The 66,763-nt window shown below is 31.1% G+C and overlaps 5 protein-coding genes across 7 annotated transcripts; 3 read left to right on the forward strand and 2 right to left on the reverse strand.

Moving 5' to 3' along the window:
* The first annotated feature begins 7,712 nt into the window (after positions 1 to 7,712).
* Positions 7,713 to 13,607, forward strand: LOC114407266 (digalactosyldiacylglycerol synthase 1, chloroplastic). The gene is made up of 7 exons (XM_028370304.1): positions 7,713 to 8,402; positions 9,121 to 9,153; positions 9,863 to 9,950; positions 10,812 to 11,296; positions 11,389 to 11,655; positions 12,022 to 12,371; positions 12,718 to 13,607. The coding sequence occupies exons 1-7, from the start codon at positions 7,809 to 7,811 to the stop codon at positions 13,250 to 13,252; spliced, it is 2,352 nt and encodes a 783-aa protein (XP_028226105.1). The 5' UTR covers positions 7,713 to 7,808; the 3' UTR covers positions 13,253 to 13,607.
* Positions 13,608 to 19,177: 5,570 nt separating this feature from the next.
* LOC114407267 (aluminum-activated malate transporter 8-like) lies at positions 19,178 to 21,744 on the reverse strand. The gene is made up of 6 exons (XM_028370305.1): positions 21,370 to 21,744; positions 21,111 to 21,251; positions 20,609 to 20,881; positions 20,405 to 20,514; positions 20,164 to 20,307; positions 19,178 to 19,915 (listed from the first exon to the last, which is right to left on the reverse strand). The coding sequence occupies exons 1-6, from the start codon at positions 21,656 to 21,658 to the stop codon at positions 19,412 to 19,414; spliced, it is 1,461 nt and encodes a 486-aa protein (XP_028226106.1). The 5' UTR covers positions 21,659 to 21,744; the 3' UTR covers positions 19,178 to 19,411.
* Positions 21,745 to 48,550: 26,806 nt separating this feature from the next.
* On the forward strand, positions 48,551 to 53,139 carry LOC114407268 (BEL1-like homeodomain protein 1). 3 transcript variants are annotated; one of them, XM_028370308.1, is made up of 8 exons: positions 48,551 to 48,892; positions 49,123 to 49,238; positions 49,425 to 49,485; positions 49,751 to 49,845; positions 50,006 to 50,846; positions 51,324 to 51,697; positions 51,850 to 51,910; positions 51,987 to 53,139. In XM_028370308.1, the coding sequence occupies exons 5-8, from the start codon at positions 50,058 to 50,060 to the stop codon at positions 52,800 to 52,802; spliced, it is 2,040 nt and encodes a 679-aa protein (XP_028226109.1). In that variant the 5' UTR covers positions 48,551 to 48,892; positions 49,123 to 49,238; positions 49,425 to 49,485; positions 49,751 to 49,845; positions 50,006 to 50,057; the 3' UTR covers positions 52,803 to 53,139. The 3 variants fall into 3 exon arrangements, with proteins under 3 accessions (XP_028226109.1, XP_028226108.1, XP_028226107.1); XM_028370307.1 differs by having other exon boundaries at positions 48,556 to 48,892; positions 49,377 to 49,485; positions 50,020 to 50,846; XM_028370306.1 differs by having other exon boundaries at positions 48,556 to 48,892; positions 50,020 to 50,846.
* A 4,332-nt stretch (positions 53,140 to 57,471) lies between these two features.
* LOC114407269 (BTB/POZ domain-containing protein At3g05675-like) lies at positions 57,472 to 59,939 on the reverse strand. Its single transcript, XM_028370309.1, has 3 exons — positions 59,773 to 59,939; positions 59,514 to 59,561; positions 57,472 to 59,039 (listed from the first exon to the last, which is right to left on the reverse strand). The coding sequence occupies exons 2-3, from the start codon at positions 59,523 to 59,525 to the stop codon at positions 57,729 to 57,731; spliced, it is 1,323 nt and encodes a 440-aa protein (XP_028226110.1). The 5' UTR covers positions 59,526 to 59,561; positions 59,773 to 59,939; the 3' UTR covers positions 57,472 to 57,728.
* Positions 59,940 to 63,872: 3,933 nt separating this feature from the next.
* LOC114405554 (E3 ubiquitin-protein ligase PUB23-like) lies at positions 63,873 to 65,306 on the forward strand. The gene has a single exon (XM_028368029.1). It carries the CDS (start codon positions 63,873 to 63,875, stop codon positions 64,761 to 64,763), a length of 891 nt encoding a protein of 296 aa, XP_028223830.1. The 3' UTR covers positions 64,764 to 65,306.
* Positions 65,307 to 66,763: the final 1,457 nt, after the last annotated feature.

Genomic DNA, 66,763 nt, shown 5'->3' on the forward strand with positions numbered 1-66,763 from the left:
ATCAACCTCTTCAGAGGCCATAATAAGTAGTTGGGTTGGTGTATCAATGTTATGTTATGGCATCAATGCATTGGACATGTTTAACCAATCATTAGTGTTTCAACAAACATAGCTGCAAGGGTGGGGTCTGGCTACCCATCAACTTTAATTTGTTCATAATTTTGGGTAGTTTTGTTGCGATTGTGGGGCAAGGCAAGGCACACAGCTCGATCGATCAATAATGATTCCAAGAAATGAAATGGAGAGAGTGAGCCCTGCAGTGCAGTGCCGGTGCAAAGTTTGGGGTCCATGGATCGTGCAAGTGCTTTTGTTTCCACTGCATCAATGAGATCACTTTTTCTGGGACCAAAGGATCTTTAATCTTTCCTTTCATTATGCCATTTATTCTGACTAATTATTCAATATATTCTTTTTAATCTTGCCATTTCATTCCATACACCTTCGTCATTTAACCTTCTTCGAATATTACATTTACAAATTATAATCTTTCCACTCATTAAATAAAAGAGTAATGATATTTGAATATTTTATCAATATTTTTATTTTCTATTTCTTTCTTTCTTCGTATCATATTATATTTATAATTTTTTCTATCTCACTAGATATTAAATAGCATTTGAGATGCTCAAATATATTTTTACTAAATGAAAATACAATGTTTCATTTCATGCATCACTTCGAGAAACCTTTAATGTGACGTAGATAACCTGACTCAACACCAACATTAATAGCATTTAGTTAAATCAATGACAAATGGAAATAATATTTTGAATTCTATTTTTTAAAATGAAAATACTTATTGATTTAGCGTTGGCTGAAAATATTTTTCACTAAATTAATTAGTTCCTAAAAAATTAATTTGTCATAAAATTATATAAAAAAAATCTTGTGTGTCATTACTATTAATCTTTCCTACGGAAAAGTGGTGATATTTTATGTCTTTGAGAATTAAGAGATTACTCATATTAATGATATTTTTTATAGAAAATGCTATATTATAATCTTTCAATCTTTAAACAAATTATTTAATTACCAAAATTTTCAAAATATAAATATTGTAACAGTTGTATTTTTGAGAAAGGTGTTACTCAATTTTTTTTAATTTATATAAAATCTTATAAAAGAAAATGTTAATGAAATACCTATAATGTTCATGTTTATGGCACATTTTTTGGTTTTTTTTTATCTTTTTGCTCTCAATTTTTTTGCACTTTATTGTCTATTGCCACAACCATGTGTCGCATTGCAATTGCAGTTTGGTATATTATCATTACATGCATGTGTCACTTTTTGACAAATTTCAACTCATCGTTTAATTCCATTTAATAAAAACTTTCCTCTCTCTCCTGGGTTTTCTCCACCACGTTACTCTCGGTTAAAAATTTAGAGTCAGTTGAATGATGTGAGTGTAAAAGATACTTGACAAACTCTCAGTTGTGAAGTTCTAGGATATAATGTTTAAGCATGATATTATTATAAATATTCAGTTTTCTGTTTCTAGGATATAGTGTTTCTTTTATTTTTATCATACAATTAAAAATACCAATACTGAATAAAAAACCAATAAGAAAGGTGAGGGGCTGGCGGCAGGCGCTCTGATGTGTGGATTATTGAATGGTATCCACTTACTTTTTTTTTTTTGTTAAATCCGCTTATTGATAATCTTATGAATATTCTGTTGGTCAATAACAGTTTATTAGGCCCAATGACCAAAACGGACAATTCGTTTTGTAACTTATTAAATGGGAATAAATTTTAAATTATTATCTAAACAGGAATAAGTAGTACGTTTTTTATGACTTGTAATTATAAAGTCATAAAAAATTGATGACTTTATTTTTATTTTACTGAAGAAGTAAAAATTGAACAATGCTAGTTTTTTTATATGAAGTGTAAAATGTTTTATGACTTTAAAGGCATTCTATTTTTTATTTAATTGTTTGTTTTTAATTCGTTTTTGTTTCAATGTTTTAATATTTTTGTTAGTTATATTAATAAATAATATTGACTTGAAATTTATCAAATAATATTAAATCTTTTTACAATATTTTTATATTATTTTATTTAATATTTTTACATTTTTATATTGTTTCGTTTAATATTTTCTATAATCTTGTTACTAATTTTAAGGATTATTTTTTTATAAATTAGAAAAAAATAATGTACACAAAATATTTAAATTTAAATAAAAAAATATTACACATATTTATTTAAGAAAAGTATTAATAATGAGATGGATGAATCAATTCTAAATAAGCCCAAAAAATACTAATTGTGTATAATTGAAGGATATAATCATACTAACTGTATATACATACAAGTCAGCTAATATTTTTTTATATTTTTCAATTTTATATTTGTTTTTAATTTGTATTGTTCGTTATATATTAATATATTATTTTGTTTTTATTTTAACAATTACTTTTATTAATTAATTATTTTATTTTGTTAATATTAAAATAATTTTATCAAATAATTAATTAATAATACTGTACAAAATTATTAATTTACTCAATGATAAGTGTAAAAATTAATTAAAAAAGAATTCAAAATTATTTGATAAATTTTAAGTTAATATTATTTATTAATATTAATAACAAAAAATATTAAAAATATTGAAACAAAAACGCTACAAATTAAAAATTAAAACTAATTTAAAGTCGTTAAAAATTAAAAATTTAAAACAATTTTGAAATCATATAAAGTTTTACGGTTTTAAATAAATAATTAAAAAAATTGAATGACTTTAAACTCATTAATTACTTTACGACTTCTTATAAAAAAACAAAAGTTGTTCACTTTTGACAACTTCTTAAAAAAAAAAAAAATCAAAGTCTTTCATTACCAAAAATCGTGAAAAATCCTACGATTTGTTGCTGTTTGGATATTAATTCAAAATTTGCTCTCGTTTGACAAATTAGGAATTACTCACTTTTGTAACTTTCCCTAGTTTATTCATTGAAAATTTGTCATTGTGGATAATTAAATTTAAATCCGATTCACCTGTTCAAAAGATATGCTTTGAAAAAATATGTTAAATCCAAACTTTAATGTGGCATATTATATATGCGTCCAGCTGTTTTATTGAACTGATATTGACCAGTGGAATGTCCATAATGTTCAACCTTTTAGGTTATTCAATTTTATAAGTGAAAACTATGCGTCTTAATAGAAAGTTCTTTTAGCTTGGAACAGGATATTAATACAGGCCCAATTTTATCTTGTGTTGAGGAATTGAGGATGATGCTATCGTGATGTCAATGTGACATCTTCTATCAAATATAGTTTAGCAGCACATCTTATTGATATATTGATAGTCATATAGTATTAATTAAAGGTGAAATTAAAGATAAGCGGCATATATTTGATAACTGAATAAAGTTAAAAGAAAATCTGACAAAATCAAATGATAAAATATATATTTTGGATTATGAAACAGTAAAAAAAGAATAAGGGACATAACACATGTGGGGGAGTTAGCTATGTGCATGTGTCCATTAAATGATGACACAGATAGCATGATACTAATTATATATTAAGGAAGAGATAAGTCTCGTATATATGTTGCTAGCCGCTTATTGGTAGCTAGATGCATGCCAAATGAATGGTCCAATTCCAGTGGAATATATACCCTCTATTGTAGTTCCAACCAGAAGTGAAAGCTCTGCTGTGACGCTGCGACAGACAAAATAGAAGTGCTAGAAACTTTTCTCGTGGTCGTGGGTCTGAGGCTATCTACAATTTTTTCCATGGAAACGAAACATTTTTCTTTAGCCCATTGCCTTATCCTGATCTCAACACTTCAATTCCGGTCACTATCTGAGGCTATCACACACAAGCACAAGTAGACATGAAAAAAAAAACAACAACATTTAACTCGATTATACCCATGAACCATCAAAAAAGAAATGGGGTATCCCATTCCATTTAAGTCGGTGATTATCCCAGTCTGGCATCTAAGTACGAACGTGGGGGTGGCATCATATTTTGGATTATCAATTGAACCAAGGACTTTGAAATGGATTATCATTATCATTGATATTTTGTATTGAGAAACTCCATTTCTATAACTTTTTTAATATTCTTTTATAATAAAAATAAATAAGAAGAACAAAATATGAGATAGAGTAATTAATATGATAGGAAGATAAAGTAAAAAATAAGAAAGAAAATGAGGGCAAGTGTAACTAAATAAGTTCTTTCTCTATAAAGTCTTTCTCAACAAATTCACTGTTCTTGAAATCATCAAAAGACGTTTTTCTTAACGAATATATATATATATATATATATATTCACCCCACTTAATTCAATGAAAACATGATTTAGTTTTACGGAATAGTGTAGTATATAACAAAATCGTGTTTCCTTGAAAAGAACATTTTCATAAAAAAAATAAAAAAATGCACACGGGATAGTGCCAATAGCAAACTGATAATGTCAATAGTTGCTTCCATGCCAGAATGCAAGTCAGGCCCAAAGTAGTAAACCCAAATGCTAAACCCGCCATTGCAGACCTGATGTGGACCTATAGATCGAGAAAAAAAAAAATTGGATCCCAAAAAAGAACTGGGTCTTGATCGAAAGAAAACCTCATCGCCCCTTGCTATGCTCGCTCTCCAATTTCATTTTGCAGCAGTTGGAAGCTCTCTCTTCACGCCGCATGCATTTTCATGAAGCTAGATTTGTCTATTTTTCACACATTCTAAATACAGACGCAGAATGAAAACTAAAAAGTTTTCAAGATTCTTTTTTGTTATGCTAAAGTCGTACTCAAACATGATATTAATATTTTTTCTCTGCCTAATTAATTTCAGATGAATGTCAGTGAACTCAATCTGGTTCAACCTGCTGGTAAAGTTGTTTGGGATTATATGATTTTATTTGCATTTTGGTTTTGTCATAATTAGTTATTATTTATTTAAAACTAATTCGCTAAGTTTTTAACTGAAAGTGATCTGGTTTATTGTTTGTGAAAAGTGCAGGTAAGGATGCCCAGGTTATGAACATCCCAGAAAACGATTGTTGTGTAAATGCAGTTTTCCTAGTTCAAGATTATATCATATAACTTTGAATGGAGTAACTAATTTGATCGCAAAAGCAGTGGTTTGAATGCATGCTATGTCCTTTTATGTTTTACACGTACAACTGAATCTTCATCTGCAATGTTTGATTGAAAGTTCAAAGTTAATTGTACACCGCCTTGTTGGTACTTGGGATTTTCTCGGTGAATATAATGAAGCATTTTTGGTAACGGAGCGGAATATTGTCTTGTTCTGTAATGCTTTGATACTTGGACAAGTCTCGATTAATTAGGAAGAGGCTACTGAGTTGGATCTTGACAAAAAGAACCTACTGGTGGCCATTATTCTACCGTACAAATTGTAAACTTTTTTACCCCCCTTTTAATTCCCTCCATATTTTGCCTTTCATAAGCAATTTCCTTTGAATTTTGCCTTTTATACGACCATTGAAATTGTTCCTATCTTTTACTCTCTTTATGACCTCCAATTTAATATTTTATTGTGGTTTTTCTTGTTTGTTTGGTCTTTTTGTCTAACATTAAGGTTTTTTCATCCTCCAAGCTCTCAAACATAGTATTTGTACTCCTTTTTTTTTTAAAAAAAATTATGCATAAATAAATAAAAATTATATGAAAAAGAAAGAAAATTAAAAATTAAATTCGATAAAGTGATTTTTTTAAATACATTTTTTAAAAAAATTCCAAAAAGTAGTTTTTATAATACTATTTTGCACTTTACATTCTAAAAAGCTCTTTTCAGAATACGACATCTAAAACAATATGAAATCTACTTTCCAGACCCTTACTGTTGCATTTTGGGATGTAGTTTCTGGAGTATTGTTTTCAGATTTTGTATTTACTTTTTGACACTAAAAGAAAAGTAAAACATAATTTTAGAAACTACTTTATAGTAATTAAACAGTGTGTAAGGATATTTTAGGTATAAAGAGTATTATTGGTAGTAGAAAATTTAAATTAAAATAAAAGGGAGTGAATATAATATTTGCCTCTTTACTTGTGGGCTTCTGGCCCGATAGTTTGATATCCCGAATGGCCCAAAAATACAATCTGCCAAGATTGATAGGTATTATATTGGGCCTTGAGTTGAGCGACCCAAAATAATGTCCAATCACGGTTCTATTGCATGGCATTGTCTGTGAGCATTCTTTCCATTATTGTATTGTAACTGAAACAGGATTTAGGAAAAGAAAAGGAAAGACTATAACGTGACCCGCGTGTGGCGTTATTGAAGCTACACCAAACGGAAAAAAAATAAGAAACAGAATGGGGCAAAATATAGTGGGGAGCAGCAAAACCACATATATGATGTGTGATGGGTATGTACGTATGGGTTGGAGTAACTTCCAAACGAGTCAAATCAAATATATATTTTGTGAGAAAATGAAGTTTAGCGTGAAGGATCCAAGCGTTAGCAGAAAATTGTGCTGCTTGGTCCCCCAAATATCTTCATTGGATGTTATGAATAGTTGAAACGGTGATTCATTGTTTGCTCACCAGCCAGAAAGAGAGAGTTGTGGATCGTTCTTTTGTTCCATACTTCCATACCGTTGCTGTTGGTGTCAATTGCTTGTCATCACTTGTTTGTACGCATTATAATGCAGTGCTTAGATTATTGGGTTTGAACGTGTTACATTATTCCATGAGTAATTATTAATACTTGAATCCAGTTAACCAATGTTTTGGAAAACTTTTAGTACATTTTTATTTGCTTGCTAGAAGTTTCGCATGGTTCTTCTTTAATAAATATTTTTATTTGTATCTTCTTAACCAACATAAGTTAACTTTCACTTTAATTTATTATTATTATTACAACTTCTACTCACATCTTTAGCCTACTTCAATGAATCAATTTAATTTGAGTAACTATTTTATAGAGGCATGGCAATTCAGAGTGGCGGGTCATGGTTATGTTTCACGGACGTCAAGTTACGACAAAAGTCCCGAGGAAATAGGAACTACTGCTATCATTCTTTCTTGTATGTCTGGAATAATTTATTGGAGAGAGGAAGAGAAGTGGGATACAGAATGTTTAATCAAACATGTATAGAAAAAAATAACCTCTTTCATGTATTCCTTCTAACTCTAACTTCATAAAAAATTCATTAACCTTCAGGAAAAAAAGTTTACAAAATAATGTGAATCTTAAACCTATCTCTTTCGACTTTAATTCAAATATTCTTTCGGCAATCAAACCCATCCTAATTCATCATTAGTTTGTTCTTTTTTTAACAATAACATATTTTGAAATTTCTTTCGAAATCTTATCTCTTTATTCTCTCTGTTACATCTCATCTTTATTTTATTTTATCATTTTTTTATTCTTTAAATTAAACTTTAATATTTCTTATTTATCAAAATCCTAGTAATATTATAAATTTTATCTTATCTAGGAACTTCTTTTTATTTGACTTTTTCATCCTTAATTCTAGAATCTGAAGACTCCAGAGTCCAAGAAACACACTTGGATTCGTCACTCAATTGATAAGCATGGATCTTTTGTGCGGCGGGAAGAAAGAATATTCTTCCCTCCGTCCACAGTCCATAATCAGCACGAGTCCACCTGGTCCATCCAAATCTCGCCACATCATGTGACACTTCCACGTCAGCGCACGCTATCCGTCCACATCCTACGTGGCAGAACGAAGCTTGAATAGTCCGAAAATCTTAACCGTTAAAACTTGGTTGCTCCTCCTTCCCTGGCTCCCCGCTTGTGTGGCTCCTACAACACAACACCACATCATTCTGGAAAGGTTGTTCGGGTTTCGCCATGGCAACGCATCCGCAAACTCCAACCTCATCGAACGCGTTCTCGTTCATCTCGAAAGGTTGGCGCGAGGTTCGTGACTCGGCGGACGCGGATCTCCGTCTGATGCGGGACCGAGCGAACTCGTTCAAGGACCTAGCGACGTCGTTTGACCGTGAGCTCGAGAACTTCTTCAATTCCGCCACGCCGCCGTTCTCCGTGCCTGCGATGCGCTCTCCGCCGCCCAAGGAGATCGAGTTCGTCAAGAGCCTTCGCCCCAAGCTGTCGGAGATTCGGAGGGCGTACTCGTCCCCCGACTTCAGCAAGAAGGTTCTGGAGAAGTGGCGCCCTAGGACGCAGATTCGAATCAACCTTTCCGCGATTAAGAACGCGATTGTGTCGGCGGAGGAGGAGGAGGAGGGGATTGTGGATTTTGAAAAGAGGAGAAGGAGGAGGTTGAGTTTCTGGGAGGAGTGGAAGGGCGAGGGTGAGGGTGAATCTAGGGATTGGGAACCGATTCGAGTCTTGAAGACGCGGCTCAAGGAGTTTGAGAAACGTGGTTCTTCTTTTGATGCTTTCAAGAACAGTGAATTCGTCGAGAAAGTCAAGTCTAGCTTGGTTTGTGCTTATTCCTCTTCTAGTAATTTGCTTGGTTTCAACTGCATTATACTGTTTCCGTCTGTGTTTTTGCTTTTGCTTCTTCCCCCCCTTGTGTCTGGTTTTATAACAAAAATTTGGGTAGGGGTTTTCATTGTGGCTTAAGTCATTATTTCTTTGGAGGTTATAAATATTAGGTTATAATTAGAAAACACTTAGATTGTTGAGGTTATAATTAGAACTTGGGAGGAAGATTGTTCCCTGGTAAAAACCCCTTTTATGTGATACTAACTGTTAGTAGGAGTGAACTTGCTTGTTGTATTTGGTTGTTCTTGTTGCTGGATGTTTTAATGACTTAAATGATTCATTGAAAGAATTTTAGAAAAAAATTGACATGATTTTTGCAAGAGCCTCACATTTTGGGGATGAGTCCAACAGTAGTAAGGTTGAGCCATTTGTTGGTTGGGATGTGTGTGGATATTATTGTTTATTGGTTTATTTTCCGTGAATCACGTGTTAGGCTCATGCATGTGATTTACCACCATTAAATGTTCTTTGTATGAATGAATCAAAAAAATGTTCTATGTATGATGAGTGTTCCAGTTTGTGTTTTTAACTGGTGTTGTACTGTTGTAATTGGTGATTTATGTTTTTTTTTTTTTTTTGTGCATTTGAGCATAAATTTGATAAGTGCTTTTGTTCTGAGAATTTACATGTTCATTTCTTGACTTTCCTGCAGAAATCAATGTGCAAGGAACCTCTGGAGTCAAAGGTTTGTGTGTAATATGTTTAGTTTCTTTTGTTCATATAATATGCCTGGGGCCTTGGTAAAATATTTTACTCTTTTATGTAAAGAAACAAGAAGAAACATGCATGTGACTGGTCAGTGGAAGGCTCTAATCTAACTTCCAATGGACCACTATGCATATTCATACTTATGATACCTTGTTGAATACAATCAGTACACGAGTCCATGCATCCTTAGGTAGCCCCCCTCTATGCATAAAATCCCAGTGCATGTGACTGGTCAGTGGAAGGCTCTAATCTAACTTCCAACGGACCACTATGCATATTCATACTTATGATACCTTGTTGAATACAATCAGTACACGAGTCCATGCATCCTTAGGTAGCCCCCCTCTATGCATAAAATCCCAGTACTTTTTAAATTTTATTTAGCTTGATATTAAAAACTATCTCCTTCAGTTAGTTGGCATATATATTAATATATATTTTACTTGCCATGTTCATGTGAGTAACATTAATGTTTTAATTTATACATTAGAGCAATCAGTTAGGAAAAGATTGGATATATGATGCTAAAGAAATAGGGGCCAAGTCGCTTTAGCATGATATAGATGATATGGATGTGTTCAACATGTGTCATTAACTTTCCTGAGCACTGATTCTTGTCTGTCCTGAACTTGTGGCCTTGATTTGAATCATGAACTATGATTAACATTTAAATGCCTTTTTCACAGGAAGTGCCACCATTGGACGTACCTGAACTTCTGGCCTACATTGTAAAACAGTCTGGTCCATTTTTGGACCATCTTGGAGTGAAAAGAGGTACATAGTTATGCACAACTTATATGGGACTTCCATTTATATATCTTATCTGGAAGTTTATGTTTGTGTTTTGTTTTAACACGAATGCTTTTCTAGAAACATCTTCTTTTGAGGGAATGTGATTTTTTGTTTCTACAATCTAGTGTTTATAAATCGCCCTGTTGGTTCCTCCCCCTTTCCTTAAATCTTAAGCAGTCACTGCTTGGTATACACATTCTTTTCCAATGTACTAGTAAATTAGGTACATGAAACAACCCAATGCAATGTTTTACAACACCACAATTCCTCATGTCTTTTTTCTCGTCTGCTTTTTGGCATTTATCTTGCTAAGCTATCTTACTGTTATTCTTGTTTTGTGATTGGCAAGCTGCCTCATTCCTTAATTGTTCAACAATGTGATTTAATAGTCACGCATTTCGTGCAACTCTATAACAAGGGCATGCACATGGTGAGTCGATTTAGATTGTTCAAAGACACTAAAAATTGACTCATACCATCTAATCTAATGATTTCTTGTTGAAAATAGTTGTAGTCAATCTGATTGTTAAACTTTACTTAGTCTTGTTCAAAAGTTTTCCCTTTAGTCAAATATTGTTTTCTATTCTGAGCAACTTATACTAAAATGAAATTAATGTGTCATGATTTTCAAGCAAGTGAAAATTTCTAGTGCTTGATCAGATGCTTATAGTTATTTACTTTTTCTCAAATTTGGTGCAAGATCAATTTTTCATGAGCTGGCAGGATTATATCTTTGCTTTCTTTGCTGTAGTTTTCTAGGCAGTCAGCTAGTTTATACAGTTTAGGATTCACTCGATCTGTTATTCAATTTTAATAATTTTTTCGAATCTGATTGCATTGCAGACATATGTGACAAGATAGTAGAAAGCTTGTATAGCAAATGCAAAAACCATCAACTATTGCATTCCCTCTCTGGGGAAGAATCTTCTGTTCTAGGGAATGGAAACATAAATGATGAATTGGATTTACGAATAGCAAGTGTCCTTCAGAGCACAGGGCACCGGTATGAAGGTGGATTCTGGACAGACCATGCAAAGCATGATCCATTGGACAATGAAAGACATGTTGCAATAGTGACAACTGCTAGTCTTCCTTGGATGACGGGAACAGCTGTAAACCCACTATTTCGAGCTGCATATTTATCACAATCTGCAAAGCAGAAAGTTACTCTGTTGGTTCCATGGCTTTGTAAATCAGATCAAGAACTGGTTTATCCCAGCAATCTCACTTTTACTTCACCAGAAGAACAAGAAGCTTATATACGTAGCTGGCTTGAGGAAAGGATTGGTTTTAAGGCAGACTTCAAAATTTCTTTTTATCCCGGGAAGGTAACTTAATGAGAAAGTTAGCTATAATCCTTTATGTCATACTTTCATATCACTACTGTCAGTTCTTATGTTTTTGTCATTCTCATGTGTAGTTTTCGGAAGCAAGGCGGAGTATAATACCTGCTGGAGATACTTCTCAATTTATACCATCCAGGGATGCTGACATTGCTATCCTGGAAGAACCAGAACATTTGAATTGGTATCATCATGGAAAGCGTTGGACGGACAAATTCAACCATGTTGTTGGTATTGTCCACACAAATTATTTAGAATATATCAAGAGGGAGAAAAATGGGGCACTCCAGGCATTCCTGGTGAAACACATAAACAACTGGGTTACAAGAGCATACTGCCACAAGGTATGAGAATTTATCATCCTAGTAAGCTTGGATTAAGGTAGAAGCTAATTGACTAAACCTTTTTGGGCTTCCCTTCTCCTTAAAACTAGAAGCTCCTTCAATTAGCTCTTATAGAAGATTATTTTGGGTTTTTGTTTATTTTGAAAGTTACTTTTTTTAAAGCTTTTTATAAAATTGTGTTTGGCCTGACTTTTCCTTTTAAGGAGAAGAGAAATCAGAAAAACACTAGGCCAAATGCTACCCAACTCGGAAGATTACTAGAAATGGTTTTGGTGTTTTTGTTGATAAATTTGTCATGGAGTTCTTTTATCAAAAAAGAACTAAACAAAACAAAAAGGGCCTAAATTATTTATGATTTATATTCAGGTTCTTCGTCTCTCAGCTGCTACTCAGGATTTACCAAAGTCTGTAATTTGCAATGTTCATGGTGTGAATCCCAAATTCTTGAAAATTGGAGAAAAGATTGCTGCAGAGAGGGAGCTGGGGCAGAAAGCCTTTACAAAAGGGGCATATTTCCTGGGAAAGTTGGTGTGGGCAAAGGGATATAAGGAGTTGATAGATTTATTAGCAAAGCATAAGGCTGACCTTGATGGTTTCAAGTTGGATGTATTTGGAAATGGAGAGGATGCTAATGAAGTTCAGAGTGCAGCCAGAAGGTTGGATTTGAATCTCAACTTTCAGAAAGGAAGAGATCATGCAGACGATTCTCTTCATGGGTAGGAACACTTTGAAAATTGAGCTTCAAAATTTATAGTAAGATATAATTCACTGCAATGGTCCCCACATTGTTGTGAAACATACCTAAATGAAATGGGGAAAGTAATTCATTAAGTTGCATCTATTGATACATGGAAATGGAATTGAGTTATCTTCACAAAGTGAATTGAATTAATTGAGTATGTGTTTAAAAAATGCAATATCCAAAGCTATTTTTTAATACATGGATAAATGCACATTCACCTACACATGATTCTTTCTCATCCTTTACATGCCCAGACTCAATCTGGAATTTGTTTTTATTAAGTTTGGTTCTTATTTTGACACACTTTATCCTTATTGTAGGTACAAAGTCTTTATAAATCCTAGCATTAGTGATGTGCTATGCACAGCTACAGCTGAGGCGCTTGCCATGGGCAAATTTGTAGTTTGTGCTGATCATCCATCAAATGAGTTCTTCAGGTCATTTCCCAACTGTTTGACTTACAGGACATCCGAAGACTTTGTAGCAAAAGTAAAAGAAGCATTGGAAAATGAGCCTTATCCTCTAACACCTGAGCAAAGATATCAACTTTCTTGGGAGGCTGCTACTCAAAGATTTATGGAATATTCTGAGCTTGATAGGATCCTGAACAAGGAAAATAATGGTGAAAAGGCAAGTGTAGATAAGGGAAAGCTCATTGCTAAGTCAGCATCAATGCCTAATCTGACAGAACTAGTAGATGGAGGCTTAGCATTTGCTCACTATTGTCTTACTGGGAATGAATTTCTGAGATTATGTACAGGAGCAATACCTGGGACACGTGACTATGATAAGCAGCACTGTAAAGACCTTCATCTCTTGCCTCCACTGGTAGAAAATCCTATCTATGGCTGGTGAATGGGTTGACTAGTTTGGATGTTTGAAGGAAAACTTGTCACACCAGATTATGACAAGCAGTACTGTAAAAGCCATCATTTAAATGCACGTAGGTAGAAAAATTTACGGATGGCTGGTGAATAGATTTAGTGGTTGAATTTGTAGTTTGTTTTACAGTTGCTTGTGTTAGGTGCCTGCTAAGTTTTCAATCCTTAAATTTTGTAGTTCTTTTTGTTTTTGTAAGTGAGGTAGTTCAATATTACCAAAACACGTGCTAATGTAAAGTAACAGGACGTTCTCCCAAGTAACCTTGTGAGAATAAGCTGTAATGAATTTGCATCGGTTTAACATGAAATAAATTGTTCAGTAATGATAACCTTCAAGAGTACAAGCCAAAATGATTGGAGAAATGGCCGTCCATGGTGTAGAATGTTTATAACTGCTTGTACTGTCGAAAGAATAACATTGTTTATCAGGAAATTAAGAGGACTTCATGGGGTTGTCCACTCTGCACAGGGAAATATCAGGTATTCTTTAGTTTAGTTGTGGGAAGGAGGGAGAAATGAAGGAATAAAGAGAATTGCTACTGTCAACTTGAAGGAATAATCTTTTCTTTCTAAGCTTTTAGTACAATAAGAGGGGAAAAAAGCGTTGTCACTGTAAGGATAAAATTTTCAACTACATATTCCACTTGTCTAGGGCAACTAGGCATGAAACATCACACAACTTAATTTGGAATGGGGCAACAAAAGTCAGGTACTACTTATCATACTTTAGACTAATTCATGGGTAACGTGGGGATAAGTTTTTGGTTAATTCTACTAAATTTGGTAAGTGATTTATAATTCACTGTAAATTTTCGACACGGTTGGTAGTTTATTGACTTTGAAATATGAAAATTTTCTCATCATTTTAAGCTTTTCTATATAAATAAAATTTCTTAAGTGGCGAAATCAGTAAGTTTACTTAGCGTCGTAAAAAAATTCATAGACGGTGATTTATAATTCACTGCAAATGAGGTGGGTCAATTTCTTCAGGAATAATGAGACTTTTGATTTATTATATTTTATAATTTTTTTTTTGTGATGCATAAAATTTTAAAAATCATTTTAAATTTTTATGTTTTTAAAACGTATCAATTTATTTATTTTTTTTCATTTTTCGTTTGAAACATTACCATTTTTTTAATTAATTAATTATTTTAAAAATCAAATATTAATGGAACATTAACGTTTATTAACAGAATTTGAAAGAAATGATCAAAATCAAACACTCTAAAAACTTAAAAAATCAAAATAAGACTTTTAAAATTTAATGCCAAAATTTAATGGACCAAAATATCATCAAGTCATTTCTTTATAATAAATTAACCTTAAAGTTAATTAACCTTTATTTTCAGTGGTAACCTTTCAATGGAGAAGCCTAACATGAATTCATAAGCGTAATGGATAATTATAAAGTTGATTATAAACGTTCAACTAAATAATTATTTTCTGTATTTTTTTAACATTCTTTTCTCATGAGTTTTTGTTTTATTTTATTTTAGCACCAATCTTTTTCTTTTAGCTGACCCACTTTTTTTACCAGCAACATATTATATTAGTCCCAAAATGTCAAGTTGACATCTTTTATTATAAACCTCAGAAAGTCTAGACCAATGTATGCCACAAAAAAGACTTCGTTTTTGCTGATGCAGAAGTATTAGAATTTATATGCCAGCATTGTCATATTACTTACACGCTCAGCTTTACAAATAGTGTGCGGTGCACTTGCAGTCATCAGCTAATTAATAACCGTTAATTTCATTTGATAGTGCAAGTTGACATAGGCATGTGATTCCCATTGATCAAGTCTGGTAACCCGCCTACTAAGAATTAGGTTTCAAGATAACCCTCACCCTGTGTTAAGGCACTGGAATCTTCTAGTTTCTGATTGGGATTAATCTCATTTAGCCCATACTTACCTCTGCTATTCTGTACCATTGATGCGATTGTGCCCAGATGGAATCCAAAAGTTGATAGGAAATAAGAGATACCAGATGCATGCTTTGGTACACTTAAAATCTTTTACTTGTTACAAAAGTTGCATGTATGTGCTTGATAACCAGAGGCTTGTATAGTGATGATAAGTGGGTTATACAAAGTATATCTAGAGATATATATAGGGTTATTCTGCTAATTAATCCTGTAGTGTTATGCACGTTAGTTATACGTAATAATCCTTAAGTTCTTGCAATGAAATTCCAAAAGTACTTTTTGTTGATTATTGTAAGAAGCTTGATTCTTCATTATATAGACATACTGCAAACTAGAATTTTTTTTGAATAAATATGTTTTTAGTTTATATACTTTCCATTAAATAAAGTCAAGGTTTCTATTTCATATATATATATATATATATATATATATATATGAATTTAGTCCTTAAAAGTTTTTTTAAAAAAGGTTGATTTAAACATTTAATCTCCTCTCTAAACAGTTATTATGTTTGTTTAAAGTTAAAAGTTACTAAATCCCTATGTTTCTTAAAATTTGATATCAAAATCATCATTATCAAAATTGAAAGACCTTGATCTTGCTTGACTTGAAGATATACGGATTAAAATCACATTTTTTTAAAGTTTTTATGTAGCCATTTTCATTAACAATCAAGCAAGATAGATTCATGCATATAACAACCCGTTTTATGTAGGTATTCATTTACTATCAAGCAACTGTTCATGCATCTAATAACCTTTTTTTTTAAGTTAAAAAGGGTTAAATCCACTTATGAAAATAGAGAAAATTTGACTAGAGATTAAAATCACATTTTTCTAAAAAAAATTATGTAGCCATTTTCATTTACGATCAAGCAAAGTCGAGCATCTTTTATGAAGACACTTCTGATAAATTCATGCATCTAATAACCTATTTTCTTATAGTTATATTTATCCACGTTATTTTTTAAGATCCAAGTGATTCAGTAGCAGAGGTGCAGCTTTTTAGATATGGCTTGAGCTCTTGGATTATTATAATACCCACGCACTGCTTGTCCGAGTTATTGGAAGACAGAACACAGAAGTAACTCTAGCGCAGTTTTTTGTGTCTTTTTACCTTTGTTTTATTATGGACTTTCTAAGTTGTAAAATATAAGAATTCAATGCATGTTTAACTCTGTTTACCTTTTACTGATTAGGATCATTATATAAATTGCTTTTTATTCTATTTATTGGGATTGATAAATCGAAATATTATGTTTACCATGCTTCAAAATTATCTTTAACTTTGGATTAATATTAAATCCTCGTTCTGAGTTCTCACCGTTACTTTAAATACGGTATATTGTCAATTAATATCTGCCCGTACGTATTTCATTTCTTAAAGTTATTTGCAGATTACGTGGAAAATATTAACAGCGTTATGTTTAAGCGGCAAAGTTTAGTGGTGGTTTCACATATGTTCAAAGTGGGATTGAAAGTCCTGATAATGGAAAATTTAATATTCAATTTATTTTGAGAAAAAAATTATAAAATATTTTATATTGTCAATGACTAATAATGATAATTGAATTTTCTTCTAAAAAAATAACAATGAAATTTGAATTTAAGATCTCATAAATTACTTAAACTCACATTATTAGACCAATTCTAGAGGGTAATTTTGAATCATGAAGAAATTGAAACAGAATAACACACATGACATTAATGGTACGTGGAAAGTTTCGTATCACTAGTCTTGTACTATATAAAGACTCCCCCCTCCCCTTTTCTGTCTCTTTGGGTTTCCCGATGGATACTCTGTCACGAGCTTTAGTTTTCAAATGCTTGGAACTAAAGTTTCCAATGCTTGGCTGTATCTTCCTTTCTTCTCATGGAATGAAGCATGCATCTTTCCGTACCTATATAAGGAAAACATTATATTTGCTCAAGCCTCAAGGAATCCCGTGAAAAGCAAATTAACAATGCCTGCATAGATCTTAAACTAACACATCAATATTTAAGTACAAGGTAAAAAATAAAATAAAGAACTAACAAATAAAAATTAAGGACTTCATTTTTAATTAATCCTCCAAATAAAATTTACAAATTTAATCTCTCACATTCAAAAAAATGTTTTTTTTTTATCTCTCCACCAGAATTTGAGAGACTAAAAACTGAAAATTTTTATTTTAAAAAAATAAAAAAATAGACTCCCTAATTTAAGGGATTAAAAGCGTAATTAACTCACAATAAATTACATACCAGGAGTTTGATCAAATTGAAAATTTATATTTGGATTGAATTGAATATATACATGTGTAGGGGGAACTAGAAATTGATCTGTTAAATAGTTCATAAATCATAAGAAGATTTTAAAAAATAAACGATGATGGGGAAATCTCACATCTCACTTTGGATAGATTTCTTAACAAATACTTGTAGAAGAAAAAAACAATAAAGAAATAAAAATCAAACTTTTTTATAAATTAAAATTAATATATATCTAGTTTTTTTCTAAAATCTAAAGCATATAAGTTGATTTTAACTTTAGAGGAATTTTTTTCTCATATAAACGTAAATGTACTAGACCTTTCTATATGTATATTTGCAGTTTTTATTTATTAAGTGCAGTTGAAACATTGAATGAATGCTAGTTTCACATGATATATATATATATATATATATATATATATATATATATATATTGGTTTGCACATGCCATAATTTGTTTCTCAAATAATATTAATTTATCATATTGGTATGCCGTTTTTATCAGTTGTTCGACCCAAGGAAAGGAACAAAAGCATCCTAAAAACTTAATCTTTTTAGTGACAATTTAAATATAGATTTAATTTTCAGCACGAGAGCAAACATAATAGATCAAAACGAAGTCCTAATAGATGATTGAAGATGTCAATAATCTCACTTTCAATACGATTCAAGCATAATACTTCAAATTTAAATACTAGTTTAAGCCATAACTATAAGGCAATATTACTCCCGGTGGTTAGTATTGTTTTTTTAACATGAAACAAAATTTTCATTATATGAATAGACAAGGCTAAAACATAAGCCAAATGGAGGATTTCTCCATGTGCTGCTGACGAGGGTTCAAAATTTCTCATGTTTAACGTACGATAAGCTACTTCGTCGTTTATTGCTTGAACAAGTTGTGTTATCTTAAAAGGGGCTCATGACTCATGAGTCACGTCCAAGACTCCAAAAGGCTAATTACAACCCAACACCAACACGAACTGCTATACATATACAATCTCCACCAATTTAAGGCACGTACGATCAACTGCTTCCGTAAGGTCAAAGAAAGCTGTGTTCTGTGTATACATAAACGTGCTAAGTTAGTTACTAATTAATTTCAACGTAATCCGAGATATGGCAAATTATCCGAACTAACATTCTTAGACAAAGGCAGGGGTTCGCTTTATTTACCTGGTCCTGATGCTCTATCTAGTCTAAACTCCACATATATCGTTCATAGTGGACCCATTTTGCCTTTATTTTTTTTCCCTTTTATTTTGATAAAGTGTGTCTTAATTTGTCGTGAAATACTTAATTAAGGTCCTATGTTTACTGGCCATCCAGCAATTTGCTTTTAGAGTTCCACGTTCCAGGTATCAACGTAGCTAGGCACCCATAATGGCTATGTCAATTTTGTTTCAACTATTCACTAACAATTTGTGTCTTATGACGAATTTGATCAAAAAGTAGAATCCAATAGGCATAGAAAGGAGGCAAAGCACCAAGTGTGGCTGAGAGCATAGCCATAGTTTATCATTAGTAAATAAAATGACAGCTAGCATAACCTGTAGCAGTGGAACAGAAGAGAAAACGTAATTTTTATTTTTATTTTTATTTATATATAAAACTAACAGTGCAACACATCAAGTTACAATCAATGATCCCAACTAAATTGACACCCAAAGATTCTATCCATCATATGCGGTACCGCCAAATCTTACTAAGAACTGACAAGAGAAAACAAAAACGAACATCATACTTGGGGGCTAAACCAAACCCATGATCAACAGCAACGTAAAGAAGAAATTAAATTGAGGTAAGAATATTAAAAATCTTCTCACCTTAATCTAAATATTCAACCTTACAAAAGTAAAATTACATCGGAGACTATTTAACTAACTCAACTAAGGAATAAAAATGTTGAGTCATGACAAATGACTAGTCTCAAGTAATTGACATTGACAACACTATTTACAAATTAAATGTTCCGAGGGTTTTGTTGTTGGTGCCTTTTCTTTCTCTGGAGAGTCTGTAGTTATCTCTGGGATTGTAATTTCAACATGGTCGACGGTGTTATCAATATCCACAACAGGTTTTATGATACCTCGATGAAGAAGGGGTGGCTTCTCTGGTGAGACATTGGGTTCAACAACACTCTTGAAATGGGCTAAGTGAGAAAGCTCAGAAACAGACTCATATATTTTCTCCACTGATTTGGTGATTTCTTCGAGTATTGATGCAACTGTGGCAACTGGGATTATGGATAGGAGATCAGTATCTTCCAAAGAAACGATTTCAAGGGCAACTTTGAGGTCTTCAACTGCAGTTTTTGAATTTTCTATGTGGACTTTGGCAGTTGATGGGTGTGTCATTTTTTTGATTGATGAAGATATTGCCTTTAATGCCTTGTTGGACTCTGAGGTCATCTTTGTGCATGGTTCCTGAACTTTACACTTGAATTCCAAAGATACCTGCAGTAACCAACAAAATGCATGCATATTAGCTTCAATATCTCATAAAGCTGTTTTTTTTTTTCTAGTTTTAGAGTATTCTCACAAGTGTATATATATTAATTACAGCTAAAAGTTTGTTTAAAATTGTCTTCTTTTTCTCAAAAAAGTTTTTGTCAAGCTAAAATTGTTTTGATAATAGACATTGAAGTGAAGGTCTCAAATATTTCATGTTTTTAACGTAGAAAGAATAATGATCGATGTATTACTTGGATTTCCGGGTTGAGGTAGTTGTTAATGGTTTCAATCTTGTAAGCACATTCCCGAGTAAGTGCTCCAATCTTCAAGTACTGCTCCCAAGGATGGCGAAGACGAAAACGGCCATGTCCTGGTTCCCACCTTGCCAAATTTGCCTGTGCAATATTATAACGTTAATATTTGATCAATCTATCAAATGATGAAAGTGTTGAATGATATCTCAAAAGTTAGAAAGGAAAAAAAAAAACTCACCAAGGACTCCTCACTTGCTTTAGAATTAAGAACACTTTTATATCCTTCAAGAACTGACTTCTCACACTTTTTTGTATCCTCTGAGCAATGAAAATATTCGGTTTCGAATCCTGAAAATGGTAAGAATTATTTTAGATATTAACATATATGCATCACAAAAAGATGCATGTAAACTAATTAATGGTGGGTCAAATATATATATACCTTGTAGGTAATTTGCTAACTTTTCTATATTGGAAGCCACCAACTTGTGAAAGTCTTCACCTGCCCATACTGGACAAATGAAAATGGAGATGACCATGCAAGCTGCTGCTCCTAATAAAATTGTTGAAAGTCTCTGATGGGCAAGCTCGAAGAGTTCTTCCACTCTATAACCCGAGACAGCGACCAAACAAAATGTCAATATAAATACCACAATCCCATAATCATATCTTTGCTTGATCTTTGGAAAAAATCTGAAAAAAGTAGCTCCTGCTGCTGCAAACACAAAACACAAACCATTTAGCACATTGCTTAATTAGGAAGCAAATGCTAGTCTCATGCCGAAGCTTCATTTTCTTTGTCCAAATTGTATATGAGAAAATAATAAGTTATGTCCTGAGAATATAAAATAATATCATCCAATCATTATGATAAATTTATTAATTTTTATTATAATTACATAAAAAATCACAGTATAAAATTATTTTATATTATATATATATACCTAAAATGAAGACAAGGATCCCAAGGACAATAGGTTCTGCTCTTCCTCCAAAAGCTGTAGCTAAGTGTTGCCCTCCAACCCCTAAAGCACCAGCTAATAATGTAGCAAATCCTCTATTTAAACCTTTGCTGAGGGTTGCACCTGGTTAATTAAGAACAAAACATATTATATGTTAATGCATTAATCTTTAAGTACTCTTCATACTTTGGTCTTTAATTATATAATAAGGAGCAATATGTATACGATGTCTGAAACTTACCTACACTGAATTCAAACACTACCACCACTGTCAGAACAGCCCACATTCCGGCAACTCCGAAGCCATCATAAAGAGGCCTCGAGTAGTAAACCAATGACACCGATGTGAGAGCAACTGCCACTTTTAATGAGTGAATTACTCGTCTGGGGTCATCTTTTCCAATCTTTGTTATGCTCCTTGTGATGTTGATAACCTTGGACTTGAAGTTCCAAGGCAAATCCTGGAGGCAGTTCCCCAAATGAGATAAAAATCCACCCTTGTTTGCTTGGGTTGTTGACTCTATATCCATGACTAGATATGGAGTGGAAACCTTGCCAAAAATATAGTGTGATATAGCAAGTTCTAGAAGGAAGGAAGGAACAAAATAACTACTATGCAAGCTGTGAGAAGCTTGGGAAAAAATGACTTTGAAGACTGATATTTATAGGAACACAAGTACAGCTGTGTCTTTCAGCAAAAGATTTTTATATGTCAGATACATGAGTTGCTGTCCTTTTGCTGAAAGAAAAAGACTGTTTCTCATTTGAGAAAAAAAGTACTTCCGTCACGGCACCATATGTTATTGTGATTAAATACAAAATGCCCATAACTCTAAAAGTATGTACTTCAGTTTTAGGAATTCATTTCACTCACCAAAATAATGTACCAAGACATTCATAGACAGGGAATGTTAGGATTAATGCTTCCAGCTATGAATAGTTTAGTCCCGACAGCAGATTAAACAAAGTTAATTTACAAGTACTTCTGCATAGAATGATAAAATATATACTTTAGTCAGAGTCAGCCATTGAATTGCTGTATCCCCCTCCTTATATTTTATTTTATTTTGGTAAATTATATTTACTTTTTTAAATGCTTGTCTAAAAAAATTTCAGTTCTTACAAAGGAGGTCTAGTTGCTGCAAAAATTATTTAAATCTTTGATATTTATCTTCCGATTCTTACAAATAAAAAAATATAATTCACTTCTATTTTTTAGCTTTACATTTTATCACCCTTCATGTTTTATAGATATATATATTTTACCACTTCAATTCTCTTATTCCTTCTGCCTTTATACACAGATCGATAGGTGAGCTATGTTAAAGCATTGAGTTACAATATGAATGTGCCACATAAAGAGAGGAGATCAAACTATTCAAAAAATTACTCTAACAAACTTATATAAATGTTTTCTTGAATATTTATGTTGAATCAAATAAATTTTATTCATATTTACAGAATCATGATTTTCAATAATCCAAACATGAAAAACCTTCTTCTCTGCAAGGACTGCATAAAAGAATCATTTGCTAGATCAGACTTTTGGCTAAAAGACCAGTCAACTAGAAAACTTTTTTTCTTTTGAAAAGAAAATCAAGTTAGATTTTCTAATTAGTCTCATAGTTTATATATGAACTATTATTGGCGTGAATCTAATATTATAATTATACCTTTTTACGCGGGTAATAAATTATTTAACGTAAAGTGTGTTGTTAGAAAATTTACTTTTTACTAATAAATGCATGTAATCATATGATGCCACTGTAACACATCAAATTGTAATCTTGAATAATATTTTTTATCTAATATTTATTAAAAAATATTTTTAAAAGTTTATGAAAACATTTAAAAAATATTATAAAATATAAATAAATATTACTAATATATTTTTATGATATTTTATCATATATAATCCATGTCGTTAAAATATTTATTTATATTTTGGAACATTTTTTAAATGTTATCACAAGCTTTTAGAAATATTTTTAATAAGTATTAGAAAAAAATATTACTAGAGATTAGGTGTGTTAAAGTTAGTTGGACTATTTTGTATACAGAAATATTTTATATAAAGGACGTCGAAGTATTGCTTATATTCTTAATTATATATTTCTTATATTCTAAAAAATGTGTGAGATTAATTTCTTTATTATTCAATTTATAAATTATTTGAAATACATGCATGGATCGGAATGCAAGTTGAATACCCAAAATGTTAGTTATATAAACATAAAATGGTTTATAACACTTCTATTACTTACTTGACTTAATGTTTAACACTTTAACTAAAGGATATTTCAAAAAGTATCAATGAATAAACAAATAGATAAGATCACGTTCGAGTTCATTAATTAATCGGAAGTGCACAACAGAAGGTAGGTTTGACTGTTTGAGGATTGTAAGTATGAAAGAGTACTTGGTATTGTAAGCCTTGAGATATTACAGTCATCTCAATATTATATATATATATATATATATATATATATATATATATATATATATATATATATATATATGTATGTATAAACTATCACACTTCATTTTCTTATTAAATCTGCAATAGTTTTCTCTTTGGTCCCACCCGGGGGAAATACCTACAGTGGCCAGCTTTTCATTCATATCAATTAAATATTTGTAGTTTGATTAGGAAGTGGGAAGATGACAAAGCATGCATAAGTAAGACATTAAAGTGGATACTAAAAACAAATGAAAAACCCCCTTAAAAAATTGGACCAACTGTAGGTCTTAAATAAGGAATGACGAAATATATATTGTTTTCCTTAAAGGAAAGCAAAAGAAAACAAAATAGTGTTCCGGTCGAAATTTCTAGCAGTGATTAACATCTTTCTAGCAGCCACATGTTGATCAATTAACTGCTCTAAAAGCAGACTTTTAAGTTCATTCTGACATGAGGATTTCGTGCCTATATATAATTAAACGCAAATGCTCCAGCGAAATCTAGTTACAATTATACATTTGAATTTTGAATAGAAATATATCTTAGCAACCAGTTCATGAACACATGAAATGATAATGGCAAGATTAGCCTCATCTCAAAACAAAAATAAAGAAGATACTAATTAAAAATTATGCTCCACATCCATGATCCAACAATAGTTAGTGTATTCTTGCTGATAAAAGGAAACGAGACAAAAAAAAAAAAGGATAAGGCAAAAACATGTTTGCATCAGCATTTTCGAATCTCCAAATAAGGCCAAGTAAAGTGAATTTAGCATCATTCTATTTTTTGTCATAGCCTATAGAAAGAAATATAATAAGCACAAAGGAATAAAGCAATTAAAAAAATGAAATATATATATATATATATATATATATATATATAAGAGCCACAAGTTATTAAACATTTGATAATGACCCCACACACTATCTCTTTCCATTTTGTGAACTTAATAACATAAAGAAAAGAACTTTCAGTTATCTTCACTATATACTGGGAATCATTTTCCAATTTCTTGACTTGATTATCCGACTAAGCTGATGATATAATTGTTTAGCCATGTGTATTGAATCAGTTGCAGTGTCAGCAATCACTAGTGAGTAGGATCTGACTCACTCCTATTCTTTCACTATATTTTCCTTTTAAATGAGAATGCTGCTAATATATAGTTTAAAGTTATACTCCTTACCAGGTTTGGAAAATGAAAGTGACCAACAAATTTCATGTGAGTAGGATCTTGTTCATAATGAAGAAGAAATTTCCGTGTTAATCATCCAAGCGTTACAAGCTAATATTGGTCTTTTCAGCTTCAAATCATTTTAACTCAAGCTTTTGGCATCAGCATTAAAGTGTTACCTTAACTATATACGGTTAGAGGGGGAATCTTCAGAAACGGAAATAGCCAAATTAAGAAATTAGTGCAGTATTGTGGTGTCCCAAATTCGATTTAATTTCAGTCATCCTTACTTTCTTTTCAAATAAATACACTTCATCATATCCACATAGTTATAGTTATATGAACCACTGAATGGCCTGACATTAACGTAGTAAATGGAATATTTTTATTGATTTTAAAGTATAATCACATGTAGACGTGATAAACTCTCAATTAACTATATATTTTTTTTATAATGGTCACATTGAAGTTTGAATTTAAGATCTCATATATATTATTTTAAATCTTTCACCATTGGACCAATATAGTGGTTTACTCTCAATTAATAATATTTGTTTTAATCTCGAACACTCTTAAAAATATTTAAAATTAAGGTTTTATATTTTAACACAGCTTTTCTATCCTAAAACTTTACACTTTTTCTTTGGAATAAAAGAAAGAGGAAAGAAAAACACATTTTTCATGACCTATTCTCCCTCTTTTTAATTTATTTTATCACAAGTGTAAACTTTTTTTTATCAATTTAAAACAAAACTTTGTGTATATATATAATATTTATGAATAACTGATAACTTGTATCAAAACAAAATAATAAAAGAATATGTTTGTAATAGTGGACATTTATTTTATTTTAAAGCTCTACGCACATAACCTCCATTTTCATTTTTATTCGCTCAATAAAATATTAGCAATCATTTAAAATTTAAAAACGTTTTTCTCTCAAGCAATTCTTTGAAAAAGCAAATGAACGAAAAGGCACATATTGATAAACAGGTACGTCATAACGAGATACTAGATACTCAATCAATGAGATCACATGCAAGACTAATGGATACTCCTGTCCTATATGGTGTATTAGGATATATGTTAAATAATGAAAATATGCATCAATTAATTGTAGGTTATCTTATCAAATTTGCTTTATTCTATGTAGGTAGGGTTTTCCACCAAAAAAAAATGTGGATAGTGTTCTAAATATGTAAATGGAAAATGATCATTACACACTCACACCTGACGAGAGTTAAGAAGAAAAGAAAGATAAATTAAAAAAAATGAAAGGAAATATGATGTAGTATAATAAAAAAAAAAAGAGAGAAAAAACGAGATGAAAAAATAGCCATTAGCCACCACATGTTGTCCCTGAATTCTCATTTCTGTGTCATGTTTGGTTATGTACGCTGAAGTAACTGAGATTTAATTTTGGAATATTAATGTACACATATGTCCTCTGCACTTCTGCGCCTCGCTTTCTCAAAGATAGGAGGGGAAATACGTTGGACAGTTTCTCCTTCATTAAAAGTATATGATTTCAGTTTTTTATTTATCAAAGATCCTTTGGTGTATATAAAAGTCTAGTCTGATTAACAAGTCCGGTGATTTAAGTGTTTAATTTGTAAGAATTTAATATTAAATTAAAAATAAAAATATATTTTATAAAAATCAAACTCAACTTATTTATATAATATAAGTATATTTTAAAGTTTGACATAACAATCATAATCTTATTTAAAAATATATTTTTTAATAAGACATTTAAATTAAATATGATTTAAATTTATTTTCCAATAAATTTAATTATAAACTTTAACTTCACTTTTTAGGTAGAACAATAATTAACATTTAAAAAGATGAATAAATGTAAGATTTTAATAAATTATAATAAATTTAATATAATAATAATTATTTATAACTTTTTAAATAGGTTAGTTTGTTAGGTTAAAAGACTTTTTGAATGATTTAGGACCTAATCTATTTAAGTAAATAAACTTTACTAAAAAGTCTTGACCTAATGTATTTTATGAAAAGACCTAACCTTACATGGGTATGATGTAGGGTAGTCTCATAAATTCTTGTCAAACGGCTGAACTATTTTTATTCTTACCTGAAAAGGATACAAAACTAAAATTGCAAGAGGCTTATCAAGAAAAGCCTCTGACTCTAGTCATAGTGATAAAATCCAACCAAACTCAACCTAACTCTCATGTATTATACTTAATCAGCTGAGCTAGACTCATCGATCTCTAATTCTTTTAATGTGTCATATGTGAGAAGTTAAGAGGAATAATAATAAAAAAAAAAACTATACCCACTCACAAATCATAATCATAATCATTTTTGGTTCCGTGTATCAAGATGTCTTTTACTGTTCAAGCCTCTTTTTATTAGTTCTGTTCAAGAGTAAAGAAAATCCAATAAAAAATTGGGCTAAAAGTGAAGCCCACATATGAACCCGTGGTGTGACTTTTCTTGACAATTTGGATTCCCTCCCGTCACCGAGAAGACGAAGATCATTTACCAAAATAATTGTTTGTAGGAAAAACTTCTATTTACACCATTCTTTTCATTCTTTGTATTGCTCGATTATTTTTTTCTTTTTTTTACAAAAATACTCTTGATGGAAATTAGTTTCCATAGTGTAACTTTTTTATATAGAAATTAGTTTCCATAGTTTGTATAGAAACTAGTTTCTGTAATATAATTTTTTATATGTTGCGAAAACTAATTCTAAGATTTGTAAGAAGCAGTAAGACTCGAACATGTAACTTCCAAGTTATTAGTTCAATACTCTAACCAATTGAGCTAATGAGCCAATTATGTCATAAAATAAATAATGTTGTTATACATAACATTAAAATTTCTTATGTATATTTAATGCGCATGTAAATTTAAATAATAAATTTTGTGACAATTAATTTTGATATAAATCATACGGATTATTTAATCAGTATATTTTTTTAAAAATAAAAAAATTTTACGGAAGAAGTTTTTCTGTAAGATGAAAGAACTTCTTACGGAAGAAGTTCTTCTGTAAACTCTTACGGAAGAAGTTCTTCTGTAAGAGGGAAAAACTCTTACGGAAGAAATTTTTCCGTAAGATTGTGTAAGGGGCAAAATTGGCAATATGATAAAATGCTGGGTGCACCAGCAATTATGCTGGGTGCACCTAGCAACACCCTAAAGAAAATAGGAATACAGGCCCATGAACTCACATGTAATTTCATTTGGATCATCATGAGCGGACGATATTTATATCTTGCACTTTCAGTGTTACATCGGATATCTCATTGTATTCCAAAAAGTTCATTCTCGAATGTAAATTATATTTTAAAATAAACTTTTCATAATACAATGAGAGGTGCAAGATGTAATAACGAGAGTATAAAATACAATAGCCTGAACGGACAACACTCAAGAGCAGTTTAAAAATTTTGATAGACGGATTTAATTATGGGCCTAACACTTATTTTCTCCATATAGACCAAGAAAAAAAAAAGACATTCTAGCTTTTCTTTATATTCAATAAATTTAATTAGATAGACGGTGTAAAGATTTTTATATTAAATTTTAATATTATAAATGATAAGTTTATTAATTTTTATAATAACTATTTTAATAATCATATTTAACATATATTCTATTGATCAATATATTTTTTTATGTATGAAAATTAAACTCTCCTCAACTTGCTGTGATTAAGTCACTTGTGTTACGCATCCAATGACAGAAACCGGGTACTTAATTTCCTCTGAGAAATTCAATAGAGAAGCAAAAAGTTTAAGATGGCCGCTGAAATTTGATTAGAAACAAGTTGTGGCTCGTCTCTCTCTTGTAACGAGATTGATTTGGGTAAGCTTCATGGAATATGCAATGATTGTATAAAAGAGATGAAGCATGTAATGATTTTTCATCATATCTAGCTAACTATATGCATGCCTTTGAAAAGCAAAAAGAGAAAACCTCAGATTTGTATCGTCTAATAATAGAAGAAGTTTAGAACAAGTCTCAAGAAGACTTTTTTACAAAAAATATTCTGTGTGTGGACGCTGAAAGTAAAATCCCCCCCTCTCTTTGAATGTTTACAATTATACTTGTCAAATCCCGAAAACTTTGGGGGTTGTCCCAATCTTACGTAAATGACGTGTTTGTTATTGATTTCAAAAGGTCCTTCTTCACACTTCCAAATATACCTTACAAGAATGACTCTGATGGCTCCTTAATTAGCTTGAATTTGAAACTAGTAACTTGCAAAAATGGTAGTTAATGTTTCTTTACTATATACATTGACCTCCCGCAAGTATAGTGTCAATGTCTTATAAATCGCCAATTACTTGTGTCATGCCACAAACTATATATGGATAATAATTTTACAGCAATAACTGCTTTTTAAAATTCTAGCTATCAAGAAATGAAATTTTACTGTCACGAGTTTTTACCTCATCGAATATCTATGAATTGATCATTGTATCTCCGTATGGGATGGACAACAACTCGTTAGTTAATTTGTCTTTTTTTCTTTTATTAAAGAAGAAGAAGAAGAAGAAAAAGCGTTGCAAAGTTGTTCCAATCCACACTTAAGTGTGTTTGCCTTTCCAATATGTTCGAGCATCCAGTTCTTGAAAGCGAATTGAACTGGGCTTTCCTAGCTCCAAGCCTCCAACCTTCAATATGCGTAATCTCATATTGATTGAACACTAAATCAATGATTATAGATGTAGTTTAGTTTAGTTAAAAACAAATTTACTCCCTAATATTTTTGTGTATAATTAAGAACGCAATAAGGATTGGTACGTAGCAAAGGGGAAATTGGGAAATGATGTTTTGTGTTTGGATGAAAGTAGAGTGTGAAGACATGTAGGATACCACTACCCTCATATCATATCTGTGTGGGAATCTCATAATTATTGAACAACACAATGAAAACGTTTATGAGCAGGAGCAATTGAGGACCCATATTCCCACTCCATTATTGTTTCAGAATTCAGCAAGTTGACTCATGGGCCAGCCACTCTCAGGACAGTCCCAATTTTTGGGTCACTCTTCGAGTCACACACACACATGCTCCAATTTTATATTGCTTGCATACCAAACTCTTCTCTCCCTTCACTCATCAAAAGGAAAAAAAAGCAAATAAATAAATAAGGCCAGCATACAAAAGGAGAAGAAAGAAAATATATATACTTCCTCCCTCATCCGATTTGATTGAATTCTGTTCGAGCTTTCAATTGTGACATTCATTTTTCACGAACTCATTGAATTTATTTGGATGCTAATTCGTAGCATAAATATAAACATGTGGAGGAAACAAAAGGGGCTATATATAAAGAATGATAAATGAGAAGATCTTCATGTATATATAAACCGAAGGAAAACGACCCTATCCCTCAAAAATGGAAATGACTCAGCAATTTACACGATCCTGGTAATGTAAGAGCTATAAGTACATTACGTAGTGCATGGAAGGGAATAGGAAATAAAGTAATCAGATTACGCAGCTGGACTTGGAATTGTCCATACTTTCCGAGGCATTAAACTTTGAAACCTTATTATATTCTACTTGAAAGATGACACAAACTTGCGAATCAAATCAAATAATCGCAGAGCAACCTCAAATTTAATATTGTATGTTGGAATTCCACACCACAATTCGCCAACAGGGGGTCTCACATGAGCCCTGTTTGGATATACGTACATCATATTTCAGTGTGAGTTTGAAAGCCCTTTTATTTTATTTTTATTTTATGTACTTTCGTAATGCTTGGAGATCCATGATCCGATCCAATGATATAAATAAAAAGTATGTTGCTCAAGTATCTTTAATGGACCGCTCACCACACTATAATTAGTCTTCAACTATAATATAGTTGTATCCTAAAAAAATAATTATGCTAGTGCTGTCTATCTTTCCATTATGAAATACATTTTAATCTCTCACCAAGTTGTTCCTTATGATAGGATAGATAAGATAACATCTACAACGTCACAATCTAATCCATTTATAACTCGGTAATCTATGATTCTTGCCCTTTGTCTTTTGTAAAAATTAAATATTGGGATAATGTGGAAATCAACAAAAACACAGCATAAAGCATAGTTTGGATCAAGAATAGTTAGGTAAGTCATTCTTTGCTTTCTTCTTTTTCTTTAAAAAATAATTAAAGGTGATCCCTTTTGCAAATGAAAACCAACTTTCCAAGTGAGACACACATACATACATTTGTTTATGGGGTGGCATTCTCCAAAAGATGATGAAGAGTGGTGGGGAGAGTGGGGTTCCATGAAAAATGTCACTGTTATGACTGGAAAGAACATGTCCTTATCTCATCCTCCCAGGGATCAAAAGTGCCAAACAGAGACTGGCCTCTGGGGAGAGCCTAACTCTAGACCAGTTTGTCGATAGTCCACGGCTACAAACACGCCACGTATTTTTTTAGAGTAAGGTAGGATATTATGGACAGTAAAATTTTCATTCTAAATATTTAACACAATTAGATAATTAAAACTTGAACTAAAAATTATTGATTAAATTGAAAGAATCATGAGTTGATTATATTTATGAATATGCAACATTTGTTATGATAAAAGTAAAAGCTATCAAACAAATTATTTGCCAATGCATGTAATAAGATTTTTTTAAAAAATTTGTTTGTTCATTTTTATAAAATTATTTTCTAATTTTTATATGTATTTATTATTTTTTTCTGCATATTTTTATTTAATTATTCTTTCTCAAAATATTAATGGAAAATAATAAGTGAATAGAGAGAGAAAATAAAAGGATAATTTTAGAATGATAATATAAATAATTGATAAATTTATTATAATATCTATTTTTCTTAAGAGATATGAATTAGTTAAAAAAAATTATAATTAGAGATGCCTAATATTATTCAGTTGTTGTTAGCTAAGGCTGGGAGGTTTTAATGGACACATGGCTCACTGTTTGTTAGCTTCATGGAAAGACTAACGAGGAAGGAACACAAGGTCCTAATGGAATCTCTCAACCACTGTTACAGCGTGAAGCTAACATAAGTGTTCGATTAGAAGCGCTATTATGTTGTGTTTGTTGAAAGAATTAGAAATTTCAACAACTCAATTATGGCCTTAATAGTGTATTAATAATTATCCAAGTATTATTGGTTTGAAAAAACAGTTGCCTTTTCCTCTATTTTGTTACAAAAGCAAAAGTGGAATGCAGAATGTTGTATTCATTTGGTAGTATATTCCGTTTATGTGAAACACCCATTCCCTCGTAAGAAAGTTTGACATTTGAAAAAGATATACCGTTGTTTAAATTCTCCATTAATATATCTCTGTCGGTTGCTTTAATTAATGACAATTTTCTTCTGCGTGATTATTATAATTTGGAATCAAGATCTATTTGCATGACTCATTTCCAGTTGTGCATAGAAAAAAAAAATACATAACGTTGCTTAAAAAAAAATACATTGAAAGTTATACTTCATATTCAACTCCAAACAATTTGGAACATGCTTTTTTTCTTTCTCTTTCAATATTAAATGGGGATGTAGACTTTCATTGAGAGTCTATGGAAATAGAGTTGAAAGTTCCTTACATCTATTTTTTTTTTCACTTATCCCATACCATTTTTTTTTAGAAAAACTTATTTGAACAACCAAGAGGTATTGTATTAGAGATACAAACATTGGAGAAGTATTTAACTATTAATATAATTAATAATGAGTGGAATCAAATTACAACGATATAATTTTGATAATTATTATATCATTTTATAACTTTCAATTGAAAAATGTTTTTTTAAGAATGCTTTTTTAAAATTTATTGTTAGATTTACAATTACTTTTACATAGATTACATATGCAAGATTTCATATTAATTCAAAATCATTTGTTATTTTTTTATATAAATTAAAATCAGTATAATATAAACATTTTAAAATATACTAAAATATGAATAATTTGATTACTTTTTTGTTGTTGTTTAATATTGACAAAATATAACATAAATAATATTGTTAATACATAAATATAATTTAACGGTTGAGTTAATAAAAATTAGATTATATATTAAGTTAATTAAAATGATCTAATAATCATCAAAATTATGTGGATGTAATTTGATTCCTTATACGATGTAGGGAGAGATATTGAAAGAAGGGGAAAAAAATTCAATGAGGTGATTTATTTGTTTAGGAGTATAAAAACTGTCATCCTAAATAATATAAGCAGTAAAATAATTTTACTAAATTATCCCTGTTGGCCATTGAAAAATTAATGCACCTAATACTAAAAAACACTATGTTAAAAAAAACTATCTTGTTGATATTATTTATTTGGGATAAAATTGAATTAAAAAGTTAATATTTTATTAAAAACTTAAATTGTCACTTAATATATATGATTTATTATTTTTTTAAAGCGTCTTTGAAATGAAGGGAGTATTATTTTTTTCTCAAAAAATGTTAAGACCAATTGTCAATGAAGTCTTACCACATTGGATAATTATTATTTAGACATAAATAACCAGGCAATATAGTTTCTACTTCAACTTTTCATTGTATTTATTCAGAGCATTTCTTTAGGATTCTAACCACATAATTCGCAAAAATGTTTTGATCCCTCAGTCCTCAATAATAACGAATTAATGGTACATGTACACAAAATTGATATACTTTTTTGCACTTAATTATGTTTTACCAAAAAAAGTAGAACAACTCCGGCAAACAGGAGAGAAAATAAATAAAATTAAAGAAATAAGTGCAAAGAGTAAAAACACATATTTATTTAAGTATAAAAATAACATTTCTAAATTTTCTCAATGGACAAAGTAATCAATTAATCATATTGTTGTTGTTAGATCCTCGCAGTTACGGAAGTGGTAAAATGTCAATGATGAAAAATTAAGGAAAATGATTAGTTGGAATCATTTCAGCTACTTGACATTATTTTCACCAAACCACATAGAAGTAGCCCTGGGCTTTGCCATTATTGACTCATCTTCATAATAGTGACAGTTCCACTAGCATCTATTTTCTCTCTGAAATAACCAGTCAGTCAATGGGGGTTAAACAAACACTGCAGCTAGCGCCGACTATTATATATAAGGGTAACTAATTCTACTGTATCAAAAAAATAAAAAAGGGTAAGATGATGAGATGTGTGGAATGCACTTTTTAGCATAGGTCATATAGAAAGTGTTGAGCAAAGAGACAGGATTTAAAAGGTAAGAGGTGTAGCTGGTAGTTGTAGTAGCCCGTCCAAGTGTCCAACGAATTTTGTTGGGTACTAGTGTTAATTGGGAAGACACAAAAGTAAGGTATGGTATTGGTAGGGGCAACAAAACAAAAAGGAAGAATCAACAAGGACCCAAACCTACCTATCTATAAATATAATACTCTTTCCCTTTGATTTCATCACACATAGTAATATTATTGTTAGCTTAGCTGGCTAGTGGCATCGCCCGAAACACGCACAAAGAAAAAAGAATGAATAGTTGTGATAGTCATAATGAATGATAATGTCCAATTTGTCCGGATAGCTCGCCTGGTGCTCCTTCAGCGTGAATCCTAATCCTGTGCCTTCTCCAAATTTCTACCTCCTACGTACTGAAAGGAGTGCCTTCATTTGGTTTGAAATTTTAAAATTAAACCTAATGTGAGACTGTAGATTATTATAGTCTGGTCTAGCTAATATCTTATATCATTTTAAAAGTATTTATTTACTAATAATTAGGAATGGAAATATATAATGTCAGGTTAGATTTTGGTACATTTAAGTCGAGTTTAGTTCATAATTATAAAAATTATTTCTTACAGACTATTTTTAAGAGTTAATTTAACTTTTTTGAATGTCTAACGTGACTTATAACCGTACCTAAAAATTTACTTAGCCTGTTTTGTATAAAGTCCATATGCAAATCAATAAGACTTAATTATAAGCCGAAGTAGATATGAATCTAAACAGGCCTTTTTTTATAAAAAAAAATATTGATAAGTTTATATTTTTATATTATTCTTAGATATAAATTGTATTATATATAAATAAGTATATAATATTACTTCCAAGATCCGATACTATTTATAAAAAAACAAATTATGACAAAGTCTAACCTTTTTTTTCTTGAATTAAAGTATTCTGGTAGACAAAAATTATGATATAAATCCTTGACCTATAAAGATCATCAAGAGGAGAGAAGTGAGTTTTGTTTTTCCCAACAAACTTTTTTCCATATGCATGCTCACTGCTGTGTCTAGAAGATTTAGGATCTTAGACAATTTTTTTATAGAAATATAATATAAATTATTATTTTTTATATTAATATTCTAACTTTACAAACTTTGTAGGAATATTAGTATATTCGATATTATTTAGATGTAATTGATTTATCATTTTTTTCATTGATTGAACCAATTTTTGTATCTTTTTTACAAATAGTAACAAATTTATTAAGATTGAATATTTTTTTTAAAACTTTTTCTTTATTTTTTAAACCAAATTCATAAATTTTATTTGACATTTTCTATCACTACAAAATATAATATAGTAAAATAAAAGGAAATAATAAAGTATTTAAATAAATAAATTTTCAAAGTAAAAAAAAAATAAGAAAATGAAAAAAAAAAAGCTTTTGATTTTATAGGCACATTAAGATATAATGATTTTACAAAATTGGAAACAAATAGAATTAATTATATTCAATCGATTGCAATTTTATAGGTACATTAAAATAGCTTTTGATTTTCTCAATTAATTTTGGCATTGAAATAATCGCAATACTATCTTACACCAATAAGTAGTTGTCAATCATGATACTTAATTTAATTGAATTTACAATCATGTATATGATACTGAGGCTAAATTCTTTTAAAAAAAAATACTGAGACTAAATCTACGGCCAATAATAATTAATGCCAAAATATGAGGTCTAAGGTCACTGTCTAACTTGCCTAGCAGCTAACACAGTCCTGAGCATGCTTATGAAACTCAATAATTTATCAATTGTGTTAGACATTGTTAATAAAACCTAACCTTTTTACTTAAGTGATAATTTAAAAAAAAAACTTAAATTTCACCTTTTAATAAATAGGTCAAGTCAAAGTTTAACATACTTCACACCACAAATTAGGTGGCATGCTCTTCATAGGTCCATTACCATTTTTTTGGGTTAAATAGTACTTGAAATATTATTCCAGTGATGAAATAAAATAAGGACATTACATCACTTTGCAAATTTGCAATGCTCTAATTAGTAACTTACTGTAGGACCTCATCTATCCAGTATACATCACAAGATCAAAAGCTAAAGACGCCAAAGCGTGTGCTACTTTGTTACCCATCCTTTCAGTAAACAAGAGTTCGCACTCTCCTCCTATCTACTTAGAACAATACAATCATCTATGATTCCCTGAAGTTAACTTCTGCTTCTAGTTCTTTGGGCATTTGACTTTTTTTAAAGTGATCCTGTATAGGAAAAAGCTGATAACAGTCATTCTTGAAGATAGCTCCCCGCAAGCATGAGCCTATCTATATAGTAGAGCCCATCTATATAGTAGATGGCTTTGGCTACAATTGGTTGGTTCTAAATGAAAACATATAGAACGTGTTGCAGCTTCCAGGACCGCACCATCATAGATTCATAGTTCTGCAATTTGGTCCATTGCCATGACAAGTATAGAAAGAGTCAGTTTTACCACAAAGATTGTGAAAAATTGATTGATTTTATAATTAAGGATATAATTCTCAAATAATTGTGTGACCTAATGATGTATTAAACTTGCAATATGGTTCATTACCATAACAATTACAAATTTGTTATTTTACCTTAATTTTTGTTTGTTTTATGTATATTTATTTTTTTTATTTCTGGATAAGAAACTAAGTATCTTTCGACCAATTGAATTAGAAATTAATCTTTGTTCATTAAGTGTAACTCTCATCGAATCAAGAAATTTTGCATAATTTGATGTATATTTAAGAGTAGGATATCATTATCAATATTTTCATTTACAGAATTTTTTTTTTCTCACTACAAAATGCACCCTTGGTCTATTTCTTTTTTCCTTATCAATATGGTAAATCTAAATAAAACAGTTCAACAATTCTTGATAATGAAGAAGGTATTAAAGTCTCATATCAAGGCTTAACCTAACCTATTTGAAGGCTTAGTTAGGCTTTGAAAATAATCAAATTAAACTTTTAAAGACAGCTCACACATGACAAATTAACGTGTAATGCTAGTTTAAAAATTATATCATGAATTATTTCTACAATAAGGATTTGAAGAAATAACAAATCATGTTACGGTACCATCATTAGATGTTATAACTAGGCTTTTAGGTCAGGTTGAATCTTTCAAATGATCTCTTTTTATCACCGCAACTATAACGTAATACTATCTATGGTTTTATAAAATGTGTCATAACTTATGATTATGTAAAACCTTTTAAAATATGCTAGATATTTAATAAGAGTGAAACATACCTTAAAAGTGAACCTGTAACAAAAAAAAAAAAAAAAACAAATAAAGCTAGAGTTTTGTAATTCTAAATTAAGTGGTATTTAACCGTATCAAATTTCCACCTCTAAATTCTTATTTCGAATTTTAGTTATGTCTAATTGTTTTATCCACAAATCTTAATTATTAATTGTTAATTTTTTATCCACATCAATCTTAAAATCCCTTGGACGCTCACGTGAGGTCACCACACTAGCCTTTGTTTTGTTTGTTGTCCCTCCTTCCAGCCATTCAAATTTTGAAGAGGAGTCCCCCCACCATGATTTGGACTTTTGTGTTTTTTGGACCCTGCGTACGTCTTACGTCACCATCCAATCTTCTCTTCACACGCCACCACACACAAGTTATCTCCTACGCCCACACTCACCCTAGGCCTTTTTGGTCACTCGTTCGATTCGCCGACAACAACTCCCCCACCAATAATGCAGGTGTCGTCTTCCCCGCCAAAATGTGTGTGTGAGTGAGAGAGAAGGGCACAATAATTTGATCCATGGCGCAAAAACAAAAACAAAACAAAAGAGAAAGTATTAAGTAGTTGGGTGGTGAGAGGGACAGGAACAAGCATAAACCGACACGGGGAAGGGTCGTAGGTGTATATGGCCATTTATTTAATTAATTAAAGATAAAGGTAGTTGCCCAGAGACCCAATCCTCTTCTTCATTGGTTGCTTTCTTGACCTTGCCTTGCACGGGGACCCATCTCCTATTTTATTTTTAAGAAAAAAGAAAAAAGATCAACGCTGGGACCCCAGTAAAGCACAAAGAAGAACCGAATCTTCGTTAAAGCGATTAGGAGAGGCTAGATAGAGATCAGTTTTGTGGGGTTGACGCCTCTACAGTGTATCTCACGCCCCTTTCATCAGGGACCACCTCTATTCATTTTTTTATTATTTATTATTTATGAAATAAAAATAATATATGCGTATTTTTACAAAATATCATTATCATTTAATAAAAATTATGTTAAGTATAAATTTTAAACCAAATTATAAAATTATCAGAAATATTATGATAATTATTTTAAATGAGAGTGTTATATATAAATATATTTTAATGAAAACACTTTTAAGAATTTATTTGTTTTAGAGGTTTGTTTTAATTTTTATATATTATTCTCATCTTTATTTTTAAACTAAATTTAATTTTTTTTTATAAAACTTTAGTTTTATAAAAATATATTAAATAATATTTGGAATGTAGTCACGATATAAGTATTTGTGAAAGTTCATAAAAAAAAAGTATTTGTCAAACTCAATATTTAATTTGCCTACGTTAATTTTGTTTCGTAACAAAAGGAAAATGCTAATAAATACTTTAACGTTAATGTTTAAAATATTAAAATTATTTTTTTATATAACAATATTATTAATATATTTTTATTATAAAGTTGAATAAACTTTTTATTTTAAATATTTATTTAATTTTTTAACCTATTCTTTTATAACATTGAATAACTAGATTCTAAACAAAGAAGCACAAGATCTAAGGGAGCATTTGTTTTATATAGAGTCATCTTGCAAATTATTTTTTTTTTTTTGCCTGAACCAAACAAAACCAATGTCAAACAAGCTGGTTCAGGTCAAATCATTAAACATCCCTTAAAAAAATAATAAAAAAGAATGTTTTGGAAAAAAATATAAAATAATAATTTTATCCCTGAAATAATGAATAGTCTTATGACATGTATCAAATCAGTCAAATCTATCGTGAATAGATTTAGAGATCAAAGTTGTATTGTCAATGTGAACACGATGAAGGTCCAAAGAAGGTTTGACGATGTAAATGAATGTCATGAGAAGATAAAACAATGAATGGAGGAGACTCTCTAAGTGTGCATGTTTAGCATTCTTTTAAGGTTATGTGAGAAAGAAAAATGAAAGAATTAAAGTAAATTTGTGTATGTGTGTGTAATGGACATAAAATGCAAATAAAATATATAAAATGACATAAAAATATAAGTAACTTTAATATTTAAAAAATAATAATAAAACAATAATATATATGTTTTGTTTGGTTCGGATTAGTTGGGATTTGAAAATTTTCTAATCCGATACACCAATTATCATTGGTTATAATTGGTTTGATTAAAGTTGGACCAAAATTAGGAAAAAAAATCAAAACCAATTAATTTACTTGATTTAATTTGGATCATTGAGTTCATTGTGTTGATTAAACCGATGAACACTATAATCTAAGGATATAAAAATAAAAATATTTATTCTCATATTTATTGGGAGGAGGTTATCAAAATATATTTTCATATAACTTTTATTCTCAAGAAAGTTGCACTCACGTGTTTATATTTTTATTCTCATGCTAATGAGATAAAAAAAGTTACATTTTTTTGTAAAAATATGACAAATTATTTTCTAATTCCACTATAACTTCAATTTTTTATTTATTGTTTTAAAACTTTAAAATATTCATAGAATTATTAAAAATTAATATATATATATATATATATATATTAATATTCCAAAAAATATAACTCCCAAAAGGTTAAAATGATTCCATAAAATGAACGTCTAGATCTCAATCAAAACAAAAGCAGCATATAAGCCAATGAGTTTAATTGGAAAAATATTTGAAGAAAGTCATAGGGGATGCTAAAAAAAACTGACATTTGATGGATACTTATACCGGTTGGATCGAGCATAGGTAACTTAAAATATATTAATTAAATATTCTGTCTATAATGATTACCAATATAATTGGAAGAGGATTTTCTTTTGTGTGTATTGTATGAACCTTACACATCTTTTTTTCAAAGACATGACACTATATATCACTATACATATTATTGGATATAAAAAAAAGCTATTATTGCATTATTTTTATGGTTAACTTATTACGTTAAATTTGAAAGGTTAACTTGCGTGGAATAACTTTAGGAATGCAAATTTCTCAATGGGTATAAAGTTGGTGCGCATACTTTTACCAGCATTTGATATATAAGATGGAAGAACATACCCGTCACGTGACACTAATTTGTTCCACTCTAAAGTTGAGTTAAAAAAAGATTAACTTTAGAAATTAGACTCAATGATCAATATGCTTTGAATAAATTTTGATGTTATGTTTTTGGATCGGCTCAATTCAATATGATATCTTATATTTTTTTAAAGTATAGTTTGTAAATAATTATAAGTTAATAATAAAAGTTCTTCACTCAGTAAAAGAATATATTACATAATGTTATATTAATAACTATTTATCTTCAAATGTATATTGCACAAAATACACTTTAGTTACAATTTTATTAATCTTTGATTTTATGATACAATTATATATACGCATATCCTAAATTAATTTGATATATTATGTCAACAACATGGGATGATGTGATCTTACATCATACAGTGTAAGGTTTAATTTAATTCAAATAAATGACTATATAAAAATTTAGATCCAGATAAAAAGAAAGATAAATTTATTTCAACCTGTTTCACAAATATCCCTATAATAACATATCACAAGCCCTACGAGAGATATGCGGAAAGTGTCCAATACTTGCCTTCCTAGTTTCTCCCAAGTTTCTATCTGCCAAGGTTCCAGATTGTCCATTTAGAATAAATGCTAAATCTTGACCGTTTATATATAGGATTAAATGTTATATAAGAGTGAGAAAATTAAATTTTGATCTCATAATTAAAGAGTTAAAATTTAATGTTACATGATCATTTAAATAATTATGTGACTTAAACTTTGATCCCCAATATTCAATTATATGATTCAAATTTAATCATCTCATTTTTGTATAAAATATTTTCTATCGAAAACATACATCCATTAAAATTCAAGGCACCAGAATGACAAGGTCACAAGGATGAAAAATAATTCAACAAAAGAAAAAAAAAATGAAATAATTTGGTCTTTAGAACTGTGGTAGCACATTCACTAAAAAAAAGAGAAGAAACTTGCGCTCGTAAATATTGGATAGAAATTTTATTTTCCCATAGGGTTGCTAGTGTTTATTTAAATCAATTAAATAGTACAGATTAAAATGTTCATATATTAAAATAAAAAATAACATGTATAAATATATTAAATAAAATAATATTAATTTTAAAAAATAATAATTAAAAATTCATGTATAATTTTTAAATTAAAAATTACAGATTAAAATGTTCAATTATAAAAGTTTTAAAAATGATTGATAATATGGTAAGATTCTCGAACTCTTTAATATAAAAAAGAATTCAAAGTTTTTTAGGATATTTAACAATATATTTCATAATTTATATCTCTTGAAATATATGGGTGGTTTGTCTATACGGCTGATTTATTCAAAAAAGTTTTTGTTTACCTCTTTCTTTTTGAGCTTGAACTTGGAGTGCAATTAGCCTTGTTATAGAGGGGATAAGGTTCTGGCGTGATTGTGTCCTTTCCTTTGAGGTTAACTGTAACATTTCAATAGAATCATATCAGAATGAAAAAAATTTAAAAGCTTTGTAAATATAAAATTATACAATTTATGATGATTTAAAAGAATTAATTGATATTATTTATATATCTATTTTTTTTTGCTTACCATTTAAAAATTTTATAATTAAACTTATTTGACTTAAGACAAAATATACATAAAGGTCTTATATATTGATCTGTGGGATCCTAAAAGCAAGTAAAATTGATTTTGGAAATATAAAAAAATAGACTATCTGTTGAAAGATTCCAAACAACAACAATATTTAATGAAATATTACGGCATAAAATATCATAGTGAGTTTAAAAAGAGGAATGTTATACTAATTTCAAATTTATATCATCGTTCACTAATACAACTACAAGACGGCCTTTATTTTTAACAGTCAAATAGAAATAATATTAATTAGAGGATACAACAGGGGTACCACAACTCAATTGCAACGCCTATAAAAAAAAAAAAAAACTCAATTACAACACAATGTCAATATTTCTGCAGCATAATGCAGAGACGCCCTCCAAAAATCTAAGATTAGTCCTTACCCATTCATACACAAAAAAAAAATAAAAAAAAATCTATATTTTATCGAATGTCATACATTTACTGGAAAAAAAAATCTAATTTCTATGTAGTCGTAGAGTCAAAGTTACAGCAAACCAAACCTCTTGGATCACTGGGAGGGCTTCTAATCCTCTAGTCTCAAGTTTAAAAGGCAAATGAGATCAAATTAACTTAAAGATCAATATCAACTGTTGGAGATACAAGTATAAACTCTATATTAATAGATTAATTAATATATATTAGACAGGGACGTACTATATTAATTGCATTAATCCTAATGTTTATTATTCTTCTGTGAATCCATATAATTTAACAATGAATTTATGTTTGTTAAAAAACAATGAATTATGTTAGTCATTTGAGACTCGTCCTAACAACTGGTTCATCAACTAACCTAACTAGATAAACCATCAATGTAGCTAAAATAGACACTAATAACAACTGGTATCGGTTAAATTTCATGGAATTAGAACCAGTATGGTATTTTTTCTTCTTCTTTCTAATACTGAAATTAATTGTCGTTGTTTTCCGTGACTTGAATGTTGCATTTTGATTAACTTTGAGTCATGATGGATTGAGTAACTTTTTTTCTCCAAATGGTGACTTTTACATATGTGGAGGACGAGGGCATGGCAATTCCAACAAAACAATAAAACAAGCGGGTGGAGTCATGTCAAGAAGATTCAATGAACTTGTCGACATGGCTCTCAATTTCTATCAGCTAGTCGATCTCTTGACTTTTGAGTTTCGACGACACGCAAACCATGAGTTGAGGTTGGATAATATCACAACAAAAGGCCAAGTACGTAAAGTTGGGGCATAGTAGCCGCCTGCTTTAGAATTTCAGGACCATAGACATAAAATAATTGAAAACATTGTATATGCTGATCTTCTCGTGAACATCAATAATTTAATTCCCTTTTAGAAAATTATCAGAGGGATAGTAAGGAAAATCTCTGCGTGTGTATGTGTTTTTTTAAAAGTAGTTACGTGTAGTCATAAAATATGTGTACGTTGTTGGATAAGCCCCCACCATTACACATATTAACGAGGTTTTATATTGTTACAGTTATATTAATTATGTATATTGATCCTAGGTGGCAATGAGAAATGGATCCGCACTCACATAATTAGCTGTTTCTTGAGGAGATTGCTGATTCAAGGGTGGGCAAATTAGTCGGAACCCTGAACATGGAACATAGTGAATGTGGTGACAATATATGTAAGAATCTTAACATTTAATTATAATTTTGGTAAAGTAGTAATATAAGTGGAGCATGAGTGGAGAGATGAACTCTTGTGTTTATAAATGAGGATGTTAACCTTGAGATATGTGGCAAATGACAATTATCAATTCTAGTAAGTTGGTAGCTACTTGTACTTAATTACAAAAATAAAAAACTCACATTTCTTTAAATAAAATATTCATGGTATATCCTTCTTTATATCAATACTATTTTTATATAGAAAAATAACAATATTTATCCAGCATAGGAGCGGGAAGCTATGCAAGTAAATAAAATTCTATACCTGATATCAAAGATAGGTGTAAAATTTTGTGGAAATTTGTAGTTATTGAAAGTTGTATGAAGTGTAAGTTGGGGAAGGGGGTTTGAATTTGAACGCATGGTTTTCATGTTTCAACATACATAAAAGGAAATGAGAAAGATTCAACATTGGAAAGATATTTATTAATGAATCTACCGGGGTGGATTTACTAAGCAGTTCAAGATAAGATATTTGTGTGATTGTGTCAACTAATAAGAGGTCAAGTTTCATTATTCTTCATGATTTCAAAGGATTTTCTCCAAGTTTCATATCTTATATATTAAAATATCTCATATTAGATCCATTGGGATAGGCCTATCCAGAGGCCCAGTTCATAATACATATATTACGACACTTTTTATAATATCAATTTTTCATCTTTATTACATCACGCATTTGAACTTATTTCTTTTATATCTATAAATTCGCACTGTATTGCTATTAACATATCTCTATCTTTATACAGATGTTGGGGGATGAACTATGAAAAACTTGGTGGCAGCAAGTGGGGTGATCATGGGGTCATTGGTAGGTATATTGTGGCCCCTTGACTTTTGCGGGCAATATTAGGGGTCTTTTATTTCGGTCGTAAGTCTTTCAGCTGCCTACACCAAAACCAAACCAAATAATAGTTGCGTCTTCAGACGGCTATTCCTTTCATCAAAGATAAGAGAATTAGAAAGTGAAGATCACGAAACAAACTCTCAGTTTTCTTCCCTATTAAAAACAGGGGTCCACTACTGAAATACATGCACCCTTGACCCCCTCTCTGCCATTGCCCAGTCAAAATCTCACGTGACACAGTATACCATAACCTGTGCTGCAGATAAATTTTTCATTTTTTTTTAGAAAAGCAGTAGAATAGTAGCACTTCCATACTATTAAATAGGATGTGAATGACATGTTAAGGTGTCAATAATTTCATTCAGTTATAAATTTTGTAATTATTCAATTAATTTTTAAACAATAGGGGATCTTTTTGAAAAAGATTATCTATGAGAGATAATTGATATTAGAGTGTGTTTGGATAGAGAATTTTAACTCAGGAAAGTAATTTATCAGAGAATTTGAATTTCTGTAATTCAGAATTCATTGTTTGAATGTTTTTTATGAAAATTTTAAAATTTTAAAATTTTAAAACAAAATTTTAAACAACTAAAAATTTGAAATTTCAATTTCCTAAGGTGAGAAATTGAAATTCTCTTCTTCTTACAGTCTTTTGAACTCCTAAAATATCGATCGAGTGTGAATATAGAGAAACACATATAACTAGCACACCAATCATATCTTTTTTTTTCATTCATTTTTTTCATCCTCATAATTTTAATTTTTTTTATCCAAATACAAAATTTTTGAAAATAAAAGAATTTCAATTAAAGTATTTGAAATTCTTAAAATTTAAAATTTCTCAGAATTTTAAATTTTTGCATCCAAACATACTCTTAAGGAATTCAAATTCATACCCATGAAAAACGTGAGAATTTACCAAATTTTTAACCAACTGTATCAATTCAGATCTACTGGATTTTCTTACTTTGCTGATTTAACCCACCTGAAAAGGATTAGAAGCTTCAGTTCAATAGTTCAGATTCACTTTTCCACACCTTTATTTTTTTTAAAATAAAAGAAGATGGCATTATACTTTTCTAATTGAAAACATTTATTCATATGGAGCATTACCCATATTTTGAGAATTTTGATCCTTCTTTGGTAAACAATGATGCTTTTGATGCAACTAGATAGATCTCAATTATTCCAATTGGTGCGCACATATATGACTTATGTTTATATGTATTAGTTACTTCATACTGACTTTCACCTTTGCGATCATTTCTTTTGGCCTCTTTTTGACGTATACTAACTACAAATATATAGAATTGTTTAAGTAGGAAATCTACGACCTTTTCTCAGTGTTTTCTTCTTTTCAAGTCATTTTCTTCAGATAAGAAATTGGAATAACAAAAGGGCAAGACAAGCATCAGCAAGCAAAGAGTCCCATGATAACAATAATGAAATTGATAGAGCACACTTACAAAGGGACCATCACGGCCACTTACAAAATCCCCTTTTATATTATATATATAGCCACACCCATAAACATCGACAGGGTGAGTTCAGGATCATCAGAGATTGGGGTTTTTATGATGTGATGTGTGCCAGTTATCTATTTGGTTAGCTCAAAATCAACAGTATCTAAAATTCTTTTAGGGGACACCAGTACGGGCATGTACATATTTTGCAATTTATTGGCTCCGGGGTGCCTATTGTTACGATACAAAACTTGGATTAAAAAAATCACTCACCTGATTATAACTTCAATTAGGAGATTTCGTGACCGATAATAATTGATTATCTGGTTATTTAATTACTATATTGTGTCATGCATCTCGGTTGTTTCTCTAGGGAAACAACATCTTATCCAAAGTAATTGAATTCCGTGTCACCATCATCATGGTGATAACCTCCACCTTCTTAGCTAACTCTAGGATTCTATAATGGTTTTACTTAAACAAATTATATGCAAAGGTACATGCATCCAATTAATTATATAATACAAGTTATAGTTAAATCCAAAGGAAGAATTTGAACCATCTATGTTTCTTTTTCCATTAATTATTTTATCATCTAAATAATCACACATATGGTAATATGTGTGTATTAGCTATATTTTTTTCCATATCACTTTAACTTTTTCTAAGAAATCATATTTCACCTTTTCTTCAGCGGCTCTGTGTTGAAAAATCAGAGAATTTAAATTTTGGATAAGTGAGGGGGAAACTAGGGTAAATTAATTAAATTAAAAAAAAAAGAAGCAAATACCTTAATTAGAAAAAAAATTGTATAGGGGTTCACCTTCGGCATTGTACCACTAATGCAATTATTTATATATTTAAATTTTAAAATTGAATTAGCCAATTTAATTACTTTATATTTACTCCGTTTTCTCATATCAGAATCATATTTACTTTTTTAAAAAAATACACAATATTTTTTTTTATAAAAGATAATCTAGCTAATGGTTAAATGGGAGACACTTTCAATGGGAATTCTTGTTTTTTGTTTAGACAAAGGCAAACATTGAAATAAGTTATTAACATATTAAAAAATTATGTGTTATGATAAAAATATACACATCTCTAAAAAGTGTGACACATTTCAGTTGTTAATTTACGTAATTAGGTCAAAATTTCAACATTTCTTCACTAGAATCCTTATCCTTGCAATTTGGGAAAGAAGATAAAGAAATGAGGTGTATCTTTTTCTTAAAGGAAAGTGCATGTGCTGTAAAAATGCTGAGAATTGAAAGAAGTTATCCCGTTTAAAAAATAGAAAAGACAGAAAACAACCACATTCCCGTCTAGATCACACCATGTACCTTTTTAAGTACACCCTGAACTATTGAGACATCTGACATATGAATATTCACTATCGAGAGTAACTGAGCACACCCTTTTACTCTGGTTTTCACAAGTGTCCGGGGAGATCCAATGTGCTTTTACTAGCTGTGGAAACTGAAAACTGAATACTTGGTTGGCTGTTAATGCAACTGGAACGATAGAACAAAAAGTTCCCATGAGTTTTCACGAAAGAATCCAAGACAAGTATATATGAAATAAATACTATTGACATTGATCTCTACGAGAATGACATCTTGATTATTAAAAGGTCATTCATAGAAACCTTTATATAAATATATACTATACTATATATTAATAGCGCGCCTACCATTATATATATATATACTCCTTTGCTTTATGGATGGAATTGATACCCGAGCTAGCTACATGAATGAAATGTCCCCAACTTCGAAATTTGTAGTCCTATTAACATCACAGGCCTTAAATTTGTCACTGTTCATTCTTACACAATAATAGTTACTGATGGTGATTGAAAACTTTTAAAGGCTGTGATGTAGAAAATAGCCGTTGCACTTCATGAGAATTTTAATAAATATGGTTATTCTCTGTCTTTCCATGCGAATGATGGGGTTACCTCAAACAAGCTGGAAAGGGTTATTACTAATTATTCATTGGTCCGTGCATTACCTTCTTTGTCCATTTCTTTCTACTATATGGTTATTTGATTTTAATTTCACGCACCAAAGTCAAGTGATCCTTTGGCTGCCATGAAAAAATTGTTGAGAAAGAAATTATGATAATTACATAAGGATTTCATGTATGGGGATAAGAAAATGAGAGAAGGAATAAAATTGTCAAAAGAAACAAGTAGAAATAATAATATATGCAAATTCTTGACCTGGTGTTATATTTGTTTTATTTTATTGATCATTGTGATATGCTGATGTCTGCTAGTATAGGTCTGATGCATGAGAGCCAAGGAGGGACCACTTATTTAGGGGCTCATGATTCATAGACACATCATACATGCACTTGATTGGGACCCCTTGCTTTTTTAACTCTCTCTTTTCCTTTTCTCTTTTTCCGGTTACACTTTTAATCTGTTAAATTTACACACTGCAGGGTAATGGGTAAAGTTTAAGAGATAATAATGCACAAATTAAAAAATAAATAAAAATAAAGAGATAATCCTTACAGGGAAATACAACTCTAATTTAAATATTTTGGAAAAATAATTTTGACAAATATATTTTCAGCTTTGAAAGCATTAAAGTTGGTGTTATGGTAGTTGGTTCTGCGTTCCTTAGCAATTTAATTGCTTTATCTTCAAACTCAGGCATCCAACCACAAAAAATTCCCAAATAAGTTGATAAGAAAAAGATATGGAAATTGTGAAAACGACAAGAAGATATTTAATGGAGAAATGAGCAATGGGATCCCTCCACCCGCTTCTTGTCCATCATCATCCTCCTTTGATTATTTTTTTCTTTTTCTTATTAAACAAACAATTAATTAAGCTTTGCGGAAGGAGACGTTTCCTCGTTTTTCAGCTGTTTGTATCTTCTGACACACCTTGATTGCATTTTCATTATATATTTTTATAGATTTCTCAGCACAGAACTGCTCTCTCTCTCTCTTCAAAAGCTCTTTGTTGCTCATCAAAGGGTGCTTGGCTTGTGCATCAAATGATTTGAAAAGAGAGGGTCAAATCAAAAGAAGTTCCCCTGTTTTGATCTATTCACAGGTACTTCTTTTTCAAAAAAAAAAAAAAATAATAAAAGCCACTGAGGGATGTTAACTTCATTGTTCTAAAAAAATTCCCCCATACCCAGAATTTCATATAAAAAAACATTTTTTTTAAAAGAAAATGATCATAAATGTGTGGATAATGAAATGAAGTGAACAAAGATGGGCATCTTTTTCCGGAGTCTTTTTTAACCATCTCTCTCTTCAACTCCTTTTTACCCTTTTCAGTTGGGGTAGAATTGCAGCGGATTTTGAGTCTGACAGAGAGCTTTCCTCTTTGTGTGTGTGAAGCGACTGATGAAATCTCAAACATAGATAGATAGATCACATATGCACGTTGACAGGTGCGTTTGATGCATCAATTTCTTTCTCCTTTCATGTTGTTTTCGTTATACACATAACTGTATTTTGCTTTCATGGGTGAGACTAAACTGTGCGTGTGCGTGCTTGTCTTTGTTTTTCTCTCTCCCTCCCTCTCATAGGTTTCTAGTCATTGTTCACGAAATTCTTCTTTGTTCTTTCCCGTGCAGTTCAGAAACGATCATGAAGCACGTGCGCACCCCAATTTTTTCTCTCACTGTACACCTGCAGGTATACTACAGCTACCTTATCATTTCATTTCATTAACTAACATATATAAATAATGCAATATTATCTCCTTTGTTTTATTTCCTTCAATTTTTTCTTAAACTTCATGAAACACCACGATGGCAAAACCATGCACAAAACCGAACCAAATTGAGATGTAACTTAATTATTACGAACTACAAGTGAAACATGATCTCAATTATTATTATTATTCAGGTTTAATAATCTTCATCGGTTTTTGCACTTCACTGTTTGTTTGTTTCTTCAGGATACTTTTGAGAGAGAAGCTAACTAACAAGAATCAATTATTGGGAGTTGTGTGTTGATGGGTTGATCCACAGATCGTTACAAGATTCATCCAAGGTACGACACAAACACAACTACATGTGTGTTTTTGTGAGGTGCTTGTTTTGGTTTTGTGTTGGGACTTGGGACAAAGGGTTGTGATGACTTGTGGTATTACTATTACTATTATGTGTTGGATGTGAATTTTGAAAGGCTCGCGTAACTAACGTTGTAGTAGTGCTCTCTTTTCAGTGAAGTAACAACAACCTATTTTACTCCAAAAAAACCCGATGGCGACATACTTTCATCATGGTAACTCCGAAATCCAATCGGGTGGCGCCGACGGACTCCAAACTCTTGTCCTCATGAACCCCGGCTACATCCACTACTCCGACGCGCCGCCGCCGCAGCAGCAAACCTCACAAACCGCCGGAAACCTCGTGTTTCTCAACCCCGCCGCGGTTGCTGGAGGAAATAATAACTCGTTTAACCCCCACGCGCCGCCATCTCACACCCAACAATTCGTTGGAATCCCTCTCCCAAATTCCCAAGACCTCAACCACCACTCCATGCACGCGCACCACGATGTCTCAGCCCTGCATGGCTTCCTGCCGCGCATGCAGTACAATCCCTGGAACGCGCTCGACCCCGCCTTGGCGGCGCGTGAAAATCCACGCGCGCAGCAGGGGCTGTCTTTGGGGTTGGGGTCGTTCCGGGAGGGTCAGGCGCCGGCCATGTCCGGCGACGACCTGCGCATATCGGGCGGGTCGCCGTCGTCGGCTTCTGGGGTTACCAATAACGGAGCTTCTGGCATTCAGAGCGTGCTTTTGAGCTCAAAGTACTTGAAGGCAGCGCATGAGCTTCTAGAAGAGGTTGTGAATGTTAACAATGGAATTGGCACTGAGTTGGGGAAAAAAAGAGGGGGGCAGAACAAGGTAGTTGGAGAATCTTCCGCAGCAGGTAGTGGAGATGGTTCAGTTGGTGGGGAAGGGAACGGAAAGCGCAGCTCTGAGCTATCAACTGCAGAAAGACAAGAAATTCAAATGAAGAAAGCCAAACTAATTGGCATGCTTGATGAGGTATGTGTTGTTCACTTTAATTGCAGTGTGTTTGGTTCCATGTTTTTACTCAGAAGCAAATAGTAAGTTATAACTTTCATATTTCTCAAGTAATTTCTTACTTCTCAACGAATTTTCAAACATACTATTATAGTAGTATTGTTTTTGGCTTTTAATATTGGTATTGCTGCTACATGTGCTGGAGCACATATTATAGCTTCATCTTATCTATTGACTAATGAATCGAGTTGGGTTTAACAAAATGGATTAGTTCGTATTTATTATCTGATACTGTGTCCTCAAACATGATTTGTTTCTGAAAAACGATAACAAAAACAATCTAATCTAATGATTAGTGAATGTAAATTTTGAAAGATTATGAATGGCGGCTAATGGTCTTAAATTGCATGGTTGTGGTTGATTGCAGTTAATAAAATATTTGTGATAGTTGAATTAATAGAAAGTTTATTGATGTAGTTTTTTTTTTCTTTCTTGAAGGTGGAGCAAAGGTACAGGCAGTACCACCAGCAGATGGAGATAGTGGGTTCATCATTTGAGCAAGCTGCGGGGATTGGTTCAGCAAGGACTTACACTGCCCTTGCATTGCAAACAATCTCGAAGCAGTTTCGGTGCTTGAAAGATGCAATTGCAGGGCAGGTTCGCACTGCGAATAAGAGCTTAGGAGAAGAAGATTGCTTTGGAGGTAAAATGGAAGGTTCGAGGCTCAAATATGTTGACCATCATCTTCGGCAACAGCGAGCTCTCCAACAATTGGGAATGATCCAGCACAATGCTTGGAGACCCCAGAGAGGATTGCCTGAAAGATCCGTTTCTGTTCTTCGTGCTTGGCTCTTCGAACACTTCCTCCACCCGTAAGCACACTTACATTTATAAAAGTTCTCTCTTTTTATTTTATTCTCTTGTAAGTAATTATGGAAAAAGTTTACAACATTTTAAATGTTTACTGTTAATTTAATTCAAAGATAATACATGTTGTGCTGAAATAACTTTGTTTGGATTTCAGTTATCCTAAGGATTCGGACAAGCACATGCTTGCAAAACAAACAGGGTTAACAAGGAGCCAGGTAACTAAACTAATGGTATTTGACTATTTCATTTGGTGAATGGTTCTTCCTCTTAATAATGTTTGTTGTGTTACAGGTTTCAAATTGGTTTATAAATGCTCGAGTTCGGCTTTGGAAGCCAATGGTGGAGGAAATGTACACGGAGGAGATGAAGGATCATGAACAGAATCGGTCTGAGGATAAATCAAGCAAGAGCAATGAAGATTCTGCTTCGAAAATGTCAGCCCCACAAGACAAAGGTCCTTCCAATGAAACCGAAGCTAAGAGTTTCAATTCCAAACATGAGGTTTCTAAGAGCCAGAACACTGCTATGGTTTCAGTTTCTAGGCCATCAACATCACCACTTGGTGTGAATGTGAGAAGCCAATCAGGATTCAGCTTCATGGGGTCATCAGAGCTAGATGGGATCACACAAGGAAGTCCCAAGAAACCAAGGAACCATGAGATGATGCATTCCCCAAATAGTGTCCCTTCAATGAGCATGGATGTGAAGCCCAATGATGAAAACAATGAGCAGCTCTCAATGAAATTTGGGGTTGAAAGGCAAGGCAGAAATGAGTCCTCTTTCATGGGAAATCAAACAAACTTTAATGGTGGGTTTGGACAGTATCCAATTGGGGATATTGGAAGGTTTGACACAGAGCAGTTTACACCAAGGCTTTCAGGTAATGGTGTTTCCCTCACTCTTGGTCTTGACTCATTACCAGGAACTCATCAAACATTTCTCCCAAACCAAAACATTCAACTGGGAAGAAGCTTGGACATTGGTGAACCAAACGAGTTTGGTGCCATAAGCACTTCCTCTCCTCACTCAACAGCTGCTTATGAGAGTATCAGCATGCAAAACCCAAAGAGGTTTGCTGCACAATTGTTGCCAGACTTTGTGACCTAAATAAGACATTGAAAGGTGAGCAATGTGGTAGCACACTGCTACTACTCGCTGTTTCCAAGTCCCTCACAATTTCTTCTTAGACCTCTGCTATTATGTCGGGGAGTGGCGAACAATTGTAGTGTAAAGAAAGAAGGAATTTTACTTTAGTATAGGTTTATACCCTGCATAGAACCATTTGAGTTCTTAGATAGCTTAGGATTTGAAAGTATATGGTTGAGGTTGTATATTATTTTTGTAAGTTCTGAAGCTGGGATAGATGGATTGTTGTCATAAATTTTATTTTGGTAAAAGATACCAATATATCTTTGATTGAAAATATATGTTGTGGTGTTTTACATATCTTTTACTGCAGAAACCAGAACCAGTTGCGATTTAATTTTTTTTTTCTTTTTAAGTACCAAGGCCATTTTATGATTGGACATTTGAAATAAAAAAATAATCTAGAAAAATGTAATAAATGAAATTAGAGTGTGAAATGTTATTACAGAAAGTTTTTTCTTTTCGTAAGGAATGAAAGCAAAATTTGTCTGAAGAGTTAGGTTTGAACTTTGAAGCCATATTTGATACAAGTAGAAACAAGCACTAAATCTTCTCATTTGCCAGTGTATGAAATAGAAGGTAGAGGTACAGATAAGCTCATGTGTGTTTACTAAACATATCTCTTGAATCGTTTTTCCTTGATAGAAATTACCATTCTTCACACGATTTGGTTGGGCCGGGCGAAGCCTATTTACTTATACTCCCTCTGAAGAATTAGTAATCAAAATTGTTCAAATTAGTAGTAAATGACAATTAATGTTGAGATATATTCGTTAGTGAAATTAATCTTCACAATACACGTTTAAAGACTTCAAGCATAATCTAGATTATTTAAAAATTAATATGATTAACACTAAATCTTTTAGAGATTATTTCTTTTTGTCAATAAAGATATTAACCTGGAATATTCAGTATTTACTAGTTTAATTTTTGTCAGATAATTTGATTAATCATCTTTTATGAGATTTTTTCTTTTAATAATTTTTTTTTCATTTATAAGTTTAAATGAAGATCTTGTTTATAAGAATCAAGTTCAGTATCATTTGAATTTATTAATTTTAAAAAACTAATTTAATTATTTACTTGAAACTTTTTTAACAAGTGTGAAGGTAAATAAATATCACTTAGTCACAGAAAAAAAAAGATTGGTTGAATTGAATTAACTTGGTACAAAGATTACTAAACAAGAATCAGTAACCCTTTACGGTAACACAAAAATGATATTTTCCTTTTCAAGTAAATATTCTTCTAAAAAAGAAAAACTTTCAAGTAAATATAACTTATGTGGTAACTCTATTAAAAGTTTCTTTTTAGATCATTTTTAATAGAAATTTTTTAAGTTATTTTTTATAGTTCTGAAAGTGTTATGTCATTGTAAGAAATTTATACATAATTTTGTTTTAATGTTAAGAAACTCTAAAAAACTTTAAAAAACTTATACTTTTATATTTTTTTATTTTCACTCAATTATAATTTAATTATGGTGTTGTTATGTATAGGATAAGTATTATTTTTTATTACTAAGAAATTATTTCTGACATAAAATACATATCTTATTTTTAAGAAATCCTATTGGATATGCTCTTAATAACATCATTCATACATGAGCCATCTATCAGGCGCTTAATGCGATATTACTTCAATCAAACAAGCAGATTATTTGAGCTTAAGCATCGGTTAAATTGTCGTAGTAGATCTTTGCTAATATATTAGGAAAAGCTATGTAATCAAAACCATATTCTTTTGGTTAATATTGCTGTTTTGGCTTACAGGAGAATTCTTAGGTTCAAGTTGTTGCTAAAGATTTTGATATCTCCCACCATAACTGATAGTTGGCACGTCAATTTAACACAAACATGCACAAGGCACTCATATGATGATTGTCTGAAATTGGTACACGATAGCTACACGGTTCGAACACGCATTGAATACAACATAAATTGGTTTTGACCAAACTTTATGTATGTTTGATACCATCTAAAATTCTCTCCTTTATCTCTCTAGTAAAATTCCAACCGTACATTATATTTAACATCCTAAAGCGACTGTCAGATTATTTTGTAATTGGTAAATTAATTGTAAAATTGATTAATGTTAAAAGTTTTGGAGTTGGTCTATAAATTAGTCAATTGACATCAAAGTAAGACAATGTTATTTGAAAATTTGTCATTTTCCAAAAACGTAAAGAAATGATCTCCGAAAGCATTAACCTATTTCCATAATGTTAACCAAAAAAACTAACAAATATTTTAAAATGTCTCAGCAGAGATTAATCAAAAATAGCGTCGATCAAAGATGATTAAAAATGTCCTAATCCAGGATGGACGAAAATACCCTTAGTCAAGGCCAAGCTAAAAATATTCTAGCTAAGGCTAAGGTGAATTTATTCTAACTAAAAACTACTTCAAAATATTCTGGATTAGGTCAAGTTCAAATTAATTAGGATGAGGCCAAGTTCAAATTATTTTTATTACGGTCGAATTGAAAAATATATTTTTTAGATAATTAAAAAAAATATTCTTAAAATGGTATGACTAGTGGGATAACCCTCCTTAAGCGATGACCCATCATATTAAGTGGGAGTTATGTGGATTGAGAACTGTTGGTCCTATCATTAGGTGGGCTAAAAACATAGGGTCATTATAGAGGACCAAGTGTATCCGCCTTAGGGAATTACTATTAGCACATGGAAATTGCTCTTGGCCCCTATCAAGGGGCTGGAATTTTTTTTATTCTAAAATTATCCTTTCTATGGAATCATGATTTCGTTGAACAAAATATACAACCAAATCATGATTCCTTTGTTATATAGTTTTGGCATTCTTTTATTATAACGGAATCATAATTCAATTATATATTTTTTTCCACCCTAGATATAACAACGGAAACATGTTTATGTTGTATAAAAAAGGAGTGTGAAAAACTTACACAATGAAAATGTGTTTTCTTGTGCAAAATCCAAAACGAAAAACCATTTTTATAGTGTAATTTGTTTGCACCTCATTTTTATACAACGAAAATGTGTTTTTGTTTAATATTTTTTCACGAAAAATTAATTGAAGAGTTAGGCTACCTTTTTTACTTGAATTAATTTTGATACAAATTATATTAATGGTGACCCACATTACTTTTTTTTTTAATAGTAATCAAATTAATTGTTACATAAATGACTTTTTATTTAGATTTAAATTAAGGATGTCATAAATTACTCCTTTTAATTGTAATTAAAATAATATCATGAATTAATTTGATTACAATAAATAAAGGAAATTCTTATAATAATTAATTTGATTATCTTTATAAATGGTAACTTGTATCCAATTAATTTAATTTTAATCAAAAAAAGATATTGAGTACTATTAAAAATGGTAAGTTATATTACAGTTAATTTGATTACTTTAAAAAAGATAACTTGCATTTGCAATTAATAAAAGAATCGTAAAAACAAAAAAAAAAGTCTCAACTAAGATCACATAATTGTGTTTTCATTGCGTATTTATTTTTTGTTTTTAAAATACAAAATAGAAATACAATTTTATTGTGTATCTCAACAAAAATTACAACAAAATCATATTTTTATTATGTATGTAAACGTAAGGATAAAATAATCTTTTTCAAAGAGTTAAAAATTTTGTAGAGACCTAAAATAATGTTTGTAGGGCCAATAGTAACTCGTTAGCCTTATGTCCAAAATCACAACTCTACCTATGACCTTATATTTTGATTACCTCTGCCTCTTAAGGTTAGCACTCTCGGGTTTATGATATGTATAGCCAAAGATTGGCCTATCATATTGGACAGTTTGGGTTAAAAACTAGCCTACTTTCAATAACATAATTGTTCTCTTCATAAATTATCCAATAATGACCTGTTACAACCCTTTAATGACATCATAATAGTTTATCAATCTACAATGACTGTTACACAACTGTGTGTATAATCGGTTATTAAGCTTTTTTTTTAATCCGTAATTAAGCTTTACTATCAAAGAGACCTGAGAAACACAGTGGAGAGCACCTCACCCACAAACTAAGTATTTTTAAAATCGGAAGTAATATTTTCATTAAATTTGTTTTTCGCACAACTACTCTAATTTAAATTGTGAAATGAAGATAAAATAACCAAAACATCATTCTGTGTTGAATTTCAATTGAGGAAACTGAGTATTTGTGCATCAATGATGTCAATTTATGTTACTCAACCATTAAGAGTACATGAACTTGTAAATTTTTTTCACTATCTTTGCAGCTTAGTTTTATCCTCTTACAGAAGAGGTAGCCGATAGGATTTGGGATATGAAATTGTTTTGCAGGTTACATGGTGGCCAAGATTTAAAATTTCAATCTTCCAAGAAATTACTCGAATTCAACGTTCACAAACTACTCTCAATTTCTATTTTATCTTTTACCTTCATTTACGTCCCTAGAACCAAGGAGCATCATTCTTTCTTATGCATAGTTCACTTTTCTCCTTATCTGTCAAAAGTCAACGTCAAAATGAGTTGTTTCTTAAAAAAATACTATAGAACTTCATACGTATGCGTTCTATCGAGTTAACAAACTACACCAACCCGTCTTGAGCTACATCTCTATGTAACTAGAAATGCCCAAGCAGAATTAACGCCAACAAGTATAGTATCGTGATTTTGCTTACTATGTAATCAATTATTTCAAAAATACATCCTTTACAGTTCATAGTTAGAAACTACAACATTTTACAAACTCTTCACCATAATTTACATTGAATTGATGAGAAATGGAGATTTTAAATGCCTCCTACAAAAATTTCCATTCATGTGCAAAAAAGAGATGATCTCTTCAAATGCCTTGACAAGGTAGAAATCTTGGATTAGTAGTCTAATATAAAGAAACAGAATTTGTGAAAGCATCAAAATGAGTTAGTCATGGCATGCTCATCCTCTAGCAATGATAGTCTTCTCTTAGAAACCTTGGACCTATAACACCACACTTCAAATGCCTCAGTTAAGTCTGGATACTGCATGTACTCATTATCCAGCCACTCAGTTAAAACCTCTGCTTGATCCCCTGAAGGCAATGCAAGAATGATAGACACAAACGTGGATTCTAAGGATTGCCACATTTGGCCATCTAATTTAAGAAGCATGGCATTCTCACAATTCATCGTGACAGAATCAATCAATGGTTTTGTAACCCTCACAAATGGAAGCCACACTTTCAAGACCTGAAGGCGTTTTGCAGTTGGCAATATAACAGTGCCATACCCAATTGCCTCTAAAACCTTTGATGTCACCTCAATAGCTCTTAATTTTATCTCAATTACTTCAGTTGTAGAACTTCCTTGTTCAAGCACCTTGACAATCTTATCCGATGCATCAAACCAATACTCAACAAACTCCCTCATAATTTCCAACTTACTCAATATCTGACAAGCCCATGACAAATCAGTCAAATAGGATTTAAACAACTGAATATTTCCAGCCTCAGAGAGTGATTCTGTGGAACCACAGAACAAAGCTGTTAATGAGTCGTTAAACTGGGAAAGTAGTCTGTTTACACATTCTTTAACCTCAAGTTTTATGTTGTCATCAGCTGTCAACAAAGGGGCATCATCATCTTCAGTTAGCATGTACTCAAGTTGCTCTTGTGCCGAAGACTTAAGATCATTCATTTGTGGAGGTGGAGATGATGTAGCAAAGCGGAGGGCAGAGACAAAGATGTTTACAATAGCAGACTGGTTAACTGGTTGAAGTCTAGCTAGGATAGGCTCTGCCTGTAATCCCATTCGAGGTACAATTTTCAATATCTCATCCTCCTCAGCCTCTTCCCATGTCACCGCTTCTAAGTAATTCACACAGGCATTTATAATTTGTGGGCATCCAAGCTCAACAGCGACCTGCAGAATGCCAAGGGCATTCCTAACACCATGCCACAAATCATCAACTGAACCATCTATGACAATGTAGAGAAGGCGTATAAGATTTACATGGTAATCAAAATTCAACTCCTGGCAATAGACATCAACACAGTTGCGGGAATCAAGGATCTGACATGTTGGCCAGTTCTCAGACAACCGATCAGCAAAATACTTGCAGTTCTTCACAAGAATCTCTGAATGGCAGTACAGCCAATCATCTCGACCTTCCTGTGTGCGTAGCCTCACAACAACATCACTAGTTGATCGGTCACCGATCACACAAGCAATTTTTTCTTCTTTACCCTGGATGAAAGAGGAGAGTGTAATTACTAATAACAGAAACACGAGAGACTACGACACCATACATTTAGAAGGTAATAACAATTGAAATCTGGAAGAGATTCACTCTGGCATCGACTATTGCCAAGGTTCTAAAAAACAGTTCGCAACCGCGATTTCAGCTACAACATCAAGGTTTTTAAGGTGTTCATGACTGCAATTGTAGCTGCATTGGATGCATTTGTCCACTATTTCCCGCAATATCAAGGAATGCAACAGAACAGCGCCAATTGAAAACCTTGGTTAATGTTGATAATAGAGGCACTCCAATTCACAGTTTGATGCAACATTAATCTAGCTAGGGAGACAATATATGAAAGAATAAAACATAAAAGCCTATTTTAAAAAATTTTAAGGCTTCATAAAGTCATATTAATAGTGGTAAAATTTGATGGTGGGATAAAATAGAAGGGGGAGAGAATGGAGAAACAAACTCACAATAGATTCCATTGAGATTAAGATGACTGAGAAACGAGATTTCTACACCTGCAATTCACAAAAACAAGAGTTAAAGTAAGAACTTTGAAGGACGTGGAAGTAGCTGAAAACCAAATCAGTAAAACAGGTAAGATGCATGCGATCTTGCGTTACAGAGGGTCGGTTAATTGCGGGCAACGATTATCAAATGGAGGCAAAAGTGAAATGAAATCATCGGAGAATCCGAAGAGTCAAAGGATTAAAATGAAAAAATAAATACCGGATCTCTTTGATTTTCCATGTGAGCGGAAAGTGGAAACCCTGAGTCTGAGGCTGACAATGGAAGAAGACTCACATTCGCAGTCCCCTACGGCCCTGTCTTATTACCAATTTGCTTGCTTCTTATCATGGTTGCGTTCTCTCTGCCAACTTGCCAACTTGCCCAACTTGCCATGGATATATGGTTCTGTGTGACCTGTTAACAAAATTAAATGTATCTAGACTTAATTAATTTGTCCTATCAGATTTTTTTAAGAAATTATTTAATCCTACGTACACGTGCAAGGGTAACAGTGCTTCATAACATAATATAAGTTATAATTCAAGAACAAAAAAAATTACTTTCCATGTTAATATTTGAAGTTATCATTTTTAGGAACAACTTTATTTGATTTTTATTGCTGGCTCAATATAATTGTCATTGAAGTTTTGACCAAAAGAAGATAATTATATTTGGAATTTATCAAATTGAAGTATTTTTTGAATAAATCGAGCAAGTGATAGGAATTTTTATAAACGTTTGACTATGAAAAGTTGTAAAAAAAATTCATAACTTCGATTTTTTATAATAAGTCAAAAAAATCTAACCATTTTATTTTTTTAATTATTTGTATAAAATTGTAAATTTTTCAGGACTTTAATGTCATATTTTTTTGTTTTTGAATTAATTTTAAACAACTTTAAAATTGTAAATTATAAAAAAAAAATATGAATTATAATCATTTTTAATTTTAAAATAATTAAACAACAAAATATAAAATTATAATTAAAATGACTTTAAAGTCATTCAAATTTTATTAAAAAAAATTAATCATAACTTTGAAATTGTGAAAAATTTATGACTTTATAAAAATAATTATAAAAAAAACTAAAGTAGTAGAACTTTTTTACGACTTCACCATTAAAAAAAATTAAAATTATGAATTTTTTTATGACTTTGTATCAAAAAAAATTTCGACCTACCCATCTTAGTTCAAAAAATATTCAGATAAATTTTAAATGGAATTATTTCCTTTTGGTCCAAACTCCTAGAATTTTTACACAAATAAAAACAATAAATCTATAAAAGAAAATAATAATTTTATAAAATTAATCCAATATTATTATAAGAAACACAAGTAAAAAAAAAACTAATATTACATTAAAAATTAAAATAACAATCATTTTGGATCAATTTTTTTTAACCCAACAATTATAACATGAGAAAGGAAATAACATTTTAGATTCATGAGATTAAAAACATAAAAAGAGTTTGATTTTCCATTTCATGAATGATCAGTATATACATTAATCAACAAGAAGATTGAAGTAAGGTTAGATTTTTGTTTTTTGTTTTTAGAGAGAGAGAAAGGGGTTGGGAATGACTTACGGGGGATGACATGGTCCTATTAACAGATGTCCAGGATGACAATGAGTGGTTTGAGTCCATACAACCTAGGAATAAATGCAGATGTATCCCATTGCATCTATGGTAAGCATACAGGCAACAATGGTAGCGGTGGAGGATGATGGCAAGATTGCATGTAGATGAAGATAAAGGAGGATTTTACTGTAAGCTGCAAGAAGAGCTCTGGTTGTTGCATTCTTGTTATTAAATGGGCCTTATTGGTTCTTGTTACGTGCTTGTAAAATTGGGCTTGCTAGTTATTGTTACAAAATTAGCTTCAACTCTTAGCAAGACAGCCCAATTCCATTTTTCTTAGCAAGTCAGGAAAGAAATTTATTTTCTGCACTCATACTATTGTATTTAACTCATCTCATTGCATTATCAAAAACCTATTTTGAAATATAAATTTACATTTCAGAATAGGTATTCTGAAATATAATAGGAGATGCAGGATACAATAATGGAAGTACAGGATACAATAGCTGTCAAGAAATTGACAACTTACCTCAAACCACATGATTAAATTGAGCTAGTCTGACTCACTTTAATTTTTTAAATATTAATTATTAAAAAGTTAAAAACATAACCGTGATAAAAATAAGAAAATAAAATTAAAAAATATATGATTTGGAAGAGCAACATAACTTGTGACACAATTAGTAACGTGTATATTACTGTACAAGAGGCCAGGCTTTATGGAAGGAATGTGAGCGGAAAGGTAGCACCGGAGGCAAGCTTGGTCAAAAGTAGGTGAGGTAAGTCTTAATGTGGGATCTTTAATGCATTCCTTCTTATCGATTATTAGATATCTCAACGCAAAATTTGCAAGATTGAATATATACAAGATTTTTATTTTCTTTTTTAAACATATTTAAGAATTTGTTTTTGTCCCCATAAAAAAAGTAAGTCTTCTCCCCATATAATATATATATATATATATATTAAAATCAATAAAGAAAAGTATAAGGTCAAAAAGAGAATATGTTGATATTAATTTTATCACTTTATTATTTTAATTTTTATCATTCTCACACTTTTAGTATTAAATATGTAGTAAATTAGTAATACAAAAATACACCTTGACATAATCCCAAATAGATAGTGAAAAGAAAAAATTATCATCACTTGTTGATATTCCTTGGATTAATTAGGTCTTGTAGTTTTTAAAAAATGATTAAATATGATAATTTATTTTTAAAAGGTTCAATTAGATCTTTTATTTTATAAAATAAATTCAATTTAGTCTCATTATTCTTTCATTTGCTTCAAAAGTTTTAATAAGTAAAACGTAAATTGATTTTAATTAAGACCAAATTAAATTCATTTTAAAAAATAAAGTATGTAGTTGAACATTTTAAAAATAAAATACCTAATTGAATTATTTAAAAAAACACACTTGACCTGATTGAACATACAAATAATAAGAATATCAAATTGAACTAGCAAAATAAGTTAGAGAAAAAAATTAAACCATTTTATTATAGACCATTTCTTTGTTCTCATTAAGTAAAATGTTTGGACCCGCCTATAATAGGTAACACCATGAATTTGACAATAAATTAGGCTCAAATCCAAATTTAAACATGAATATGTATTCTCATATTACATTTTCAAGAACCAACTTTTAAACCGTAAAACAAATAAATTCTAAAAATTTAAGAATTTTTTTAAAGAAAGAGTGTAAGACCTAACACGCGTGTGTGGACATAGGAAATAACATGTTATTTTTCATCGATAAATAAACATGTTCTTTCCTCACACATTTTTGTCTTATGTAATAGTAATATTTAAGAAAACAAACTCAGTAAAACACATGGGAATAAAAATTATTAAAATTAGCATGATTATAAAAAAAATGTTTTCAAGAATAATATGTAAAAAAGAAAAGAAGTTACGTGCCGATATTTTTGTTAAACATTTTTTCTCTCTAAAGAATATATAACTTTTCAGACATTGGTGGAAGCTAGGTTGATGCTTAATGGTCCTACCGAGCTTAGAAAAAGTGAAGGGATTTAAATAACTGTCTCCTACTATGTCCCAAATTCTGTCTCATCCGCTAACATATTGACACGTCATTTAAAAAAATTTATGTATTTTCTTAATCTGTTTTACATTACCCTAAAAGTCCTTATTTATCCCTGTTACTCCATTAACTCCTGGCAACACGCTGAAGCTACCTCCTGTTTAATCTCTACGACGTTGCTCCCTCATGCAATAATTTTTTTTAAGAAGTATGCAATAAAGTTAATTTCAATTAAACATTTCAATAACTTATGACTTTGTTAACTACTACATAATAATAATTATATACAATCGTATTCTTCAAATTTTAATACTTATAATATAAGATAAAACTAATTTGTTTATACATATAATTTAATCAGGTATCCGACTAGGTTGGATGTTTTTGGTTGTTCATTGGTCTTTTTGCATTGGAAGCTCTTTCTGTCTCTACTCGCGCGCGCACCTGGTAACCTCGTACAGTCATGCTCATACCCCCCACAATTCCGCGTATCTCTGGTTTGTTAATTAATTTTCACCCACTTTTTCCTTCCTTTGACCACGGAACGTTTACTTAGAAGTTAGAATGATGAATAGTAGAATATATAAAACGCTACGATCTCAGACTTGTACACTAATTTTCTTCCCAGTACTTTGCAATTCCAACAACTTTATATGATTATTTATATCTGCAAACTAGCTTGGTTTTAATAATGGATGAAATTGAAGTTCCAAAGTATTTCATCTGCCCTATATCCCTTCAAATCATGAAAGACCCGGTAACCACTATAACAGGTATCACATACGACCGAGACAGCATTGAACACTGGCTATTCACCAACAAAAGCACCACATGCCCAATCACAAGACAACCTCTCCCTAAACACTCTGACCTAACCCCAAATCACACCCTTCTCCGCCTAATCCAATTTTGGTGCACCCAAAATTGTATTCATAGGGTTCCCACACCTAAGCCACCACTTAACAAGTTACAAGTCCTCAAGCTTCTCAAAGATATCAAGGACCCCAACTTGCAACTCAAAACGATCAAGGAATTGAAATTGCTAGCAACTCGAAACGAGAGAAATAATATTAACAAATGTTTGTTACTTCAGGCTGGTGTCCCAAAGGCCATGATCTTATTCATGTTGACTTGTTTTAGAAAAAGTCAATTTGATAAGGCTCTAGAAGAAGCTTTAAGTTTATTGCAACTTGTTGATGTGCCAGAAGAGGAAATAAAGCTTCTTCTAGCAGAGAAAAATGATCAAATATTGGATTCCCTAACGCGGGTTTTGGGCTCTGATGAGATGGAGAATTCAATTGCTGTGAAGTCCCATGCATTGATGTTACTCAACACATTCATGCAAGAAGCTAGCTCCAGCGTAATGGAAAGTGGGACTAACCAACAAGACACGAAGGCTGCTTTTCATGCCATGTTAATCGCTTGCCACTGGGGGAGAAACAGGATCATGATGGTTGAAAGTGGTGCAGTTTTTGAGCTCATAGAGATTGAATTATTGACGCCTGAAAAGAGAACCACGGAACTCACGATGGAGATACTGTTTCGTCTGTGTTCTTGTGCTGAGGTGTCATTGCTTTGTTGACGGACTGATTGCAATAGCAGCACCACAGGAGACATTCCAACTACCAGACCCAATAAGGAACCGCACTAAGCCCACTTACCTGAATGACTATGCATAAGAGGGGACATCATGTGTGCTCACGATTCTGATAGGAGACGGCCATTGTGCTCCCTCAATTCTTGTCATGGTGGCTAACACAGAGAAGATGATCCTCCAACAACCTTCTACTAAAGTAGAGGAGAAGAGATTGGGAAAGAGGGAGAAGAAGAACACAATTAAGCAAAACAAATTAAAACCCTCAAATAGAAACCCTAAAATGAAAAATCATCATTCCCATTAAAGAAATTAGAAGACCCTAAAACTCTCATTAATGGGCTCAAAGGATCCTCCAAAAAATCAAAATATGAGTTTAAGACAAAGAATATTTGAAAAAAAAAAAAGAAGAAATGAAACAAATCTCACTAAGAGATCATCAGGAATGGTGGTGCAGCCGTGGTGGCACAACGGAGCAGTGGAGGTGGTGTGGCGGGGTGGGAGGAATGGTGGTGCAGCCGTGATGGCACAACGGAGCAGTGGTGGTGGTGTGGCGGGGTGGGATCAACAGATAGAGGTGTGAGACAGACTGATTTTTCTTCTTTGAGAGAAGCAAAATGTCTGAGAGAGAGAAAAAGAATGCTTGAGAGATTTGTGTATCACTTGTATTTGAAATTCAAAAAACATTTTTTATTTTTTAAAAAAAAGGAGGACAAAGAAATGTATGATTAAAGACTAAAAAGCAGAACAAAGAGAGGTATGATGAAAGACTTAAATGCCGTAAAAATATACCATTGTCACAACTTGAAAAAAGTTTTTAATGTAATTTGAACAACCTATAGAATTTATATAGAGACATTAGATGATAGTTTAGTGCTATTAATATGGTTTTACATTCTACCTCGTCTCTCCTAAGACGCTTTTGAAATGCTCTAAATTCAAATGCTTTAATTAAGTCGGAAATGAGAGCTTATTATTAATATGATACATTTTTAATGCTTTTGGAGGAACAATTCTCTTCTTCTAAAAGAAGACATCATTAGATAAACAAATAAGAGTCTAGAGGTTTAACTTAATTAATTGAGAAAAGTGAGTAAGCTATTATAAATTTTTAATATTTTTCTCATTCATACGAATAAAAAAAAATCAAATAAGATACATATCACTTACGAAAATATACATATGCTCTTCGAGATTAAAAACACATAAGTATCATAATTCTTTAAAGCATCATAAATTGAACAATAATGATATAATTATTTTTTGATTAGGCTGACTTTTCATAAAATATTATGAATAATATTTTAGGCTATACTTGAGATCAGAAGTTAGAAAAATAAATATATTTTAGATTTACCATTTTGTGTCTCTAAATTTTAATTAATTTTACTTTTAGTCCTTAATCTAAATTTTCACATATCAAAGTTTTTAAACATTTTTCCGTAAACACTTTTATTCCATGTATTTAAGTAACACCAGTAAAATCTGTTCGGCGTCAATAAATATACAAATGGAGGGAGTGTTTGTTTTTTCTTTTTACATACTAACCAAAAACATTTGTTGTAGGAGTTTCAGAAACGCCTCCGGTAATTAATTTAAGGCGCCCACTTATTAACGACCTTGTTCCCTGTATTTTACTCTATGAAATGGTATTCGGTAACAATAGAATGGGTTTGACGACTGATATTAACAGACACCCAAAAAAGTTTGATTAATTGGTCTTCGGTCTTTCTAAGGTTCCTGGTCAACATGATATTAATAGAAAGATTGAATCATTTTAATGTTGCAAAGTCAATAATAGATAGTTTAATATCGATCTATCAATAATTAGCACTCCTAATTTTTTTGGAGATATCCTAATTAATTATATTCTTAAACTTTGGTTGTTTAAGATTTTTTCATATAGAATAAAATTATTTTTTTTATGAATTTAGAAAATACCTCTATTTCCTTTCAAAAGGAAAAAAGAAAAAAAAGACCTCTATTTT

Source organism: Glycine soja, chromosome 3 (assembly GCF_004193775.1).
Source record: "Glycine soja cultivar W05 chromosome 3, ASM419377v2, whole genome shotgun sequence".
Taxonomy (NCBI): Eukaryota; Viridiplantae; Streptophyta; class Magnoliopsida; order Fabales; family Fabaceae; genus Glycine; species Glycine soja.

What these genes read in the sequence shown, in the direction of transcription:
- LOC114407267 (XM_028370305.1), bottom strand. Translation starts at nt 21,658, where the DNA reads ATGGATATAGAGTCAACAACCCAAGCAAACAAGGGTGGATTTTTATCT. An exon ending in AGTGTTTGAATTCAGTGTAG is followed by an intron (nt 21,252 to 21,369) that starts GTAAGTTTCAGA and finishes TTAATTAACCAG; the next exon opens with GTGCAACCCTCAGCAAAGGT. An exon ending in AAGCAAGTGAGGAGTCCTTG is followed by an intron (nt 20,308 to 20,404) that starts GTGAGTTTTTTT and finishes AATATTGCACAG; the next exon opens with GCAAATTTGGCAAGGTGGGA.
- LOC114407266 (XM_028370304.1), top strand. Translation starts at nt 7,809, where the DNA reads ATGGCAACGCATCCGCAAACTCCAACCTCATCGAACGCGTTCTCGTTC. An exon ending in AGAAAGTCAAGTCTAGCTTG is followed by an intron (nt 8,403 to 9,120) that starts GTTTGTGCTTAT and finishes ACTTTCCTGCAG; the next exon opens with AAATCAATGTGCAAGGAACC. An exon ending in AGGAACCTCTGGAGTCAAAG is followed by an intron (nt 9,154 to 9,862) that starts GTTTGTGTGTAA and finishes CCTTTTTCACAG; the next exon opens with GAAGTGCCACCATTGGACGT.
- LOC114407268 (XM_028370308.1), top strand. Translation starts at nt 50,058, where the DNA reads ATGGCGACATACTTTCATCATGGTAACTCCGAAATCCAATCGGGTGGC. An exon ending in TAATTGGCATGCTTGATGAG is followed by an intron (nt 50,847 to 51,323) that starts GTATGTGTTGTT and finishes TCTTTCTTGAAG; the next exon opens with GTGGAGCAAAGGTACAGGCA. An exon ending in CAGGGTTAACAAGGAGCCAG is followed by an intron (nt 51,911 to 51,986) that starts GTAACTAAACTA and finishes GTTGTGTTACAG; the next exon opens with GTTTCAAATTGGTTTATAAA.
- LOC114405554 (XM_028368029.1), top strand. Translation starts at nt 63,873, where the DNA reads ATGGATGAAATTGAAGTTCCAAAGTATTTCATCTGCCCTATATCCCTT.